Raw genomic sequence first — 65,524 nt, 5'->3', positions numbered from 1 at the left:
CTTTTCTTGCCTCCAGGACAAGGGGTCACAGCTTAAGGATAAGGAGGAAATCCTTTAAAACCGAGATGAGAAGAACTTTTTTCACACACAGAGTGGTGAATCTCTGGAACTCTCTGCCGCAGAGGGTAGTCGAGGCCAGTTCATTGGCTATATTTAAGAGGCAGTTAGATGTGGCCCTTGTGGCTAAGGGGATCAAAGGGTATGGAGAGAAGGCAGGTACGGGATACTGAGTTGGATGATCAGCCATGATCATATTGAATGGCGATGCAGGCTCGAAGAGCCAAATGGCCTACTCCTGCACCTATTGTCTATGTTTCTATGTTCCTTCCCCTCCTCATCCCCCTCCCCGTCCCCCACCCCTCCTGGTCCCCGCTATGTCTGAAGATAGGTCTCAACCCAAAACATCATCTACCCTTTTTTCTGGTGCCTGACCCGCTGAGTTACTCCAGCACTTTGTGTCTATATTTGGTATCAACCAGCTTCTGCAGTTCTTCGTGTAGGGAGGAACTGCAGATGCGGGTTTACACCGAAGATAGACACAAAATGCTGGTGTAACTCAGCGGGACAGGCAGCATCTCTAGATAGAAGGAATAGGTGATGATTCGGGTCTGAAGAAGGGTCTCGACCCGAAATGTCTCCCATTTCTTCTCTCCAGAGATGGTGCCTGTCCCGCTGAGTTACTCCTGCATTTTTTGTCCATCTTCGGTGTAAACCAGCATCTCCAGTTCCTTCCTACACAGTCCCTCCAGCACTTTGTGTTTTGCTCAAGATTCCAGTATCCTCAGTTACTGCTGTCTCTTAGTTTAAAGGCAGGTCAAGTGAAGAATCTTTCATCCAGTTGATACAGAAAAGGTGATTCCAAGAATAAGATATGAACATATTTGACAGTAGCATCAGTGGATTTTTTACTTCTCGAAATTGTATTAACGAAGCAAATTGTGAATTCAATAACATTAGGTGGAAAGGCAGTGGGAGCACTGCCAGTGGTATCATTATGAAAGAATTTGAGTGGAGAAATGAAAAAGAAATTTCAAGGCTACAGAGGAAAAACAACACATGAAGACACCAGTGTTATTAAATTGTAATGCTTGCCTTAATGGATGACGTGTTTCCACACAGAATCCACTCATACTTCGCTTGATTGGCAATTATAAGCAAACATTTTACACAACAGACTTAGTGTCAAAAGTAGGCCGTTATTTATTAAAATGTTCAGTTGCACAAGTTTTGCAACTCATTGTATAATTACCACACTAGGTGTCATCGACATTGGGCAATGATTTATTTGCTAACCTCGATGTTCTCTGGAAGAGCATGTATCTAATATCTGATAGTGCCTGATGTCAGGATTGAACCCAGGTCTCTGGCACTGTTAGGCAACAAGCTTGATCAGCTGCACAACTTCACTGCTGAATTTTAAACAATTCTCAATTTAGTTTAGTTTATTTTAGTTTAGAGATACAGCGCAGAAACAGGACCTTCAGCTGACCGAGTCCGCACCGACCAGCGATCCCTGCACATTAACACAATCCTACACACACTAGGGGCAATACCAAGCCAATTCACCTACAAACCTGTACGTCTTTGGAGTGTGGGAGGAAACCGAAGATCTCGGAGAAAACCCAGCGGCCACCGGGGAGAATGTACAAACTCCGTACAGACAGCACCCGTAGTCAGGATCGAACCCGGGTCTCCGGCGCTGTAAGGCAGCAACTCTACCACTGCACCACCGTGGCCAACCTCTGAGTGAAGTCGGAGTGGGACTAGGAGCTGCTGCGTGAGGCTGAAAGCTGAAGGTGCGGGGTGAGCACAGTGCGGGGTGAGCACAGTGCGGGGTGAGCCTGCTGTGACCACCCCCCTGCTTCTCCCTCCCACACCCCCCCCTACATTCCCCTTTCCCCATAGCCCCCCCCTTCCCCTTTTCACACCCCCCCCCTAACACTAGGCCCCCCCCCTCCACCACCCCCTCTTCCCCAGCCACCCTCCCCTACACCCCACAACCCCCCCTCTCCCACACCCCCCCCTACATTCCCCCTTCCCCATAGCCCCCCCTTCCCACCACCCCCTCTTCCCCAGCCACCCTCCCCTACACCCCACAACCCCCTCTCTCCCACACCCCTCCTCCCCCCCACACCCCCTGCCCCCCCCCCCCCCCCCACACAACCCCTCCCCCACACTCTGAAATTCTACTCAGAACTGACCACTTTCATGCTGATTTTGAACAATGGAACTCTGGTGTACTATCAACTTCCTTATTAGCAGACATAGAATAATAATCTCTCATCACAATATGTTCTTATAATCACTAATATCTAATTAAAAACTACATGTTATTCAACCATTGTCTTTTGTTTAGTTTAGTTTAGTTTAGAGATACAGTGCGGAAACAGGCCCTTCGGCCCACCGGGTCCGTGCCGACCAGCGATCACCGCACATTTACAGTTTCCTACACACACTAGGGACAATTTACAATGATACCAAGCCAGTTACCCTACAAATCTGTGCCTCGTTGGATTGGAGTGTGGGAGGAAACCGAAGATCCCAGAGAAAACTCACGCATGTCTTGAGGAGAACGTACAAACTCCGTACAGGCAGCACCCATAGTCAGGATCTCTGCCGCTGTGACGTTTCAGGTCAAGACCCTTCATGAGACCTTCAGAACTGGACTGGACATTATCCCACATTAACCATTATTTTCTTTACCCTGTATCTGTGGACGGCTCGATTGTAATCGAGTATAGTCTGCTCAAGCAACAGAAATGCTTTTCACTGCACAACAGTGCACGTAACAACAAACTAAATTAAACGTTGATTGTGGATAAGGGGAGAGATGGATAAAAGGAGAGCAGAAAGTAAGACAGCAACTGGCAGAAGGAAAAGAAGAATGATATTGCCACATTGCATACAGAATGAAGGCACGACAAAAGTCTTCATGTCAACTTTGAGACAAATCAGATTCAACTACAAAAGCTGGCTTGTGAAGCAACTTGTCTCTCCTGTGCAATTTGTAAACAGGTGACAGCATCCACACAAATGGTTCCGAGTGTCACATGAAAGGATGTGTGTTGGTATTAAGAGCGGATGGATCTGGTAGCGACACACACACTGAAAATCACAAGACTAAACTTTCAACACAAGCCGTCAGCCAAAGCCAGTTTGCTAACTACTGGCTTCAAATGGGCCCTTGGGTAAAATCAAGCCCGTTTGCTTCACTTTGTGCACAAAAGGCTTTCACAGTTGCCATGGTAACACTGCTCTGGGGTGATGCCTAATACAAATATCCTGCCACTCATGTTTCATGCCCTTTTATTTAAGAAAGAGGAATACTTAACAATATAGGGAGGGGGTGTGAGGAAGAATAATCATATTATCTTTTGTCACTCGTTGCAACATTTCAGATCAGTCAGTCCAGGCAGGGTTAGGGGTTAGCAAACTATTAGTGGATCTCACTCAGCAGCTTAGTCTCTTGGGACATCATTAAATCCTCAAATATCATGACCGCATTGTTACTGCCTCTCCACGGTGCACAACCAGCGGCACGGTGGCGCAGCGGTAGAGTTGCTGCCTTAGAGCGTTTGCTGTGCTGGAGACCCGGGTTCGATCCCGACTACGGGTGCTGTCTATACGGAGTTTGTACGTTCTCCATGTGACCTGGGTGGATTTTCTCTGAGAACTTTGGCTTCCTCCCAAAGTCCAAAGACGTACAGGGTTGTAGGTTAATTGGCTTGGTATAAGCGTAAAATTGTCCCTAGTGTGTGTAGGATAGTGTTACTGTATGGGGATCGCTGGTCGGTGCGGACTCGGTGGGCCGAAGGGTTTGTTTCCGTGCTGTATCTCTAAGCTACAGCTGAAAAGAGTCAACATCTCCGATGACCTCTCTTGGACCCACAATACCTCTACTCTGATCAAGAAGGCTCATCAGCGTCTCTTCTTCCTGAGGAGACTGAAGAAGGTCCATCTGTCTCCTCAGATCCTGGTGAACTTCTACCGCTGCACCATCGAGAGCATCCTTACCAACTGCATCACAGTATGGTATGGCAACTGCTCTGTCTCCGACCGGAAGGCATTGCAGAGGGTGGTGAAAATTGCCCAACGCATCACCGGTTCCACGCTCCCCTCCATTGAGTCTGTCCAAAGCAAGCGCTGTCTGCGGAGGGCCCTCAGCATCGCCAAGGACTGCTCTCACCCCAACCATGGACTGTTTACCCTCCTACCATCCGGGAGGCGCTACAGGTCTCTCCGTTGCCGAACCAGCAGGTCGAGGAACAGCTTCTTTCCGGCGGCTGTCACTCTACTAAACAACGTACCTCGATGACTGCCAATCACCACCCCCCCCCCCCCGGACACTTATTATTTTTTTTATTCAAATCGTTTGCTATGTCGCTCTTCAAGGGAGATGCTAAATGCATTTCGTTGTCTCTGTACTGTACACTGACAATGACAATTAAAATTGAATCTGAATCTGAAACCACAGACACTAAACGCTATTCCCTTTTCATGTATTGGGGTCTAGGAAAGAGCATTCACTTCGCGGCCCTGTTTCCATCAATCTTTCCACCACGCACAAGAAACACAGACAGACACCATTGTATGCAGATGCCGAGAAGTGTGTTCAGCTCTGGCTGAACAACTTCTAATCTTGTATGTGGACTCGTTAAGAAGATTATGTATCAAAACACTGTCAGTGTTTATGGGGAGAAGAATAGGGTTGAGAGGGAAGATAGATCAGCCACGATTGAATGGTGCCGTAGATTTGATGGGCCTAATTCTGCTCCGGTAACTTATGAAAACCCAGCTCGTTGATGAACATTGGAAAAATAAGTATATACCATATAACCATATAACAATTACAGCACGGAAACAGGCCATCTCGACCCTTCTAGTCCGTGCCGAACACATATTCTCCCCTAGTCCCATACACCTGCGCTCAGACCATAACCCTCCATTCCTTTCCCGTCCATATAACTATCCAATTTATTTTTAAATGATAAAAACGAACCTGCCTCCACCGCCTTCACTGGAAGCTCATTCCACACAGCCACCACTCTCTGAGTAAAGAAGTTCCCCCTCATGTTACCCCTAAACTTCTGTCCTTTAATTCTCAAGTCATGTCCCCTTGTTCTAAGATTTCAGGAAAAAGCTGTGCATATTGAAGCTATATTGAAGCTATAATTTTTGGACGGGATTTCTGGTTTAATTTATGTCATGAAAGATCAAATGTTAGAAGCACAGGAACAAATGAGACAGAAGGAGCCGCTGAGGCACTCATAAGGGGACACAAAGTGCTGGAGTAAAGGGCTTGTCTCGCTTGGCCGTCATTTGCATGTCACACAGATGGCATGCAAAGATTTTGTACATCACCGAATCCTGCGACACCACACGCAGCCGCGCGTCACTACCTATGTCATCGTAGACCATGCGCGCATAATGCGCACCATGCACGCATCACATGCGTGTCACCACGCGCTCGTCATGTGTCGTGACGCGTAAATGATGTCTCGTAAATTAAACTCAAATGACGGGCAAGTGGGACAGGCCTTTAACTCAGCTTCTCTGGAGAACATAGATAGGAATAGATTGTGTAAATGCACAGAGTATTTTGCCCAGAAAAGGGTAATCGAGAACCAGTGGACATAGGTTTAGGGTGAGGGGGGTGGAGGGGGAAAGTTTTAATGCAAACCTGAGGGGCAACTTTTTTTGGGTGGTGGGTGTACGGAACGCGTTGCCGTTTGAGGTAGTTGATGCAGGTACTATGGTAACGCTCAAGATACATTTAGACAAGTACATGGCTAGGGAAGGTTTAGAGGGACAAGTGTTCTGCAACATCCACTCTCGTACAGTGGGACAGGGCCATTACAGTGCCAGAGACCAGAGTTCTATCCAGACTACGGGTGCTTGTCTGTACGGAGTTTGTACGTTGTCCCCGTGACCTGCGTGGGTTTTCTCCGAGATCTTCGGTTTCCTCCTGCACTCCAAAAGAGTATAATTTTACAGGTTAATTGGCTTGGTATAAATGTAAAAAATTGTCCCTAGTATGTGTGGGGTGGTGTTAATGTGCGGGGATCACAGGTCAGTCTGGATTCCCTGGGCCGAATGGCCTGTTGCCGCGCTGTATCACAAAACTAAGACATTGGATCATGTTTCTGGTGCTCCCTTTAAACTAATTACACTGAAATGGCTACAAAACTGTGTGAAGGTAGATGATGAGGAATTGGGTTGTTACTAATTACCGAGAAGGGATGAGATCCAGCAAGCAGAGATTAGGGAGCGAGGAAAGAACCACAATCTTAATACTAATCACAAAATTACTCCAAGCGCTAGGCACTAACGAGTACAGAAATGGGAAGGGAGACCGAATGTAGTGGAGAGAGTGTGGGAGGACAGGCTTTAGATATCTGTGGTTTTGCAACTCTTTCTGGGTTAGGTGATACCTTTACAAGTCAGACAGATCACATTATCAGCATCGATATCCTCACAGTAGGAGTTGCTGGTGTCACCTAACCCAGAAAGCATCCAAAAGTGTTCTCATACTTCTATAACTTTTGCCCGATGGGAGAGGGGAGAAGAGGAAGAGGCCGGGGTGAGATCACGAGAACCAAGTGATGGAATGGGATTGATGAAATTGCTCTAAGAGCAGGCATAGACCTCGGGCTGAATGGCCTGCAAACTGTGTTGTGCATGAAGACAAGAGAAATATTGAAAATAAAGTTTCCAAACATGATCTGTTCATTTAATATTGCATTCATTTTACAGATTGTACAACGTTGAGTTGGCTTGAATGTTGCTGCCACCCCCAAATGAGAGTGACAAACAAACGTATTAATAGACCAACGATGGACACAAAATGCTGGAGTAATTCAACAGGACCGGCAGCATCTCTGGAGAAGGAATGGGTGACGTTTCGGGTCGAGACCCTTCATCAGAATCCAAAACGTCACCCATTCCTTCTCTCCAGAGATGCTGCCTGTCCTGCTGAGTTACTCCAGCATTTTGTGTCTACCTTCGGTTTAAACCAGCATCTGCAGTTCCTTCCTTTGTATTAAACGCTAACTAGTTTCTGTGAGAGGAATTACTGCTTCGTGCAAAAAATGACATCCAGAATAGTTCCTGTGTGCTTGATGTGCACGTTTGTGAAGCCGTGGTTATGTAGGAGTTTCCTGTACTCGGACCCACTCCTCTCCTTCCCTTCACTCTCCATCATCAAGCCGAGGTTCTGCAGGAGGGCTCTGCAGGGTTTGGTCTTCCGATCATACAGCACAATCTCAGTCAGGAGAAGGCCACATCCTGGAAAACCCAGGGCACATTGTTTCATTAATCAATCGATGCAAGCTCATACAGTCATAGAGTGCTACAGTGTGGAAACAGACCCTTCGGCCCAACTTACCCACACCGGCCAATATGTCCCAGCTACACTCGTCCCACCTGCCAGCGCTTGGTCCATATCCCTACCAGCCTGTCCTATCTGTAAAGGAGTCTAGTCTGACACACTATAACCTTTACTATAGTCCTTAATTTAGCACATGGCACACACGTCCCAGTACTGGCTGCACCCAGCCTTCAGACGTACCGGGACAAAATGGGAGGAGGAGAAGGGAGGAGATCACAGTTATACTGATGTGAGAGGGCGTGTTAATGGTGATGAGGTAGCTACATTATAGGTTGCATGCATAAACCATCTACACTATATACCTGTCAAACTGTTTCTTAAACTTTGGAATTGTCCCAGCGTCCACTCCCTCCTCCGTAAGCTACACAGCACGACACAAGAAGATATCTATCTGGTAGACACAAAATGCTGGGGAAACTCAGCAGGTGAGGCAGCATCAATTGAGAGAAGGGGTTGGCGACGTTTCGGGTCGAGACACTTCTTCAGAATCTGAAGAAAGGTCTCGGCCTGAAACGTCACCAATTGAGTCTGAAGAAGGGTCTCAACCCAAAGCTTCGCCAATCCCTTCTCTGCATAGATGCTGCTTCATCCTCTGAGTTTATCCAGCATTTTGTGTCTACCTTCGATTTTGCCAGCATCTGCAGTTCTTTCTTAAACAAGATATCTCTCTGCTGGGAACAGGAATGGAAGCCTATAATAGAGTGGATGTGGAGAGGATGTTTCCGCTAGTGGGTTAGACTCAGACCAGAAGCCATATTCTCAGAAAAAAGGAAGTACCTTTGCGAAAGAGATGAGGAGGAATTCCTGTGGTCAGTGGGTGGTGAGTCTGTGGAATTCATTGCAACACAAGGCTGTGAAGGCCATGACACAGGATAGTTTTAAGGTGGAGCTTAGTAGATTCTTGATAAGTAAGTGTCAGGGGTTATGGGGGAGGGCAGGAGAATGGGGTTGAGAGGGAAAAACAGATCAGCCATGATTGACTTGATTGCAGAGTAGACTTGATGGGCTGAATGGCCTAATTCTGCTCCTATAACTTATGAACATGAATTATTTCAGTCATTATGAAAGAGTCATAAAGCATTTCAACCTAACTCATCGATACCAATCTGAATTAGTCCCATTGTTCTGTGTTTGCCCCATATTCTAAACATTTCTTACCCATAAACTTGTTCAAATGTCCAATAAACTTTGTAATTGCAGTCACCACTACCATTTATTTTTGCTGATTTTTCCATCTACTCAACACCCTCTGTGTGAAAATGTGATCCTCAGGTCCCCATTAAAACTTTCCCCTCTCAACTTAAACAGACATCCTCTAATTTTAGACAACACTACTCTGGGAAGAAGACCATGGCCATTCACCTTATCGATGCTCCTCATGGTATTATAAGCCTCTATGTTACACCTCAACCTTCTTAGCTCCATGGAAAACAATCCCAGTTTATCCAGTATCTCCCTATAACTAAAGCACTCAATTCAGGCAACATCCTTGTGAATTCTTCCTGCACCTGCTCTAGCTTGTGCTGGGCGTCACTCTGACAATGGAGGAGGCCCAGGACAGAAAGGTCAGGTTGGGGATTAGGGGGGAGTTAAAGTTCTGAGCAACCGGGAGATCAGGCAGGTTTAGGCGGACTGAGCGGAGGTGTTCAGCGAAACAATCACCGAGCCTGCGCTTGGTCTCGCCGATATCTTGCAAATGTTCAAAGTCCATTATTTTTGTACGAAAGTATATATCAAGCAAATGGTCCCACAAAGCGGGTGGCATGGTGGCGCAGCGGTAGAGTTGCTGCCTTACAGCACCAGTGACCCGGGCTAGATCCAGACTATGGGTGCTGTCTGTATGGAGCTTGTATGTTCTCCCCGTGACCAGCGTGGGTTTTCCCCAGGTGCTCCTGTTTCTTCTCCACATTCCAAGGCGTACTGGTTTGTAGGTTAATTGGCTTGGGTAAATATGATAAATTATCCCTAGTGTGTAGGATAGTGCTAGTGTATGGAGGGCCTGTTGGGCCTGTTTCCATGCTGTATCCCTCAACTAAACTAAAATCATTCATTTGCTTATTATTTTCCCACACTTATTATTTTCCCCTTTTCTTTATTTTTTCTATTATTTCCTTGACTTTATTTCATTCCTTCACCCTTTCGATCTTCTGAATTCTCTGGCTCAGAATCCGTTGTCAAACATAAACCCACGCTCATCTCTAACCTCGAGAAAGGCTTCCGCAGAGAAATGTAGCAACATTTGTCACTGTTCCCAGAGGCTTTTTTTGCTTCCTCATCAACAGCTGTTTCGAGGAACAGTGAAGAACTCGAGTCGGCTGAGCAGCCTGTTGTACTGAATAGCAAACAGATGCTAAAAAGCACTAATTATAATCAATTTAGTATTTTTACACAAAGTCTGGTGCACACACATTGGATTAATAAGGTCATAAGTGATAGGATAATGTCGTAAGTGATTTGGCCATTCAGCCCATGAAGTCTACTTCGCCATTCAATCATGGCTGATCTATTTCTCCCTCCTAACCCCATTCTCCTGCCTTCTACCCATAACCTCTGACAGCCGTCCTAATCAAGAATCTATCTATGCCTGCCTTGAAAATATCCAGATTTGGCCTCCACAGCCGTCCGTGGCAAAGAATTCCACTGATTCACAACCTTCTCATTAAAGTGTTTAATCATTTATGCCCTGTGCTTATAGGGCATTAAAGCTATTTAAAACAAAAGTGAAGCTCGTTATTTACAATTGCAATTAAATACTGTTATCAGATCTGTTTATTGAGCCATTGTCATACAGAGTGGAAACAGGCCCTTCAGCCCAACTTGCCCACACCGCAACATGTCCCATCTAGTCCGATTTACCAGAATTTGGCCCATATCCTTCTAAACCTGAAACCCGAAACCTTTACAGAAATAAAACTGAGGCTTCATTTAGGTTATTGCTAAAATATACAATTGATTTCTCAAGCAAGGAACTGACTACATGAAATATGCAGGGCAGGAAGGAAAATGATGCAAGATAAAGTCTAGGGGAAATGGGCAGGGCAAGTTTTTGTTGATACAGAGAATGTTGGATGCCTGAAATACCCTGTCGTGGGTGGTGGTGGAGGCAGATTTGATAGCAGCGTTTAAGCAGCTTCCAGATAAGCACATGGATGTGGAGGGAATGGAGGGACAAGGATCACGTGTCGGCAAGTGAGATTAGCTTATCTTGGCATCATGTTCAGCATCCAAGATGGCGGTGCTGGCTTAACAGCTGCGGCCCACCTGCAGTCCATCTGATTTTTTTCTTTCTTTTTGTTCCTTTGTCATGTTTTAGTTAATTTTGTTTTATTAAATTGTGTATGTGTGTGGGTGGGGTGGGAGAAACATGTTTTGGTCTCTTCCTTCGGGGGATGCGACTTTTTTTCTGTCGTATTCCCCGTCCCCGTCCCCGTCTCCGTCTGCGCCGTGGCCTAATGGCGGAGCTGGCGGCCTCCGAGCTGTGGCGGTGGCAGCAGCGGCAGCGGAGACCCGACCCGGACCCGGAGCTGTGGCAGCGGTGGCAGAGGCGACCCAACCCCGGAGCTGTAGCAGCGGCAGCAGCGGCAACGGAGACCCAACTCGGCCCCGGAACCGACTCGGCCCCGGAACCGTGGCAGCGCAGACCCGACTCGGCCCCAGAACCGTGGCGGTGGCAGCGCAGACCCGACCCGGCCCCGGAGTTGTAGCGGCGGCGGCAGAGGCGACCCGACTCGGCTGTAGCAGCGGCGGCAGCGGCAACGGAGACCCGACTCGCCCCGGAACCGTGGCGGCAGCAGCGCAGACCCGACTCGGCCCCGGAACCGTGGCGGCAGCAACAGAGACCCGACTCGGCCCCAGAACCGTGGCGGCGGCAGCGGCAGCGCAGACCCGACTCGGCCCCAGAACCGTGTCGGCGGCAGCGACCACCCGCGGAGTTTGAACCGGCCCGTTCGCGGAGCACGGTTGAGCCGCGGGGTTTACCATCACCCGGTGGGGTGACAACATCTGGAGCCTGGATCGCCGCGGCGCAGAGGGAGAACAAAGAGGGAGGAGACAGAGACTTTAAGATTTTGCCTTCCACCACAGGGAGGAGGTGTTTGGTGAACTCACTGTGGTGGTTGTTAAATTTGTGTTGATTGTGTGTTTTTGTCAGTTATATTATGTGTATGACTGCAGGGAAACAAAATTTCGTTTTGGACCGAAAAGTTTGAATCCAAAGGAATCTAATCTAATCATTGACATAGTGGACCAAAGGGACTGGTCCAGTATTGTGTATTTCTATGTTCCATAAACGCAGTGCAAATAAGACGCTAGAAGAAATGGAAGCTTTCGTAAAATAGGAGCAAAGGAATCCCTCAGCACCTTCAGTGCCTCAGTTGATCAGAGTTGTGTTAACAAGATCGGCATTTCCAATGCATTGACATCGTTCAGAGTGCAGGTTCCTGGCAAGTCATGTTTTGTCGTGTTCATAAGTCACAGGACATTCGGCCCATCGATCCTGCTCTGCCATCCAATCATGGCTGATCTATCTTTCCCTCTCAAGCCCATTCTCCAAATATGAAGGTAATTTCAAGAGCACATAATGGATGATACATTATCAAAAGATCTACCCAAGGCAAATAAAGTTCCCCGTAATTCAAAGAATGAGGAGATAGAGAACTTCCAACGTAGAGCAGATTGAGGGAGATTGTATTACCTGGTTTGCATCTGTGAGAGAGCTTGCTTAACAGGAGATCGATCTTGTCTTCCTTCCAGTAATGCAGAACATGCCCAAGAATGTAAAGTTCTGCCTGCGGTATATCGTCTGTGAAGATGTTTCCTTTTTTGGGCAGGTGGAAGATAAAAATTAAATATTAAAATCTTGCCTGATATAGTTTAGATTAGTTTAGAGATACAGCACAGAAACAGGCCCTTCGGTTCCACCGAGTCCGGGCTGGCCAGTGAACCCTGCACAATAACACTATCCTACACACACTAGGGGCAATTTACAATTAGCATGGAATTTAGCACAATGGCAATCATCATTCAATTAACTTTGGTGGCCAAGTCACTAGAACGAACAAAATGATTTGCCCAAAATTGGACAAATCGGAAAGAAAATTAAGATAATTCATTTGTCCCTTAAATTCATATCTAAAATCTAGACGTTTGTTGAGGGTGATCGTAAATCTAAGTCTTTTTGTACTACGTCTTTAGCTAAAGTTGCAATTGAATTTAAACTTTACCTCGGGATTCAGTGAGATCATTTAATTGTACAATGAAAGCTAATTCTGAAGGGAGAAGTTAAAGAGTGGATCTTGAACCAAGAGAGAAATCAGAAGGCAGTGAAGGCCAATTCTCTGGATGCTTTCAAGTGACAGTTAAGGGCCTGTCCCACTGTACGAGGTAATTCAAGAGTTAACCATATAATATAACCATATAACAATTACAGCACGGAAACAGGCCAACTTGACCCTTCTAGTCCGTGCCGAACACATAATCTCCCCTAGTCCCAAATACCTGCGCTCAGACCATAACCCTCCATTCCCTTCCCATCCATATAACTATCCAATTTATTTTTAAATGATGAAAACGAACCTGCCTCCACCACCTTCACTGGAAGCTCATTCCACACAGCTACCACTCTCTGAGTAAAGAAGTTCCCCCTCATGTTACCCTTAAACTTCAGTCGCTTAATTCTCATGTCATGTCCCCTTGTTTGAATCTTCCCTACTCTCAGTGGGAAAAGCTTTTCCACGTCAACTCTGTCTATCCCTCTCATCATTTTAAAAACCTCTATCAAGTCCCCCCATAACCTTCTGCGCTCCAAAGAATAAAGCCCTAACTTGTTCAACCTTTCTCTGTAACTTAGTTGCTGAAACCCAGGCAACATTCTAGTAAATCTCCTCTGTACTCTATCTAGTTCTCCCGAGTTTTCCCCTGATTCGAAGAGAATGTCCGTAGCGGGTCCGTATGAGTTTGTGGATGTCTTGTAGCGGCTCGTAATGCTAACGGTAGGTACTCGGGAAATCCGGTAAACTCTGTATGTCATTTCAACACTGTGAAAAATGTCCACAAGTAAAAAAAATGTGGTGAAAAAAATTGTTAAGGGCCTGTCCCACGATGCGAGTTTACCCAAGAGCTCTCCCGAGTTTAAATAAATATCAAACTCATGGTAAGTACGTAGAATGTACGTAGCGGGTACGTCGGAGCTCTTGGACATCTCGTAGCGGTTCGTAACGCTAACGGCAGGTACTCGGGGAAACGCGGTAAGCTCGTGAAACTCGTGAAGTTTTTTCAACACTGAAAAATTTCCAAGAGTAAAAAAATACTCGTGATGAAGTACCACGAGTTTGATTTTTTTTTAAACTCAAGAGAGCTCTTGGGTAAACTTGCATCATGGGACAGGGGCTATACTTTTTACTTGTACGAGCCGCTACGAGACATCCACGAACTCCTACGGACCCGCTACGGACATTCTCCGAGTTCGAATCAGGGGAAAACTCGGGAGAACTCTTGAATTACCTCGTGCAGTGGGACAGACACTTAAGATAGAGCTCTTAAAGATTGCGGAGTCAGGGGATATGGTGAGAAGGCAGGAACGGGGCACTGAATGTGGATGATCAGCCACGATCATGTGAATGGCGGTGCTGGCTCGACGGGCCGAATGGCCTACTCCTGCACCTGTTGTCTATTGTCTAAAACTCGCTGCAATGCTCTTATTTACCTTCCTGGAAAGAAATTCGACTCATGTTTTGACTTTGTCGTTGGAAACGCTTAAAGTTTTCCAACAATGGTGGCAGGTTAAACAGTGTGAGAACCATATCTTGATATGCATTTGCCATCTCGTATGCCAAAACTCCAGAAACTCCTGCAAAAGAAAAAAATATTGATTTAAGAAAACCTAACTGAAGAGATATCTCTTTGTCATCTATTTAACATGCTCTGCCTTAACCAGAAACATCTTCTCAATATCAAACATTTTTCTGCCTTTAAATGAAATAGCAGTCTATTGATCATTTCTGATTACAATATATTTTTAAATCAATCCTTCAATATGACATATTCAGCCACATCGCTGTGCATGCAGATTAAAATGGAAGCACAACATATTTATTGAGGATAGACACAAAATGCTGGAGAAACTCAGTGAGTCAGGCAAGTGTCTCTGGAGAAAGAGGATGGTTGATGTTTCCGGGTCGAGATCCTTCTTCAGGTGAAGAAGGGTTCCGACCCAAAACGTCACCCATCCTTTTTCTACAGAAATGTTGCCTAACCCACTGAGTTACTCCAGCACTTCATGTCCATCTTTGGTATAAACCAGCATCTGCTGTTCCTCACTACACATTATTTATTGTAGTCTGGATGACTAATTTGGGCCCTGTTGCTTGTTTGACTTTGCATTTCACAAACCATACTCCCAAGACTGAAAAAGTGTCCTGTTTATCGAAGCACCACCTGTTTATTTACCTACAAATGCCTCATGATCCGCTGAGTTCCTCCAGCACTTTGTGTCTTGCTTAACCCTGCAGCGTCTGCAGTTACTGGCATCCCTCTTACTCCTTTCTGGGTAGCCCTCAAGATCTGTAGCTCCTTTAACTCCCAAATTCATCTCATTAAACCCTTCCACCATAACCGATTTCCATCTGGGATGGCACAGAGGTGCAGCGGTAAGTTGCTGCCTCAGAGACCTGGGATCAATCTTGATTACGGGTGCTGTCTGTACAGAGTTTGTACGTTCTCCCTGTGACTGTGTGGGTTTTCTCCGGGTGCTCCGGTTTCCACCTACATCCCGAATATGTGCAGGTTTGTACATTAATTGTCCCTACAGGGTGACTACTGGCTGGTGCGGACACAGTGGGCCTGATTCCATGGTATATCCCTACAGTCTAAATCTACTCCTGCATTCTACCATGAACCCCTGCGTGTGGCTCCAATTCGTGTACAGAAGATGGTATTTGAATCGGGTCAAACATTCTGCAATGCTTCAGTATATTAAACAGAATTTAAGGAATTAAGATATGATACTAATGGTGTTTGCCTGGGGCAATAGTTAGCACAATAAGAGCATTGCAGCGAGTTTTAGACAAGTTAGTACAGCACAAGAACAGGCCCTATGGCATACAGTGTCAGTGCTACACATGATGCCTGCAATAATCCATATCCATATGTCAATGCAAAGGTTTCTTGAATGCCTCTATCGTATCTGCCTCAACCGGTAGGCGGCGCGACTCTCGTCAGCAAACGGCGACTTCTCCCGCCCGAGCTGCGGGGTCGAAGAGCTCCTGGAGCGGGGCCTAACATCACTGCCCCGTGCGGCTTGGAATGGCCGCGGGACTCTGCGAGCGCACGCCGGGGCTACAACTTCAAGACCCGGTGTGCGACCTTGCATCACCCGGCGTGGCTTTAATGGCCGCGGGACAATCGCCATCGCCAGCCGGGGGCTTTGACTTTGACTCTGACATCGGGGGGGGGGGGGGGGAGAGTGCAGTGGAGAGATAAGTTTTTTTTGGCCTTCCATCACAGCAATGTGATGGATGTTTATGTAAAATGTAAATTATGTTGTGTCTGGGGTCTATTTGTTTGTAATGTATGGCTGCAGAAACGGCATTTCGTTTGGACCTCAAGGGGTCCAAATGACAATTAAATTGACTCTTGACCACCACCCCAGGCAGCGCGTTCCAGGCACTCACCACCCGCCGTGAAAAAATACATGCCTCGCACATCTCCTTCAAACTTTAGACCCCTCTTTTAAAAAAGAGAAAATACTCAGAGAAAATTAAGGCAGGCCAAAATACAAAAGCCTTTTGGCTTTTGCCTCCAATCATGAATAAATGTGGGATGTGTCTCGATATTGTTAGCTTCTATCTGGGGTCAAGGAAAGAGCGTTCACATCGTGGCCCTGTTTCCACCACCACACACAAGAAGCGACAAGACAGACACCATTGTGTGTTCAGCTCTGACTGAACAACTTCTAATTTTGTGTGTGGACTCGATAAGAAGAAGCTCCTATCTGACTAAGAAAAAGATAACATCACAGTTCGAAGCTCAGTTACAATTGAGTTTACTTTGAAAGCCTTGTTCCAAGACTGGTGTGTGACAATCTTCTTGGAGGGAGACGGAATTCATTAGTCATAACACTCAATTCATTAACATACATAATTGACCATTCAAAATGTTTTCATACCTCCTAAGTCACAAGCAGTTTTAAATGATGATAGATCAAACGCCCAAACAATGTCATTCCCAACCACTTTGATAATACTGTTAATGGCAGACATTCGAGACAACATTTGTTCTGAATTCTGTTGATGGAAAACTTAATGTTAAGGAAGCATTTTGATATATAAAAAACCAATGGAGACAATTTAGACCAATGATTAAATTACAATAGAAAGGGGACCTAAATGTGAGATTCCTTTCTTAACAGGTTCCACCATTTTCACCCTCGTGTCTTCTCCACTTATGCTAACTTTAGTTACAATCTCCATCCTTCTCTCCCCCATCTAACTCCTTTACCAATTAACCGCTCCTTACCTGCATCCTGGCAGGTAAGGACAGGACTTACCTTGTCCTTACCTGTAACTTAAAAAGGTACAGGTCACCCCTGGCCACTCAAGAATTTACCATTTTGCATCTTGCAGTGTAGCCTCTGTATTACTGTTCATGAAGTCTCCTGCGGACAGTGGTCATTGACAAATCCACACCTGAGTGGTTCTGATCTGTAGGACAGGTGTTTGGGAATTTTTCTTTATTACAGAGAGAATTCTTCTGTCATCAGTCTTCCTTGGCCTGCCAGTCCCTTTGCGATTAGTAAGCTCACCAGTGCTCTCTTTCTTCTTAATGATGTTCCAAACAGTTGATTTTGGTAAGCCTAAGGTTTGGCTGATGTCTCTAACAGTTTTATTCTAGTTTCTCACTCATAATGGCTTCTTTGACTTTCATTGGCACAACCTTGGTCCTCATGTTGATAAACAGTAATAAATGTTTCCAAAGGTGATGGAAAGACTGGATGAAAGACTAGGTGCTGAGCGCTCTCTTATACCTGCATTAAGGAGGCATTTAAACACACCTGAGCAATTACAAACACCCTTGAAGCAAACATATGATGCCCTGAAATGAGGGGACTATGTATAAACACAGCTGTAATTTCTACATGGTGAAACCAAAATGTATAAAAATGGTCTTTATTAAAATCTGACAATGTGCACTTTAACTACATGTGACTTTTTTTCTATTACAATTCTCAAATTGTGGAGTGCAGATGCAAATAAATAAATGATGGGTCTTTGTCCCAAACATTATGGATGGCACTATAGCTCTGAGGGTGAACAGAATCCATGGATATGGGGAGAAAGCAGAAATGCAATATTGAAAGGCCGAATGGCTGACTCCTGCACCTAATTTCTATGTTTCTCTCTGTGACAAAACTCAGAGAAATCTTCAAACTGGTCAGTGGTTATATCAGAGTTGTCTACCAGTGAATTACATAGAACAGAAACCAGCAAAGGAACAGGCGCTTCTGCCCACAATGTCCATGCTGAACATACCAGGTTAAACTGATTTCCTTTACTTGCATGTGATCCATATTCCTACATTATTACACATATCCATATGCCTATCTAAAAAACTCTTAAAAGCAGCTTTCATATCTGCCTCCATCACCAATCCTGGCAGCAGTTTCCCTAAATTCACCACTGTGTGAAAATCAAATTGTCCTGCACATCTGCATTAAATTTTGCCTTAAAACTTCACCTTCTCTTCTTAGAAATGTCATGTCATTAGAGCAGAATTAGGTCATTTGGCCCATCGAGTCTACTCTGCCATTCAAACATGAATGATCCGTCTTTCCCTCATCCCCATTCTCCTGCCTTCTCCTCGTACCCTTTTACACCCTTACTAATCAAGAACTTTGGGGAAAAGATTCTGACCCTATCTGTTCTTCTTAGGCCCCCTTTAGTCATGGCTGACCATGGGTGTCTCCAGGGTTGGAGGACGCCAGTGCGTGACTTTGTTTAACGAGGTGAGACTGGTGCACAGACAGCCACCCCACGGTCCTTGACAGATCTGGGTCAGGATCCAGTGGCATGGAGTCCAATCGACCGGAGACCCTTTTTCTGCTGCAGCCTTCATCCGCCTTCCCAGCCGTTGTGACGCTCCACTAAGGTCAGCCATCATCCTCCGCCTGTTCCACCGTTGAGGTCTTGGTTGGATTGCTCTTTGTCAGAGTCCTTCCCCTCGACCTTACCGCCATGGGTGGCCCTACCAGGAGCGTAGCTCCAGACGGCATCGCTCTCAGGATCTCAGGTCCACACAAAGTTCTCCACCACGACAAGGTGACAATCCCTGTCTATACCTCTCTTAATTTTATACACTTCTATCAGATTTACCTGCAGCCTCCAGCGATCCAGGGAAAACAATCCAAGTTTGTCCAACCTGTTGCTGTAGCTAGTACGCTTTAATCCAGGCAGCATTCTGGCAAACCACCTCTGCACCCCCTCCAATTACCTTCAATAGACGGTGGTTTCTGAACAGTGCAAGGTCGACAATAGTGGAGAATGTCCGCTGATTCATGTGGGAGCGACGGTTATAAAACCAAGATACTTTACCTGATATAAGTCTGTAGCCTTTGCCCCAGGAGTTGATGCACACTGATTTGGCCCCTCTTTCACAGCCAAATCCAGATGAGTGAACAGTGGCCAAATGTGATCATTATTATAACTAATATAATCACACACAGAATTTGCAGTGTCTGACACCAGAAACATGTTGGCCAGTTTAGTGTTCTTATAGACTGCAAAAACAAGGGTAAAAAAAGAGAATACATAAGTAATCTTCTCAATTTGTCGTGACACTCAAACCTTAAGGCACCTTACACCGCCACAGGGCGGCACGATGGTGCAACGGTAGATTTGCTGCACTACAGAGCATGCAGCGCCAGAGACCCGGGTTCGATCCCGACATCGGGAGCTTTCTGTATGGAGTTTGTATGTTCTCCCCGTGACCTGCGTGGGTTTTCTCTGAGATCTTCGGTTGCCTCCCACACTCCTATGACGTACAGATAAGGTATGAATAGTCAAATGAACAATTGCCCCTAATGTGTGTAGGATAGTGAAAATGTGGAGGGTTCGCTGGTCAGTGCGGACTGTGGGTTGAAGGGCCTGTTTCCCGCTGTATCTCTAAACTAAACCAACCTAAACCATTTTCACAGATTGTCAATAACTCAGAGTTATAGTCACATAGCGAGGAAACAGGCCCTTTAGCTCAACTTGCCCACGACGACCAACATGCCCCATCTAAACTAGTCCCAATTTTAAACTTTAGAGGCTTTAGAGATACGCACAGAAACAGGCCCTTCGCATCACCTAGTCCGAGTCGACCAGCACTCACCCATACACTAACATTATCCTGCACATTAAGGACAATTTACAATTTTTACCAAAGCTAATTAACCTAAAAATCTGTAGGAAAGAACTGCAGATGCTGCTTTAAAACGAAGATAGGGCAGAAAATGCTGGAGTAACTAAGCGCGTCAGGCAGCGTCTCTGGAGAGAAGGAATGGGTGATGTTTCAGGTCGAGACCCTTCTTCAGTCTGATGAAGGGTCTCAACCCGAACGTCATCCATTCCTTCTCTCAGAGATGCTGCCTGTCCCACTGAGTGACTCCAGCATATTGTGTTTATCTTCAACCTATAAACCTGTTCGTCTTCGGAGCGTGGGAGGAAACCTGAGCACCTGGAGAAAGCCCCACACAGTAATGGGGAGAACGTACAAACTCCGTACAGACAGCACCCCGTAGTCAGGATCGAACCCGGGTGTCTGGTGCTGTAAGGTGGCAACTCTACCGCTGCACCACCGTGCCGACCCACTATCTAAAACTCTATTTTGTTTCAAAATGTCTTCAGTGGCGACTGTACAAACATCTACATGAAAGAGGTGGATTAAAGATCAAAGACAAGTAAGGACAAACTTTATAAATCGATCAGCCTAAGCACGATTGCCTGATCACTCACATTGTGAAGTTCCCGGCGTTTTATCTACTAAGCCCAGTGATACGCACGCATCTAAGAGACGTTCTGTCCCATTCACTGTGGTCTTTAATCTCTGAGCAATGTCAGAAGCTTCTAAACCATCGTGTGTGCTCAACACATCAAATACTTTCAGTTTGGTGGCTGTGAATAGGACCTGCAGGTTAAAACCACGACGGAAAGGTTAGCATTGTAAAAACCAAAGAGCGTGTGAGTAGGTTAAATAACCATAGATAGGGATACAAAGTTAAGTCCGCTGAGAAAGTGAATAATGCTTATCAAATTCCCCACTTCAAAAGTTTCACAAAAGCTAACAAACTGAATTTTGCTCTTTAAACATTCAACAGTTAATAAATGACTACAAATTAATTACATCCGTGTATAGAATTCATTGCTCAATTATCTCCACCTTATTTAACCAAGGGGTGAATTTTTTTAATTAAATCACAAACATAAAATCGCAAGAACAGATCTTTTCCAGCTCGTCCGATAAATGTTTTGTTCATTTGCTGTTAAGAAACTATCTCTGCTGGTTCTCCTCGACACTAAAGGTGAATCTTGCTGATGCAACAACTGGAAGATAGGTCCCCTTTCAGCAAAATAATCATAGGAGCGGAATTAGGCCATTCGGCAAATCGAGTCTACTCCATTCAATCACGGCTGATCTATCTTTCCCTCTCAACCCCATTCTCCTGCCTTCTCCCCATAACCCTTGACACCCGTACTAATCCTGAAATTGGCAATCTCCGCTTCAATTATTCATGCTTGAAAATGCCTTGGTTTACAGCGAGAGAAAAATATCAACTTTCAGATTGTAAGGAACGTTTACAGAGTACAAGTAGTGTTGCCTGATTATGTTGTTAAATAAACACATTCAAATAAATTTAAAGTGACAGATCTAACTTCGGGCTAAATAAGTTAAATTAGGCTTCATGATCCTAAAAGAGGCCCCAACTGAGAGAAAACAAATAAGCCTCTCTAGGGCGGCATTTATCCAAAAGTCTTGTAAATGCCACTATCGTATCCGCCTCCACCAACAACCCTGGCAGCGCAATGCACCCTCTGCGTAAAACAAACTTGCCCTACACACCTCCTCTCTCGCTTTAATATTTGATATTTCCATCTTGGGGGAAAAAGGTTCTGACGGCCAAAATAAATTCTGTTCACAATGTAATTTCTGCACCTTTGACGCTTTGAAACCGTCCACCAGATCTGCCAATTTGAGGAGGCCCTCATTCATCTCAACGTGGCCGGATGTCCTTGGTAAACTGTCGGGCACTTCCGACACTCGTGCCTCAGTTGTAGCGTTTTGTGGCGTTGCACCCAAACCTTTTGGCTTTGCTTCCATTGGTGCAGTTTGGTCAGACTTCAGGCCCTTTTCTGCATCCATCCTCTTGTCCTGGTTTACGGAACCACTAGACGTGGCATTGCTTGCCGTAGACTGGCTTTCCAATGAACTGTTGATTTCAGCCAGCTTCTTGCAGAAGTGATTGAGGGGAAATCCCACCACGTTCAAAAAGTCCCCATGAACGTATTCAACTAACATCCCACCGAGCGCCTGAATTCCATAGCCACCTGCCTTGTCCCTTGAAACAAAAGAATCTGAAGTAAAATAGGTGCCAAAACGTTTGACTGGGAATAATTTATCGGAAGCAATGAGTCTCAATCAGAAATAAATGATGGAAAATAAGACATGAAGGTTGAACTTGGAATGAAACCATCCATTAAAACATAGAGCTATCAAAGATCCATCTTAAAATCACCACCACGATGTGAACATGAAAGATAGGTCAATCTTTCCAAGGGCAGCCACGGTGGCACAACAGTGGCGTTGCTGCCTTACAGCGCTTGCAGCGCCGGAGACCTGGGTTCAATCCCGACTATGGGTGCTGTCTGTACGGAGTGTATACCTTCTCCCCTTGACTGCGTGGGTTTCCTCCGAGATCTTCGGTTTCCTCCCACACTCCAAAGACAGACAGGTATGTATGTTAATTGGCTTGGTGTATGTATAAATTGTTCCTAGTGTGTGTGTAGGATAGTGTTAATGTGCGGAGATCGCTGGTCGGTGCGGACTCGGTGGGCAGAAGGGCCTGTTTCCGCACCGAATCTCTAAACTAATATAAACTAAAGTGACAATTGTCAATACTCAAAAATACATCTTAAGTTACAGGAACTAAATACAGCTTTCAAATTGAAGGATATATTTTGACAATAAACTAAATATTTTAGCTTTTTGTCACACAGAGAGTGGTGAATCTCTGGAACTCTTTGTTCACACAGAGTGTGAATCTCTGGAACTCTCTGCCGCAGAGGGTAGTCGAGGCCAGTTCATTGGCTATATTTAAGAGGGAGTTAGATGTGGCCCTTGTGGCTAAGGGGATCAGAGGGTATGGAGATAAGGCAGGTACGGGATACTGAGTTGGATGATCAGCCATGATCATATTGAATGGCGGTGCAGGCTCGAAGGGCCGAATGGTCTACTCCTGCACCTAATTTCTATGTTTCTATGTCTATGTTTCTATGTGCTATGCAGTCATCCAAATGTTTGCAAAATATTGTTACAATACTGCTTGATTACATAGTTTAAAAAAAAACATTCCTAATCAAATAAGTATAATAAATAAATCGGGCTGATCAAGTAAAACCAGGTTTCAAGGAGCAAAGCGCTTCTATTTAAATCAAAAAATCACTATATTTAAAATGCATTCTATAAATGGAGGGAACACATTTCCAAAGAGATGCTGTAACGTTTGTATTCAGAGAAGCATTAATATAAACAGAATCAATAATTATATTTTCTGATGAAGGGTTTTCAACTTGTTTCTCTTTCCACAAATGCTGCAAGAACTACTGAGAGGATTTTATGTGAATGAGGTCTTTCGACTTTAGAGGTACAGCGCGGAAACAGGCCCTTCGGCCCACTGAGTCTGCGTCAATTCCTCCATCAGTCCTCCGATCGGGATTTAGCTGCAGTTTCAACCCGGTGGCGCAGCGCAAGAGCTGCTGCCTTAGGGCGCCAGAGACCCGGGTTCGATGCTGGGTACGGGTGCCGTCTGTGTGAAGTTTGTACGTTCTTCCTGTGACCACGTTGGTTTTCTAAACTAAACTAAATATCATTGTAGCAAAGCTTTGGCCTTCCTCTTGGCCTCCGTGCATTGGCCTTCTCCTCGTATACGTCGTCTTACTAAAAACAGAAACTATCTTTCTGCTGACTGGGTAGCAGACAACAAAAGCTTTTCACTGTACCTCAATACATGTAACAATAAACTAAACTGAAATTGAACTGTTTGTGTTTGTGAAGCAATGTAGATCAGCTATTGTATTTCCAACATTACACTCAGCTTACAGCCCAGTAGTATGAATGTTGATTTATCTAGCCCCTGACATTCCCTCTCTCTCCATCCATCCTCCACCCAAGTCACGTTGGCTTTGCGTTTTCAGCCAACAAACGCGTGTTTCTTTTACCATTGTCACTTCTTTACATATCTTTCATTTATTGTTCTTTATCTCTCTACATCATGGTCTATATCTCTCGTTTCCCTTTTCCCTAAGAAGTCAGAAGAAGGGCCTCGCCCCGAAACATCACCCATTCCTTCTCTCCAGAGATGCTGCCTGCCTCGCTGAGTTACACCAGCTTTTTGTGTCTATCTTTGGTTTCAACCAGCATCTGCAGTTCCTTCCTGCACATTACACTCGGGTCACGGCTCAACAAACATTTTGAGCAATGAGCAACGTTGGATTTCAACATATTCGCTATGAAAGTCCAGTCCTCATTTTGCATGTTTATTTTGGACATATAAGCAGATATTAGAGTTTCTGATTGAATTTCTAAAAGAACCGCTGAGTAAATGTCTGAAGCTCTTTCATCTGGTCAATGACCAAGAAAACAGCTTCTGGGACAGACTCCACAGATTTAAAAATCACCAAGGGATCGAAGAGGCAATATCCAAATGACTTGTGTCCTAAAGTGGAAAATCACAGCAATAACGTGCCACAATACAAGAACCTTAATTTTGATTTAATTTAAGCAGATGCTGCCTGACCCACAGTTTCACCAGCAGTTTATGTGTTTCTCCGGCACAGTGGCACAGCAGTAGAGTTGCTGCCTTACAGAGCCAGAGAACCGGGTTCAATCCTGACCACGGGTGCTTGGCTGTACAGTTTGTACGCTCACCCCGTGACCTATATGGGCGTTTCCTCCCACACACCAAGGGTGTACAGGTTTGTAGGTGAACTGGCTTGGTATAATTGTAAAGTGACCCCAGTGTGTGTAGGATCGCTGGTCGATGCAGACTTGGTGGGCCAAAGGGCCTGCTTCTATGCTGTATCTCTAAACTAAAAACTAAACTCAGCTTGTTTTTTTCTTTTGCTCTGAATTCTAGCCTTCTGCTTGCACTGCACGTACATTGGCTCACCACTGTGTATGTACTCCCACAGAAGCTCCTCAGACAGTTCCGAGAACTTCACCTTCGTCTCTTCGTGAAAAAGAGTAACGTTGGTCTCCAGCTGGTTACCTGGAACAACAAGTGTCACCATGTCAAAAGTCATCATCTTCTACACTGGTGGCAAGGGTTACGCGACCATTTATCTGACCCTTTACCAAAATCAGATTTTTTTTTTATTTTTTAATAATTTTATTTATTAGAAGTAGTGTACATTACAATAATATAAGCCAAAAATACATAATACCTGTACCACTTCATATTTTAAACTTTAAAAAGAAGAAAAGTAAAGAAAGTATAATCTCGTTGGTGTGTGAAAGAGTGATCAAAAAAAGACCCTTAGACACAAAAAATTCAAAAAAAAGTTAAGAAGTAAGCCATAGAAAAAGAAAACAGAAGATATATTAAAAGTAATAAAAAGAGATAAAAGGATGTACCTTTGTATTTTTCCTCCCCCCCTCACCAGGTCCTGAAACTATTTATTTTCAGAATTCTGTTGCACCAAAATCAGAAATTAATAGAATGGATCTCTCCATTAACAAGATTGGGGAATGGAGTTAGGAGGGAGAGATAGATCAGCCATGATTGAATGGCGGAGAAGACTTGATAGGTTGAATGGCCTAATTCTACTCGTATCCCTTATGACCTTATGGTTTAGTTTGGAGATATGGTATGGAAACAGGCCCTTCGGCCCACTGAGTCCACGCTGACCAACGATCACCCAGTACACTAGCACAGTCCTACATACCAGGGACACTTTACAATTATACCAAGCCAGTTAATCTACAAACCTGTACGTCTTTGGAGTGTGCTAGCAAACACCACGCGGGTCACGGGGAGAATGTACAAACTCTGTGCAGACAAACTCCCCTTAGAAACATAGAAACATAGAAATTAGGTGCAGGAGTAGGCCATTCGGCCCTTCGAGCCTGCACCGCCATTCAATATGATCATGGCTGATCATCCAACTCAGTATCCCGTACCTGCCTTCTCTCCATACCCCCTGATCCCCTTAGCCACAAGGGCCACATCTAACTCCCTCTTAAATATAGCATTAGTCATGGTCTAACCCAGGTCTCTGGCGCCGTGAGACAGCAACTCTACCGCTGCGCCACCTAGCCGCCATCCCATCCTTGGGGGCTCTCTGTGGAGTTTGTATGTCTGCTCATGGGTTTCTTGCGGGTGCTCCGGTTTCCTCCCACGTCCCAAAGACATGCGAGTTTGAAGGCTAAATGGTGTCTGTGAGTTGCACCAAGTGTGTAGGGAGAAAGTGAGAAAGAACTAGTGTGAACAGGTGATCAATGGTCAGCGTGGTCTCGGCAGAAGATCCTGTTTCCATGCTTTATCTCAAAACTAAACTAATTACCGAACAGATATCCAACAGTTCAACTCAAGGGAGATAGAAAATAAAAGGGAGGGAGTAACTGTTTGTTCCACATTGCTGTCGTCAACCACTATCTGGAATAATGTGCTGAACAGGTCACAGTGAACTTCAGCTATTATATGTTGGTGGACAAAAATGCTGGAGAAACTCAGCGGGCGAGGCAGCACGCAAAATCTTCAGCAATTATATGTTGTCTTTGGAAGAGTTCAACATAATAATAAAGGGATTACATGGATTACACAAAGACGTCATACGAATCAAGATGGTTTGTTAATCCTGGTTTAGAAGATCAAAATGTCATGTAATCAAGCAGTTAAAACGACAAAGGGAAAAGACAGGCCAAAGATATCAAGGAATCTGGCACAAAGTCAAGAACAGAGAGTTGAGGTCTTTAGGGAAACTTTAGGGAAATAGACCAGGGAATATGCATTAAAATGTAATTTAGTTGAAATATACAGATAAGTATGTAGTTAAATTAAAGTTACAAATGGAATTACAATTAAATGTATCATCAACCGAGATCAGTCAATTTAAGCAAGACGGCTCTTAGCGAGCGGCAGTGAGGAGCGGCCTAGTGAGGGAAGTGCCCTGTGAGAAAAGTGCGAGTCTTTGGCTTGAGAGTCTTCGGCGAGGAGGCTTTGGAGAGGAGACCACGCAATATACGCTTGAGAGGTAGAGACGAAAGAAGGAGATGTCAGGCAAGCTGATTCAGTGTGATGCTTGCAGTATGTGGGAGGTCAAGGACACCGCTGGTGCCTCTGGCTGCTACAAATGAGAAAAGTGCATCCTGGTAGAGCTCCTGAAGGGCCGTATTGGGGAACTGGAGAAGAAAGTGGATGACCTCCGGTTCGTACGAGAAACGGAGTCGTTCCTCGACAAGTCCTACAGTACGATTGTTACACCTAAGGTACTGGAAGAGAGAAGGTGGGAGACAGTGAGAAAGGGAGGGAAGCATGGAATGCCAACGTCCCCAGGTGGTGTACCTCTTGTGAACAGGTTCACCCGCTTAGAAGCTGTTGGGACAGAAGACGTGTTTACACTGAGCGACAGACTGGCTTGCGATGCGAATAGGGCTGTTGAGCCAAAACCAAAAAGGAATAAGGCAGGCAAGGCCATTGTAGTGGGAGACTCCATTGTGAGAGGTACGGACAGGGGTTTCTGCGGCAACAGACGGGATGCGAGGATGGTGTGCTGCCTTCCCGGTGCCAGGATCCAGGATGTCACGGACAGAGTGCAGAAAATCCTCAAGGGCGAAGGTGAACATTCGGAAGTGGTAGTGCATGTCGGCACAAACGATGTCGGAAAGAAGGGGATGAATATTCTGCAGCGTGACTTTAGAGAGCTCGGAAAAATGTTGAAAAGCAGGACCTCCAGGGTTGTTATCTCCGGTTTGCTTCCAGTTCCCCGTGCTGGCGAGAGCAGGAACAGGGAGATACGGGACCTGAACGTGTGGCTGAGGAACTGGTGCACGGGGCAGGGATTTAGATTCTTAGATCACTGGGATCTGTTTTGGGGTAGGGGGGAACTGTACAAAAGAGACGGATTGCATCTTAACAGGTGTGGGACCAGCATTCTGGCAGGCAGGTTTGCCACTGCTACACGGGTGGCTTTAAACTGAATAAGGGGGGTGGGGTGTTGAATGGGACAGTGGAGGATGGGGTTAAAGGGAAAGGGTTTCTTAAATGTGTGAGCGTAGAGACCGAGGGGTGTAAAATGAGGGTAGAAGCAATAGGTAGCAAGGTGAAAAGTAAAAGTGGCAGGCAGACAAAAACCAGGGCAAAAATCAAAAAGGGCCACTTTTCAACATAATTGTATAAGGGGTAAGAGTGTTGTAAAAACAAGCCTGAAGGCTTTGTGTCTCAATGCAAGGAGCATTCGTAATAAGGTGGATGAGTTGAATGTGCAGATAACTATTAATGACTATGATATAGTTGGGATCACGGAGACATGGCTCCAGGGTGACCAAGGCTGGGAGCTGAACATCCAGGGATATTCAATATTCAGGAGGGATAGAGAGAAAGGAAAAGGAGGTGGGGTAGCGTTACTGATTAGAGAGGAGATTAATGCAATGGAAAGGAAGGACATTAGTTTGGAGGATGTGGAATCGGTATGGGTAGAGCTGCGAAACACTAAGGGGCAGAAAACGCTGGTGGGTGTTGTGTACAGGCCACCTAACAGTAGTAGTGAAGTTGGAGATGGTATCAAACAGGAAATTAGAAATGCGTGCGACAAAGGCAAAACAGTTATAATGGGTGACTTCAATCTACATATAGATTGGGTGAATCAAATTGGCAGGGGTGCTGAGGAAGAGGATTTCTTGGAATGTATGCGGGATAGTTATTTAAATCAACATGTAGAGGAACCAACGAGAGAGCAGGCTATTTTAGACTGGGTATTGAGTAATGAGGAAAGGTTAGTTAGCAATCTTGTTGTACGTGCCCCCTTGGGCAAGAGTGACCATAATATGGTTGAGTTCTTCATTAGGATGGAGAGTGACATTGTTAATTCAGAAACAGTGGTTCTGAACTTAAAGAAAGGTAACTTTGAGGGTATGAGACGTGAATTGGCCAAGATTGACTGGCAATTAATTCTAAAAGGGTTGACGGAGGTTATGCAATGGAAGACATTTAAAGACTGCATGGATGAACTACAAAAATTGTTCATCCCAGTTTGGCAAAAGAATAAATCAGGGAAGGTAGTGCATCCGTGGATAACAAGGGAAATCAGGGATAGTATCAAAGCGAAGGATGATGCGAACAAATTAGCCAGAAAAAGCAGCATACCGGAGGACTGGGAGAAATTCAGAGACCAGCAGAGGAGGACAAAGGGCTTAATTAGGAAAGGAAAAATAGATTATGAAAGAAAACTGGCAGGGAACATAAAAACTGACTGCAAAAGTTTTTATAGATATGTGAAAAGAAAGAGATTAGTTAAAACAAATGTAGGTCCCTTGCAGTCAGAAACAGGTGAGTTGATCATGGGGAACAAGGATATGGCGGACCAATTGAATAACTACTTTGGTTCCGTCTTCACTAAGGAAGACATAAATAATTTGCCGGAAATAGCAGGGGACCGCGGGTCAAAGGAGTTGGAGGAATTGAGTGAAATCCAGGTTAGCCGGGAAGTGGTGTTGGGTAAATTGAATGGATTAAAGGCCGATAAATCCCCAGAGCCAGATAGGCTGCATCCCAGAGTACTTAAGGAAGTAGCTCCAGAAATAGTGGATGCATTAGTAATAATATTTCAAAACTCTTTAGATTCTGGAGTAGTTCCTGAGGATTGGCGGGTGGCAAACGTAACCCCACTTTTTAAGAAGGGAGGGAGAGAGAAAACGGGGAATTACAGACCAGTTAGTCTAACATCGGTAGTGGGGAAACTGCTAGAGTCAGTTATTAAAGTTGGGATAGCAGCACATTTGGAAAGTGGTGAAATCATTGGCCAAAGTCAGCATGGATTTACGAAAGGTAAATCATGTCTGACGAATCTTATAGAATTTTTTGAGGATGTAACTAGTAGCGTGGATAGGGGAGAACCAGTGGTTGTGGTGTATCTGGACTTCCAGAAGGCTTTTGACAAGGTCCCACATAAGAGATTAGTATAAAAACTTAAAGCACACGGCATTGGGGGTTCAGTATTGATGTCGATAGAGAACTGGCTGGCAAACAGGAAGCAAAGAGTAGGAGTAAACGGGTCCTTTTCACAATGGCAGGCAGTGACTAGTGGGGTACCGCAAGGCTCAGTGCTGGGACCCCAGCTATTTACAATATATATTAATGATCTGGATGAGGGAATTGAAGGCAATATCTCCAAGTTTGCGGATGACACTAAGCTGGGGGGCACTGTTAGCTGTGAGGAGGATGCTAGGAGACTGCAAGGTGACTTGGATAGGCTGGGTGAGTGGGCAAATGTTTGGCAGATGCAGTATAATGTGGATAAATGTGAGGTTATCCATTTTGGTGGCAAAAACGGGAAAGCAGACTACTATTATCTAAATGGTGGCCGATTGGGAAAGGGGGAGATGCAGCGAGACCTGGGTGTCATGGTACACCAGTCATTGAAGGTAGGCATGCAGGTGCAGCAGGCAGTAAAGAAAGCGAATGGTATGTTAGCTTTCATTGCAAAAGGATTTGAGTATAGGAGCAGGGAGGTTCTACTGCAGTTGTACAGGGTCTTGGTGAGACCACACCTGGAGTATTGCGTACAGTTTTGGTCTCCAAATCTGAGGAAGGACATTATTGCCATAGAGGGAGTGCAGAGAAGGTTCACCAGACTGATTCCTGGGATGTCAGGACTGTCTTATGAAGAAAGACTGGATAGACTTGGTTTATACTCTCTCGAATTTAGGAGATTGAGAGGGGATCTTATAGAAACTTACAAAATTCTTAAGGGGTTGGACAGGCTAGATGCAGGAAGATTGTTCCCGATGTTGGGGAAGTCCAGGACAAGGGGTCACAGCTTAAGGATAAGGGGGAAATCTTTTAAAACCGAGATGAGAAGAACTTTTTTCACACAGTGAGTGGTGAATCTCTGGAACTCTCTGCCCCAGAAGGTAGTCGAGGCCAGTTCATTGGCTATATTTAAGAGGGAGTTAGATGTGGCCCTTGTGGCTAAGGGGATCAGAGGGTGTGGAGAGAAGGCAGGTACGGGATACTGAGTTGGATGATCAGCCATGATCATATTGAATGGCGGTGCAGGCTCGAAGGGCCTAATGGCCTACTCCTCCAACCTAATTTGTATGTTTATATGTTTCTATGTTTACAACAAATGCCTGACAATAAAAAAGCAAGGACATTTTCAGAAAACCAAAAAGAACCCTTACTAGTTTTGCCGATACATTGGACAATTGCAACCCCGGTGAAAACACTATGTTCTTCATTGCTGAGTCTAAATAAAAAAACACAAGAAATCAGTACAAAATTGTCCCGAGCTCATACAAACACAATATTAAATGATCTTATGAAATAGCAACATGATGCATTGTCTTTCCATATCTTCTCTGTGCACTTAACATGGTCAATTATCCCAATAACGTCAATGCTCCCTCTCCATTGTCCATCATGTTTCGCTTGGAACAAGAGTTTTTCTAGATATAGACACAAATTGCTGGAGTAACTCAGTGGATCAGGCAGCATCTCTGGCTAGAAGGAATAGGTGACGTTTCAGGTCGAGACCCTTCTTCAAACTCAAAAAGGACCTCGACCCGAAACATCACCTATTCTTTTTTCCCCAGTGATGCTGCCTGACCCACTGAGTTACTCCAACATTTTGTGGCTATCTGTGTAACCAGCATCTGCAGTTCTTTACTGCACAAGAAGCATTTCGAGAATTGCTTTCCTTCATCCCACCCACTGACTTCCAAATCTCCATGGATCTACTCCATTCCATACTCTCTTCTCCACATATTACCCCTAGTAAAATTATCCACATACTTGCTAAAAGCACCTTGTTCTAGCCCTTCGTTTCTACCCTCAGCACCTCAAGGCATCTGTTGCCCAATATCTTTCGTCAAATATTTAATCTTCAATAAAGGGTAATCTCATTTAATAGACATATACATAGCCAAAGCCAGCACCTTTGCATCTTTCCAAAACTATATTCAAGGCGGCACTTCAATACACCATTCTGCTCACCAACTCAGGTCGAGTTAACTTGTCATTCTTATAGGTTCATAAGTTATAGGAGCAGAATTAGGCCATTCGGCCCATCAAGTATACTCCATAATTTAATTGTGGCAGATTTCTTTCTCTCAACCCTATTCTCATGCCTTTTTCCCATAACCCCTGACACGCATACTAATCAAGAATCTGTCATCTCCGCCTTAAAAATATCCATTGGCATGGCCTCCACAGCCTTCTGTGGCAATGAATTCAACAGATTCACCACCTTCTGACTTTAAAAATTCCTCTGTAAGAAAATGGCGGAGTTGACTTGATGGGCTGAATGGCCCAATTCTGTTCTAATCTCTTATGAATTAATGAACCTGTGAAATACAAGTCAGTACGTCAGCTACAGATGAAAAGTAAACCAACCTTGACAACATATTGTATGCATCTTGTTTGTTTGCAGGTTTCTCGAGAATGTCACCATGGATGCACTGAAAAAGGGAATATAAAGAATAAAATCACATCTCCAGTGAATTGTAATCTCCTCAATTCCTTGGAGCGCAGGAGGATGAGGGGTGATCTTATAGGGTGCATAAAATCATGAGGAAAATAGATTGGATAGATGCACAGAGTCTCTTGCCCAGAGTAGGTGAATCGAGGACCACAGATGTAAGGTGAAGAGGAATCTGAGGGGTAACTTATTCCACACAAAGGGTGGTGGGTGTATGGTACCCGAGGAGGTAGTTGAGGATGGGACTAACCCAACGTTTAAGAAACAAGTTAGACGAGTACATGGATAGGACAGGTTTGGAAGGATATGGACCAATTGCAGGCAGGTGGGACTAGCATAGCTGGGACATGTTGGCCGGTGTGGGCAGGTTTCCACAATGTATCACTTGATGACTCTATGAATGTGGGAAGAAACTAGAACACCCGGAGAAAACCTATGTGATCATAGAGAGAATGTACAAACTGCGCAGAGTTTGCAGGTTAATTGGCTTCTGCAAAGTGTAAATTCATAAGTTCATAAGTGATAGGAGCAGAATTAGGCCGTTCGGCCCATCAAATCAACCGCCATTCAATCAGATACGTATACAGAGATACAGTGCGGAAACGGACAATTCGACACACCGAGTCCGCACTGACCAGCGATCCCCGCACATTAGCACTATCCTACAAACACTTTATATTTATAATTTACCAGGACAATTTACATTTACACCAAGCCAATTAGCCTACAAACCTGTATGTTTTAGGAGTGTGGGAGGAAACCGAAGATATTGGAGAAAACCCACGCGGTCATGGGGAGAACGTACAAACTCCGTACAGGCGGCAGGCGTAGTCGGGATCGAACCCGGGTCTCTGGCGCTGTAAGCACTGTAAGGCAGCAACTGTACCATTGCACCAATGTGCCACCCATTGTGGCCGATCTATCTTTCCCTCATTCTCCTGCCTTCTCCCCATAACCTATGACACCTGTTCTGGGCAAATTGCCCATGGAGCTTAGTCTAGTGCTAGTGTACGGGGCGGTCACTGGTTGTTACGGACTAGGTGGAACGAAGGGTCTGCTTCCATGCTGTATGTCTAAAAGTCTAAAGTGGAAAGCAAAGAGTTGTTTGTGGTTTGACTAAAGGCATTAAACATTGAGTTGCCGGTGGTGCAGTCCATCCCTTGAATTGTTAAACAGCACGGGAAAGTGAACTTTCATCAGGCATAGCACAGCTGGTTGTGACGTTCACTGTGGGACGGCATAACACATTGACGCTCAAAGGTCAGCTGGCACCAGAACATGATGTCTCCAGTAATGGAAAATAAAGTCACCAATGCTGCAATGTGAAACAAAAACAGAGCTGTGCGGGAACTCAGACAGTCTAAAACAGCATGAGTATGAAGAGGCAACAGTCCACATTTCATAGCAATTACCCGTTCCCAGAATCACTCGCTTCCGAGAAGCCTGCAGCCTGAAACAATGATGCCTCTTTGCACATAAGTTGCTTGGTTGCCGAGTTCTTCCAGTACTCCTGATGGTGTAACAGGATTACGCTATTGAGGAATGCAAACCTGAACTTCATCAACCCACGTTGGTACTGTAACTTTGCTATGCTGCACGCTAATGTTCAAAATGTCTGGACCAAACTTCAATAGATTATTGAAATAAGTAGTATACCAAACTTCAATAGGGGCGACACGGTGGCGCAGCGGTAGAGTTGCTGCCTTACAGCCCCGCAGACCCAGGTTCAATCCTGACTACGAGTGCTGTCTGTATGGAGTTTGTACGTTCTCCCCATGAACAAGTGGGTTTTTCCCGGGTGTTCCTCCCACACTCCAAAGACGTACAAGTTAATCGGTTAATTCGGCTTTGGTAAACATTGTAAATTGTCCCCAGGCTGTAGGACAATGCGAGCCTACGGGGATCGCTGATCAGCGTGGACTCGGTGGGCCGAAGAGCCCGTTTCCACACTGTAACTCTAAACTCTAAAAAGAGGTTTACCAGAATGCTGCCCGGATATAAAAGTATTAGCTTTAAGGAGAGGTTGGACAAACTTGCATTGTTTTAGCTGGAGAATCGGAGTCCGAGCTGAGACCTAATAAAAGTATAAATAAAATAAAAATGATGAGAGGCATTGAAGATAAGGTAGATAATGGTCAGCTCGACATAGACTACAAGACCTACACCAAACCCAAACCAATTAGGAGCAGACGAGGGCATTCGATCCAATTTGTGATTCCAGCTACCAAGACAGATGTGTACAGCAATTCGTTCTTCCCCCGCACAATTAAAGCATGGAATAATCTTCACCCTACTATAGTTACCTAACCAGATGCAACTAAATTTAAAGTAGCTCTTTCTTTCCAATAACCCTTTCTGGCTTAAGTCCCCCCTCCACCACCTCCAGTTTAAATTCCATTTGGAATATTTCGGAGGACCAAGAAACCAAGAAGAAGGTGTGCCCAGAGTGGAAATGTCAAGGACTAAAGGGCACTATTTTAAGGGGAGAGGGGTAACATTTAAAGGAGATATGCAGGGCAAGTGTTTTTTTTTCTTTTACAGAGGGTTGTGAATGCCTGGAAGGGCGGAGGCAGATACGATAGTGGCATTTAAGGGGCAATTGGATAGGCACATGGATATGCAGGGATTGGATGGATATGGATCAAGTGGAGATTAGTTAAACCTGGTATCATGTTCGGCACGGTATTGTGGGCTAAGGGACCTGTTCCTATGCTGTATTATTCCATGTTCTATATGGGTCTAGCTCAGGTGGGCATCTTGGTTGGCATGGAAGAGTTGGAACGAAGGACCCCTTTCAATGTCTATGAACTGATCCACATCTTTTCTTTTATCCAAATTAACCAGATTGCAAGTTGAAGCGAATGCAGAAGCTATTTCTACTTTTACAACAATTAAAAATAAATTATAACTGTGATGGGTTTTTTTTCCTCCATTCTGTTGCTGGGCATTTACTTTAAAATGCAATGAGAAGAATTGATGTTTTAGAAGGAACTGCAGATGCTGGAAAATCGAAGGTAGACAAAAATGCTGGAGAAACTCAGCGGGTGAGGCAGTATCTATGGAGCGAAGGGAATTGAGAAGAATTGAAATAACAATTTCATTATTCAGAGAATTCTTTCAAGCCTTGCCTACTTTTACTTACCACAACAGTGTCTGCACCAATAACAATGTCCGGAGTCTTGAAATGTTTCTGTTGATGGAATAAATTGTAGATTTTCTTATTGACATTCTTCCAAAACAGCTCAATAAAAACTATACTTCAGAAATTTTTTTTTTTGAAGTAAACATGTTTTGGGAAACCATTGCTAGCAGACCAAAATTGAAATTTTGCTAACCGTTTCAAAGGTTTCAAAGGTGTATTATTGCCATTGGCATGGAAATAGCTGGCAACAATGTTAAGGAATTACATAATTGCTTCATCATGTGATTCTTGCAACATCCAGAATCCTGTTTTTTTTTAGAAAATTGGGAAATCCAATTTTCAAGCTTGTTCAATGGTGTTTTTATATTGCTGATGATAGATTAATGCACGTTCTACAAATGTGTAATTCAAAATGGTTGCCAAAATGGCGGTGCTGATCACAGGGTGATACTGACACAGGGTGGGGTTGCTATATCTCATTAACCCAGAATATCCACCTTAGATGCACCACTGAAAATTAGAATATCTAACTCAGTTTTTAGTATATATTTTGCGTTATCCTGGCACTGTTCAAATAATTAAAAAATGCAAAGTGGCACATTGCAAGATGCTTGTCTCATTTACAATAAACCTCACAGTAATGGACCTCTACACAGCAGATTTCAGTTATAGCAGACCAAGGCTCTCGTTGTACTACCACCCCCCCCCTCACCCTCACTTAAGAGCCATACTGCGTGGAAACAGGCCGTTCAGCCCAAATTGCCCAAACCGGACAACGTGTCCCACCTGCCTGCGTTTGGCCAATGTCCATCCAAACTGGTCCTATCCATGTACCTGTCTACCTGTTTCTGAAACGTTGGGATAGTCACTGCCTTAACTACGTCTGGCAGCTCGTTCCATACACCCACCACCCTTTGTGTGAAAAAGTTACACCTCAGAATCCTGTTAAATCTTTTCCCCTTCACTTCCGCCAGTTACCCAACGAGCTGGCGTCATGTGGCGTTACCGGTTGCGAGAGCGGAGAGCATGAAGGTGGTGTGTGTACCGGGCCCGTCCCCGTGTACCGTGTGTGGTTCCCTGGCCTGTGAATTCCCACTGGTTTCAGTTCAGTTTAGTTTATGAACACGTGTACCATGGTACAATGAAGAGCTTTTGTTGCGTGCTAACCAATCAGCGGAAAGACAATACATGATTACAATCGAGCCATTCACAATGTACAGATACATGATAAGGGAACAACGTTTAGCGCAAGGTAAAGCCAGTAAAGTCAAATCGCAGATAGTCCAAGGGTCACCGACGAGGTAGATAGTAGTTCAGCACTGCTCTCTAGTTGTGGTAGGATGGTTCAGTTGCCTGATAACAGCTGGAAAGAAACTGTCCCTGAATCTGGAGGTGTGCGATTTCACACTTCTATACCTTTTGCCCGATGGGAGAGGGGAGAAGAGGGAGTGGCCAGGGTGCGACTCGTCCTTGATTGTGCTGCTGGCCTTGCCGAGGCAGCGTGAGGTGCAAATGGAGTCAATGGAAAGGAGGTTGCCTTGTGTGATGGTCTGGAGCTGCGCCCACAATTCACTGCAATTTCTGACAGTCTTGGATGAAGCTGTTCCCCCCCCCCCCCCCCCCCCCCCCCACCCACAACATGTTTCTTCCCCTCCTTAGCCTTGGATTAAACTAGGTAAGACTTACCCCCTCACTCGGTTATAACGGACAATCGGCTATAAGAAACATCATCCCTCCCCCGTGTGGTCTGCTATTGCGAAGGTTTACTGTATTTTCTATTTTACATTTCAAAATCATTTCTCTTAAGTGACCCTTGTACAGACTGCCGCTTTGAGCAGAGCCAAGCATCTGACTGCATTATATATACACCATTTGCAGTCCTAAAATAGCACGTGACTACAATTTCTCTCGCTGCTATTTATGTTAAAATATTATAGCCTTTATTTTAAAAGTATTATGACCTTAACTGAAATTTCAGCGGCCCATTAAGAATTGCTACTGCTCTGTAATAAGAAAGCCGATGAATCCAATGTTTAATTACTTACCAAGTGCATTCTTGTTGCCACCTCAAGGGCCTTCTCCTTTGCAGTTTCTTTTGCATATCCATAGGGGGTTTTGAAAATAGACTTGTCAAGTGTCTCCTTAAACCAAGAGGGCACCACTTCAAATCTAAGACCCTGTCAGTGGTAAAAAAAACGAGAGAATGCTTTGGGAAACATATAAAAAGAGAATGGGACAAAGAGTTCTCGAGGTACTGGGTGGCACGGCTGTACATTTGCTGCCCTGCAGCGCCAGAGGTCCAGGTTCGATCCTGACTATGGGTGCTATCTGTCCAGAGTTTGTACGTTCTGCCTGTGACATCGGTGGTGGGGAAGATGCTGGAGTCCATTATAAAAGATGAAATAGCCACACTTTTGGATAGCAGTAACAGGATCGGTCTGAGTCAGCATGGATTTACGAAGGGGAAATCATGCTTGACTAATCTTCAGGAATTTTGCTTGGTAAAATAGTAAATTGTCCCCAGTATGTGTAGGATAGTGCTAGTGTATGGGGTGATCGCTGGTCGGCACGGACCCTGTGGGCCGAAGGGCCCGTTTCTGTGCTTTATCTCTAAACTAAAAAAATGAAGTAGAATCATGCAAGTAAAAATTTACTTGCTGTGTTGTTCGCGACAATTAAACTTAAGATTATTATGTCAATTATTTTCAGTTAAATAGACTAGAACTACATTCCCCGGGGTGTGGGAGTTTAATTGGGGATTAAAGGGCAGAGAGAAAGGATTTAGAACACAATGTCGCCTTAAATATGAGTTTGACTATTCACAGGGCATGTTATGAAGAGTTGAGAATATTTTCAACTCACCTTAAAGTCATAGAAACCACTTGTTTGAACTTTTCAAAACTGATATAATTATTTTGTCAAACAAGGATTTTTAAGATTTAACAGATCAATGATTGATTGGAAGATACAGCATGGAAACAGGCCCCTCAGCCCACCAGGTCCACGCTGACCATCGATAACATGGTCACTCTAGTTCCGTTTCGCTGAACACATCCGCTCAGTCTCCCTAAACCTACCTGATCTCCCAGAACACTTTAACTTCCCCTCCCATTCCCAACCTGACTTTTCTGTCCTGGGCCTCCACTGTCAGAGTGAGGCCCAGCGCAAATTGGAGGAGCAACTCATATTTCGCTTCGGCAACTTACACCACAGTGGCATTAACATTGACTTCTCTAACTTCAAGTAGCCCTTGCTTTCCCTCTCTCTCCATCCCCTCCCCCTTCCCAGTTCTCCCACCAGACTTACTGTCTCTAACTACATTTTATCTCTGGCAGAGATGCTGCATGACCCGCTGAGTTACTCCAGCATTTTGTGTCTACTTCCGATTTAAAACAGCATCTGCAGTTCTTTCCTTTACATTTTATCTCTGCTTTGTTGTTACCTTCTCACAACTGACAATGATCTAGTCTTCATTTTCCTTGATCTCCATTCCCTTTGTCCTGGTTTCACACCTTGTGCTTCCTTATCTATACACTTCCTTATCTACCTCCCACTCGCCTGATACCAGTCTGAAGAAGGGTCTCAACCATATAACAATTACAGCACGGAAACAGGCCAACTCGGCCCTTCTAGTCCGTGTCGAACACTTACTCTCACCTAGTCCCATCTACCTGCACTCAGACCATAACCCTCCATTCCTTTCCCATCCATATACCTATCCAATTTATTTTTACATGATAAAATCGAACCTGCCTCCACCACTTCCACTGGAAGCTCATTCCACACAGCTACCACTCTCCGAGTAAAGAAGTTCCCCCTCATGTTACCCCTAAACTTCTGTCCCTTAATTCTCAAATCATGTCCTCTTGTTTGAATCTTCCCTACTCTCAATGGAAAAAGCTTATCCATGTCAACTCTGTACCACGACCCGAAGCGTCACCCATTGATTCTCTCCAGAGATGCTGCCTGTCCAGCTGAGTTACTCCTGCATTTTGTGTCGATCTGTACCCTGGTTTTACGCTATCCCACATTTGCATTCATTCCCTACAAACAAGGGATAATTTGCAGAGGTCAATGTACCTACAAACACGCACGTCTTTAGCATGCATGGGGAAACCGGAGCACCCTGTGGCAACCCACGCGGTCACTGGGGGTAACATGCCCCATAGACAGCACCCAAGGTCAGGATTGAACCTGGGTCTCTGAAGCTGTGAGGAACTGCGAGGCAGCAGCTCTACCAGCTGCGTCAATCTGCCACCCTTAAGTGTAGTTAAGATAGAGATCTGTGAAAACGTATATGAATTCTGGGCTTGCCTTGTGGCGGTGAAGGATTTAATTTGTTAATGACATAAACAAACTCATTGCAGAGATTATGAAGATAACAAAGGCTACTGCTGAAGCTATTGGGCTTCTCATATGTGTATGTGACAAATAAACTTGACTTGACTTGACTTGACTATGCAAAATAAGTATCCAACTCCAAAGCACCACAATAGAAACAGGAAAAACATAATAGTTACCATATTGAAAGAGGAAAATTGGAAAAAACACCACAGTCAACTCAAAGTTTACATTTTGAAACAGGACAGGAACTAAAAGGTTAGCAGGTTAATAATATCTTATCCATGTTGTAATAACATTTAAAAAGTATAATTTGCTCATTATTTGCACATTGGAACTGTATTTTATTGCCCACTATAATTTGTCTATTGCTGGTTTAGACACAAGGAAATGCAGAGGCTGTTTAAGTTAAGGACTAATCGACAAATTATGACAACAATTCTCTTTGTGTTTCCAATGCGCCAATTAAATCTTTGAGTGATATCGGATGATGGGGTCGTACCCCCGAGAAGCCAGGAGCCAGCAATTAGTTATCACTGCACTCTCTCTATTTAAAAAAGATCTCCTGCTTTCTAATGATCGCGGCACAGCGGTAGAGTTGCTGCCTTACAGCAGGTTAATAATAGCATATCCAAGTTGTAATAATATTTTTGAAAGTATAATTTGCTCATCAAAGTCAAAGTCAAAGTAGCCTTTATTGTCATTCTGGCCTTGCGGTCTGAACGAATTTTTGTTGCCTTGCAGTCCTACATATAGTACAAAATGACAAAAAACACACAATAAACACAAATTAACATCCACCACAGTGAGTTCACCAGGCACCTCCTCACTGTGATGGAAGGCAAAAGTCTTAAGTCTTTGTCTCATCCCTTCTTATTCTCCCTCTGTGCCGAGGCGATCCAGGCTTCAGATGTTGTGATTAAGAAGGAACTGCAGATGCTGGAGAATCGAAGGTTACACAAAAAAGCTGGAGAAACTCAGCGGGTGCAGCAGCATCTATGGAGCGAAGGAAATGGGCAACGTTTCGGGCCGAAACCCTTCTTCAGTCTGAAGAAGTCTGAAGAAGGGTTTCGGCCCGAAACGTTGCCTATTTCCTTCGCTCCATCGATGCTGCTGCACCCGCTGAGTTTCTCCAGCTTTTTTGTGTAACCTTCAGATGTTGTGACGCCACCGGGCGATGATAAGTAGTGTCAGTCCCGCGGCTGAATCCGAGCTCCGCGAACGGGCTGGATCAGCTCCGCGGCCCGGGGAGGTGGAAGTTGCCGAAGCTGCGGCCCTCCAGTCCAGCGGACGCAGCTGTTGTTGCGGGAGCTCCGGAGAACAGGTCCGCAATCTGTAACCTGCGAGCTCTCGACACTGGGCCCGCGGTCGGGTCGAGTGGCCACTGCCGCCAGAACGCTGCCCCAGCTCCGAGGCCAGGTCGCCGCTGCCGCTGCCCCAGCTCCGCAATTAGGCCTCGGCGGAGACAGGGGCGGGGGATACGACAAGAAAAGTCACCCCCCCCCCCCCCCCCCCCCCCCCCCCCCCCCCCCCCCCCGCCCCCCCCCAAGGAAGAGACCAAAAAACATGTTTCTCCCCCCCCCCACACACATCCACAACCTAATAAACCAAAGATTAACTAAAACAGGACAAAAGAACAACAAAAAAACCGACGGACTGCAGGCGAGCCGCAGCTGCTAAGGCAGCCCCGCCATCTTATATCATAAAGAGATCTTAGAAAAAAAAATATATCTGTCCCTCATTAGTTCAAAAGCATTACATTTTCATTGACACATGGCAGCTTGGGGTACACTAAAACCTTTATCTATGAAATCATGATGAAGCTTTATTGAACTTTGGTTAGGACGCATTTAGAGTATTGCGTGTAGGTACACAAAAATGCTGGAGAAACTCAGTGGGTGCAGCAGCATCTATGGAGCGAAGGAAATAGGCAACGTTTCGGGCCGAAACGTTGCCTATTTCCTTCGCTCCATAGATGCTGCTGCACCCGCTGAGTTTCACCAGCATTTTTGTGTACCTTTGATTTTCCAGCATCTGCAGTTCTTTCTTAAACATTTAGAGTATTGTGTGCAGTTCTGGTCACCCCATTACAGGAAGGATGTGGAGGCTTTGGAATGGGTGCAGAGGAGGTGTACTGGAATGATGCCTGGATTAGGGGAGCTTGAGGAAGAGGTTGTATGGACACGGATTGTTTTCTCAAGAACTGATCTAATATGCTCTCCCAAGCAGAATAATTCAGTAGCAGAATCATTAAATATATTAAAATTATGAGTGGCATAATCAGAACCTTTTTCGCAGGATGGAGAAATAAAATACTAATGATGGGCAAAGTTTAAAGGTGATATGCGAGGTAACTTTTTTTTTTTAAAACGCAGAGGGTGTTGAGTGTCTGGAAGGTGCTACTGGGAGATTGAAACATAGAAAAGTAGGTGCAGGAGTAGGACATTCGGCCTTTCGAGCCAGCACCGCCATTCAATATGATCATGGCTGGATCCCGTTCCTGCTTTTTCCCCATATCCCTTGATTCCTTTAGCCCTAAGTGATGTTTCAGGCAGATATGAATGTAGCATTAAAGGGATTTTGGATAAACTAATAGATATGCAGAGATTGGAGGGTCACAGAGACATACAGCATGGAAACAGAACTTGCTCACGCCGACCATCATGCCCCATCAAAGTCTGAGGAAGGGTATCGCCCCGAAACTTTGCCTATTTCCTTCGCCCCATAGATGCTGCTGCACCCGCTGAGTTTCTCCAGCACTATTGTCTACCTTCGATGCCCCAAAACTTGTCCTACCTGCCTGCGGCCCATATCCCTTTAAACCTACCCAATCCATGGACCAGTCCAAATGTTTCTTAAACTTTGCAATAGTACTTGCGTGCTTAGATAAGAAATGTTTCTGACATAAGGTTCTGCACAGACAATCTTGTGCTGTACTGTTCTATGTTCTACGATGAAGAATTTGATTTTACCTCCATACAGAAATGAAGATTGGCTTAAGGTGCAGTATATCTATCGGCTGCTCCTTCTCCAATTTGATTCTGGGTCAGGGATTCCAAAAAAGTGGGGATATTGCTCTTTTAAGGAACTTTTAAGCATTTTCGATCCCTTCTGTAGGGGATGTCGTTAAATTGAAAATAGTGCAGAAAAGAATTTACGCGGATGTTACCAGGATTGAAGGGTTTGAATTGTAAGAAGCTTGTTGGGCTGGGACTCTTTTCTTGCAAATAAGAGGCTGAGGGATGATCTTACATTATGAGGTATGTAAAATAATTAGGGGCATAGATGAGGCGAACGTCCACAGTCATCGCAGTAGGGGAGTCTATAGCTAGAGGACAAAGGCTTAAGCCGAGAGAGAAAAGATTTACTAGGAATATGATGGGCAACTTTTTTCACACACAGAGGGTGATGTGTAAATGGAACGAGCAGCCAGAGAAAGTGATAGAGGTAGGTATACCATAGGGTTGTGGATTACCCCGACAGAAGATGATCCCCAGAAACCAGAGGGAATAAAGCACTTTGTCAAGGTAATCGTTGAGCACTTTTGAGAATAGAGGTAGCTAAATAGATAAGGGAAGCAGATAGGGTGAATGCAGTCTGAAGAAGGGTTTCGGCCCGAAACGTTGCCTTTGCTCCATAGATGCTGCCTCACCCGCTGAGTTTCTCCAGCAATTTTGTCTACCTAGGGCGAATGCAGAGTCTTCTACCCAGAGTAGGAGAATCATAAAATAGGTTTAAGTTGACATAGGTTTAAGATGAGAAGGTATAGATTTAGTACGAACCTAAGGGGCAACCTTTTCACTGAGGTCGATAGGCATATTGAATGAGCTGCCAGGGGAGATTGTTTAGGTACTATAACAGAGTTGAAAAGACACATGGACAGGTCCCAATCCGAAAAGTCACCTATCAATATCCTTCCTAAGTGCACAGGAGGCTGAGGGGTGATCTTATAGAGGTGTATAAAATCATGAGGGTAATTGTAAGGGTGAATGCACAGAGCCTTTAACCCAGGGTAGGGGAATTAAGAACAAGGGGATATAGGTTTAAGGTAAGAGGTGAAAGATTTAATAGGAATTCGAGGGGCAACTTTTTCACTCGGGGGGGGGGGGGGGGGGGGGGGGGGGGGGGGGGGGGGGGGGGGGGGGGGGGGGGTCAGCCAAAATATATGGAATTACTCGAGCATTTTTAAATGAGATATTGAACCAGCATATGCAGGGTCCAAAAATACCCACTAAATTACTCGAGCATTTTTAAAAACATAAATGAACCAGCATATGCAGGTCCTCATATCAACATTTAAGACACTTGGACCTACCTGTACATGGTAGCAAAGGTTTAAAGGGATGTGGACAAAATGCAGGCAAATGGGACTAGCTTAGATGGGTCATGTTGGTCGGTATGGAGGAGTTGGACTGAAGGGCCTTCCTCCAGAGAAGCTGCCTGACCCGCTGAGTTACTCCAGTAATTGGTGTTTTATACAGGATTCCAGCATCTGCATTTCGTTCTGTCCTGTGGCTGTTGAGTCTGAGGACTGACCTCCTGTATACTTCAACCACGATGTATTCTTCAATGATGATGTTGTATACTTCAATGAACAAAACACCGATATCTTGGAGCTTCCCTGCCTATTTTGCTGTGTGAAGCTCAAATACTCGGCCCGGTGGCACAGCGGTAGAACTACTGCATTACTGCGCCAGAGACCCAGGTTCGATCCTGACTCCGGGTGCTTGTCTGTACATTCTCCCCGTGATCTGCGTGGGTTTTCTCCGAGATCTTCAGTTTCCTCCCACACTCCAAAGACGTACAGGTTTGTAGTTTAATTGGCTTGGAATAAATGTAAAACAGTCACTAATGTGTGTAGGGTAGTGTTAATGTGTGGGGATCGCTGGTCGGTGCGGACTCAGTGAGTCAAAGGGCCTGTTTCTGCGCTGTATCTCTAAACTAAACTGCTCATGAACATTGAATGATAGTAAACTGCAACTTACAACGTTGTTCAAAATTTCTCTTCTACGCGGTGAGGCACTGGCAAGAACCACGCGTTTCCCGGCTAGTTTGGAAATGACAGCATTCAATACCATGATGATTGTGGTCTATAATTCTACAAGGTGTTAACCAGGATCTGTAAAGTAACAGAGAAGGGTATTTATCATTAACTATACATGTAGGTGTGTGCCCCATGAAGTCGGACAAGCTTTTAAACCAGAACATAGGACGTGCAACAATACAGCTCAAGAATAAGCCATTCGGCCCACAATGTCTGTGCCGAACATGATGCCAAGACCATCACTGATCTGCCTGCACACAACCTCACGCTGCCTCGGCAAGGCCAGCAGCATAATCAAGGACGAGCCACACCTTGGCATCTTCTTCCCCATCGCGCAAAAGGTAGAGAAGTGTGAAAACGATACACATGTGCAGGGATCCAAAAACCCATAATGTTAGCAGACTAACAGCAAAACATGAACATAACTGCGATACAAATACTTAAATACTAAAAAGGCTGGCACTAACCCACGCGTATGTACTGACAGGCAGGTCCACAAATATAGCCACAGATACCGCAAGACAAATGCACACAACACACTTCGACAATCGCACACAAAAGCAGAAGGACACAGTCACAGTCACACTCATGGGAACAAATGCAATGGTACATATTTTCTGATCTGGCTGGATAGTGTGCAAACAACACTTTTCACTGTACCGATGATAGACACAAAAAAGCTGTAGTAACTCAGCGGGACAGTCAGCATCTCTGGAGAGAAGGAATGGGTGACATTTTGGGTGGAGACGCTTCTTCAGATTCCAGAGATGCTGCCTGACCCGCTGACTTACTCCAGCTTTTTGTGTCTATCATCGGTTTAAACCAGCATCTACAGTTCCTTCCAACGCTCTTCACTGTGCCTCCACACAAGTGACAATAATAAACTTGAACTTAACTGACATACAAGCAGCGATACACACTCACTGCCACCCATGCACTGGTGCACTCACTAGCGTTGTGACACCTGCTTCTCCCAACCCTCCTGTCACCTCTCTCACCCATCTACCCTTTCTCCTTCCCCTGCACTTGCCCTTCCCCCAGCCATTTCCCCCCTTATTTTCCTTGCCCCCTCTACCTCCCTTCTCTTGCCCCTCTCCCTCCCCTCCTCTAATCTCTCCCCTTCCACCCCTCCCTCATTCTCCTCTCCCTCCGTCCTCTTGCCCCTCTCCCTCCCTCCTCTTGCCCCCCTCCCTCCCTCATTCTCCTCTCTCCCTCCCTCCTCTTGCCCCCTTCCCTACCTCCCCTCTCTCTCTCCCTCTCCCTCATTCTCCTCTCTCCCTCCTCTCTAATCTCTCCCCTACCTCATTCTCCACTCACCCTCCCTCCTCTTGCCCCTCTCTCTCCCCTCCTCTAATCTCTCCCCTTCATCCCCTCCCTCATTCCCACCTCCTTCCCTCCTCATCCCTCTCCACCCCCTTTCCCTCATTCTCCCCTCTCCTTGTCCTTCCACCAAATTCTTCCTTCCTTCCCTCCTGCCTCCCTCTCCTCTCCCTTCAACATGTTCCTTTCTTCCCTCTCCTTCCTTCTCCTCCACCTTCAACTTCTTTCTCCCTCCCTCTCTTTGCTTCCTCCCATCCTCTCCTTTCCCCTCTCCCTCTCCTCTCCACCCTTCTCCCTCTCCTCTCCACCCTTCTCCCTCTCCCATCCACCCCTCTCCCTCTCCTCTCCACCCTTCTCCACCCCTCTCCCTCTCCTCCAGCCCCACACTCACTCCCGCGTCCGCACTGACCATGGACACAGGCACGCATGCGCGGTCGGCACGGCGGAGGCCGGCATCCGAGCAAACCGGCGCGCATGCGCGACCAATGCCGCCTTCGCATGACTGCGCATGCTCCGCGGACGGCTGCCGGGCTGCCGGCATCGCGCAGGCGTTCTTCAACGGGTGCCGTCGCCAAGGTCTGTCATCAAAGGGATTGACTACAGACCCTTCAAGAGTTAAGAATGTTTCATTGTCATCTGTAGGAAGGAACTGCAGATGCTGGTTCACACCGAAGATAGACACAAAATGCTGGGATAACTCAGCGGGACAGACAGCATCTCTGTACACTGGAGAGATTTTGTATGTGACGACTGGTGGGGTGAAAGGTGAGGACTAGGGGGACTCGGCCCTTGTTGCGTGTGGGGGGATGGGGAGAGAGAGCAGTGTTGCGGGGTATGGAAGAGACCCTGGTGCGAGCCTCATTTATGGTGGAGGAGGGGAACCCCCGTTCCCTGAATAATGAGGACATTTCAGATGTCCTGGTGTGGAACGCCTCATCCGTGGAGCAGATGCGGCGTAGACGGAGGAATTGGGAGTAGGGGATGGAGTCCTTACAGGAAGCAGGGTGGGAAGAAGTGTAGTCCAGATAGCCATGGGAGTCAGTGGGTTTGTAGTGTATGTCGGTCAGAAGTCTATCACCTGCAATGGAGATAGTGAGGTCAAGGAATGGTAGGGAAGTGTCGGAAATGGTCCAGGTGTATTTGAGTGCCGGATGGAAGTTAGTGGTGAAGTGGATGAATTTTGTATGTGACGGCTGGTGGGGTGAAAGGTGAGGACTAGGGGGACTCGGTTTTGTATGTGACGGCTACACTGTACACTGTATCGGTACACTGTATCGGTACACTGTAAATGATAATTAATCATGTATTGTCTTTCCGCTGACTGGTTAGCACTTCACTGTACCTTGGTACATGTGACTATAAGCTAAACTGAAAGTGATCTCTGGGGAGAAGGCAAGGGTGACGTTTCGGGTCAGCCATGATCATATATTCGGCTCGAAGGGCCAAATGGCCCTACTCCTGCACCTATTTTCTATGTTTCTATTTTGCTATGGGTCGAGACCCTTCATCAGAAATGTCACCTGGTCATTCTCTCCAGAGATGCTGCCTGTCGTGCTGAGTTACTCCAGAATTTTGTCCATGTTAGGAAGGAACTGCAGGTGCTGGTCACACTCCGCCATGCCACCCTCCTCTCCCCTCGCCTATCAGGAAAAAGGTATAGATGTGTGAAAACGCACACCTCCAGATTCAGTGACATTCCTCCCAGCCTTTATCAGGCAACTGAGCCATCCTATCAACAACCTGAGAGCAGTCCTGAACTACTATCTACCTCATTAGCGGCCCTCGGACTACCTTTGATCGGATTCCCCCCCCCCCCCCCCTCTGCATGCTTACTTTCATAGACTGATGTACAAGGAAGCCCAGATCCCGTTGTACTTCCCCTTTTCCCAACTTAATGCCATTTAGATAGTAATCTGCCCTCCTGTTTTTGCTACCAGTGGATAACCTCACATTTATCCGCGTTAAACTTCATCTGCCATGCATCTACCCACTCCCCCAACCTGTCCAAGTCACCCAGCTTTGTGTCATCTGCAAATTTGCTAATGTTACTTTGAATCCCTTCATCCAAATCATTGATGTATATTGTAAATGGTCCCAGCACCATTTTGTTTCCATTTTTGTTAAGCCCTTTGTCCTCCTCTGCTGGTCTCTGAATTTCTCCCAGTCCTCCGGTATGCTGCTTTTTCTGGCTAATTTTGTACGCATCATCCTTCGCTTTGATACTATCCCTGATTTCCCATGTTATCCATGGATGCACTACCTTCCCTGATTTATTTTTTTGCCAAACTGGGATGAACAATTTTTGTAGTTCATCCATGCAGTCTTTAAATGTCTTCCATTGCATATCCTCCGTCAACCCTTTTAGAATTAATTGCCAGTCAATCTTGGCCAATTCACGTCTCATACCCTCAAAGTTACCTTTATTTAAGTTCAGAACCATTGTTTCCGAATTAACAATGTCACTCTCCATCCTAATGAAGAACTCAACCATATTATGGTCACTCTTGCCCAAGGGGGCACGTACAACAAGATTGCTAACTAACCCTTTCTCATTACCCCGTCTAAAATAGCCTGCTCTCTCGTTGGTTCCTCTACATGGTGATTTAGATAACTATCCCGCATACATTCCAAGAAATCCTCTTCCTCAGCACCCCTACCATTTGATTCACCCAATCTATATGTAGATTGAAGTCACCCATTACAACTGTTTTGCCTTTGTCGCACGCATTTCTAATTTCCTGTTTGATACCATCTCCAACTTCACTACTACTGTTAGGTGGCCTGTACACAACACCCACCAGCGTTTTCTGCTCCTTAGTGTTTTGCAGCTTTACCCATGCCGATTCCACATCCTCCAAACTAATGTCCTTCCTTTCCATTGCGTTAATCTCCTCTCTAATCAGCAACGCTACCCCACCTCCTTTTCCTTTCTCTCTATCCCTCCTGAATATTGAATATCCCTGGATGTTCAGCTCCCAGCCTTGGTCATCCTTATTGCTCTATCATGCTTCAGCAAGCAAGCTAGAAATGTTGAAGTATGTTATTGTTCATCCAAGTCTGTAGAACGTTAGATGTGGTGTCTGAGTAAATGACGTCAGTGATGTTTCTATTGCACCACTGCATAAGCATGCAACACATTTGTGTTTGTTCTATGCTTCGTTTCAAGGTTGAAATCTTGTGTACCCAGGCATCAAAAGTCTAAAAGGTCATTTACGTTTACCATGAAACGGGTCTTGTTTGCTTTAAGGTTATCTTTGATCAAAATGTTTGTTTTGTCTATTTGTACTTGAATCACCTAGATCTAATTCTATGCATGTATACTAACGTGGTTAATGTAGGTATATGTGAGATTCACCCCACTCGCCTCTCTTCCCCCTCCCCTCAGCTGTAATTTTGATAGAGGCATGTAACATCATGAGGGGCATAGGTAGGGTGAATGCAGGGTCGTTTTTTTTATAGGAGTGGGGAATCAAGAACTAGAGTGCAGAGGTTTAAGTTGAGGGAGGAAAGATTTAATAGGGAACCCGAGGGACAGCTTTTTCACTCAAAGGGTGGCACATATATGGACCAGGTGCCGGCAGAGATTGTTGAGGCAGGCAGATTTAAAAGATAGTTACCTGGATAGGAAAAGTTTAGCGCGATATGTGTGAGTCAAACATGGGCAAATGGGACAAGCATAGAGAAAGTCATAGTCATAATGTGACTAACTTGCCCACAATAGCCAACATGTCCCTGCTACACGAGTCCCACCTGCACGCATTTGGTTCATATCCCTCCAAACCTGTCCTATTCATATACCTGTCTAACTGTTTCTTAAATGTTGGGAGAGTCTCAGCCTCAACTGCCTCCTGTGGCAGCTTCTTCCATACACCCACCGCCCTCTGTGTGAAAAAGTTGCCCCTCAGATTCCTATTAAATCTTTCCCCCTTCACCTTAAATCAATGTCCTCTGGCCCTCAATTGACCTACTCTGGGTAAGAGACTGTGCATCAACTCGATCTATTCCTCTCATGATCTCAAAGGTCAAATAAAGAACCTTTGTCCTTTGAACTTTGATGTCCTCTGCCCCTCGATTCGCCTACATGGGCAAGAGACTGCGCATCAGCTCGATCTATTCCTCACATGATCTTAAACAGCTCTATAAAATCACCCCTCATCCCCCTACGCTCCAAGGAATAGTCCCAGCTTACTCAACCTCTGCCAATAGCTCAGATTCTCTATTCCTGGCAACATCCTCGTAAATCTTCTCTGTACTTTTTTTAGCTTGACAATATCTTTCCCATAACATGGAGCCCAGAACTGAACACAATACTTTAAATGCGGCATCACCGACATATTATACAACTGCAACATGACCTCCCAACTTCTATACTCAATACTTTGACTGTTGAAGGCCGATGCACCAAATGCCTTTTTGGCAACCCGATCTACCTTCAACTTTTTTTTTTTTTTCAAAGTTCAAAGTAAACTTTATTGTCAATTCAAATAAATTGGATTGAAACTGCGTTTCCCCATACTCCAAATGTGCAAGTAATATTTATAACACAGACAGACAATATACCAATAAGATAGACAATATACATTATTTAAAATATTCACAGTGTGCCAGACTGTAGTAAAATGTTGAGGTATGTTATTAAAGTGCAATAATAAAGGTGCAATATAGAAAAGTGCAAATAGCATACTGCAGACATTGAGTTAAAGTTAAATGTTCATGGAATTTTCTTGAGTGTGTTGAGTAATCTGATGGCCTGAGAGAAAAAGCTGTTTTTGAATCTGGTGGTTTTGCTCCGCATGCTGCGGTAGCGCTTGCCAGATGGTAGGAGAGTGAACAGTTTGTGTGCTGGGTGGGTGGTGTCTTTGATGATATTGGTTGCTCTCTTGCGACAGCGAGATGGGTATAAATCCTGGATTGCAGGTTGGGGTGATCTGGTGATCTTCTCCGCTGTCCTCACCACTCTCTGTAGTGCCTTCTGGTCAGCAGCAGAGCAACTGCCATACCACCTTCAAGGAACCTTGCACCTGCACTCCTAGATCCCTCTGCTCTACAACACTCCCCAGAGCCCAGATGCATGCACTTGTTTGACATGGACAAGTTGGGCTGAGGGGCCAGAATCTATGTTGCATGACCTTGTGACCTTTTATCCAGATTGGTTTTTTGGCCCTGGATTTACGGCGTGACTTTGGTATTGAAGGAACATTTTAGTTCTTCTATAATTACGGCCACACTAAGTGATTGCGAACATGTTTAATGGAATGAACCTTGTCGCATTGCAGTGGAAGTGAATACTATTTGAGGTTTGACACAAAATGTAGGAGTACCTCAGTAGGACGGGCAGCGCTTCTGTAGAGAAGGGATTGTGATGTTTCAGGTTGAGACCTTTCTTCAGACCCAAAACATCACCCATCCCTTCTCTCCAGAGACGAATGAATGGAAGGAACGAATGATACTTTATTGTCACCTGTGACAAGTCACAGTTATATTCTCTGTTTTGTGCACCTAAGGCATGCAAAGAGTCGCTACATAAACGGCACCAACAAAGTTACAGAGTTACAAAGATGCTGCCTGTCCCGCTGAGGTGCTCCAGCATTTTATGTCTATCCTTTGTGTAAACCAGCACCTGCAGTTCCTTTCTACACTATATCTGCGGGGCGTGACTTAATATCGGAGTCGATCCCTTCCCTGGGACCGCTCCAACCACCTGTGGACATCACATCGAGAGTTTGCAGTCTCGGGAGAGGCTAGTTGGGAACTCCAACAATGCAAAGGCTCGACCAGCCCCGCGTGGGATTCAATCGCCTGGTGCGGGGGAGCTGGCATCCCCGATGTGGAGGGAGCTGACCGCCCCGATGTGGAGGGCCAAAATGCCACCGGTTACGGGAGTCAAGATCATTCCGTTAACTGAGGGCTCGAGGCCCTTGACCGTGCGAGAGCAAAGAAAGGAAAAGATTTGAACTTTCTTTTCGCCTTCCATCATGCATGGCATCTCTTTCTACTGTTATGCAGATGATGCCCAGCTTTGTTTGCCGCTGAGGGGGGAAGACGCCTTTTCTGTAAAATCGTTTCTGTCTTGTCTTGATGACATTAAGTCCTGGTTGGCCCTAAACTTTCTTGGATTTAATGAAAAGAAGACAGAGGTGATTTTATTTGATCCCAATGGCTGCCATGAACCTCCATTTGTTGATTTAGGTCCATTGTCAAGGTACGTGAAGCCAACAGTTGTGAACCTGGGTTTTAGGATGGACAGTGACTTTAAATTAGATTGCCAAATATGCGCGGTGGTTAAGTCCAGCTTCTTTCACCTGGCGAAGGTGAAGCCCATTCTCGAGCGGCAGCATTTTGAGACAGTAATCCATGCCTTTATTACATCTAGGCTGGATTACTGTAACGTGCTCTATTTTGGTGTTGCTCGTTCTTCACTGGCTCGTCTCCAGTTGGTTCAGAATGCTGCTGCTCGCCTTTTAACAGGGACTCGAAAGAGGGAGCACATATCGCCAATTCTGGCCTCCCTATACTGGCTCCCGGTGCACTTTCGAGTTCATTTTAAGATACTGTTATTTGTTTTTAAATCTCTGAATGGGCTCACCCCGCCTTACCTCTCTGAGCTGCTCCACCCATACGCTCCTGCCCGGTCCCTCAGGTCAGCTGGTCAGCTGCTCCTGGAGGTACCGAGGTCTAGTCGGAGGCTCAGAGGGGATAGAGCCTTCTCTGTTGCTGCACTGGCACTCTGGAACACCCTGCCGTTGCACATCAGACAGGCCCCCTCACTGTCCATCTTCAAATCCAGTGTTAAAACACATTTGTACTCCCTGGCTTTTGACCATGCCTGAGGCTTTGCTTCTGTTTGTGGTGTTTTTGATGTTTCTTTATTTTACATGTCTTTTCCTACTATTTCTTTTGATTGTTATTTTTGGTGTGTATTAACTTTTTTGTCAATGATTAGTGATGTACAGCACTTTGTTGCAGCTATGTTTGTTTTTAAAGTGCTCTATAAATAAAATTATTATTATTATTATGTAAGGAATGTGGAGGAGTCACTGTGGTGGATGTTTATGTTAAAATGGTATTTGTGTGTTCCGTTGCTTTTAATTTGTACTTGATTAAGTGGGACCCGTTGGGTCCCATGTTCACATGGGAGAGCTGGTCCCCCGACGCAATATTCCACCTCTCCACCAATTCCAATATTGGTGGCCAGTGGGGGGGCTTTCTGGAGTGCTGGTATGGGTTCTTAGGGTGGCAGCTCAGTCCTTCAAGCCTGATCTGCTGGCAGCTCACTCAAGGCTGGTGGGCTGGCAGTTGACTCAAGACTATTCCTTGAAATTCCATTTCAAGCAGGGTGCAAGGCCACCAAATTCAAATTCATAATGTTCCTACCATTTCAAGCAGGGTGCAAGGCCACCAAATTCAAGTGCAGTTTCTTACCACTATGAGCAGGGTGCAAGGCCACCAAATTCAAATTCATAATGTTCCTACCATTTCAAGCAGGGTGCAAGGCCACCAAATTCAAGTGCAGTTTCATACCATTTCATGCAGGGTGAAACCACCATAAAACCACACAAAACACCAAACTCACAGTTCAGTAGACATTCAGTGTGTTCAGTTGATTCACAACTCAGACAAAGTCATGACCTCTCCCTCCCCCCATCATGCAGAGACTGAGCCACACCCACACTTCTGGGTGTTATAATCCCTCCCCCTCCCACCGATGCGGGAGGGGGAGGGGTTATAAAAGGTGTGGCTTTCAGGGCGTGATTGACAGGAGAGAGATTGTCAACATTTGTTAAACACTAATAATACTTTTATTTTTCATTGATGGGAAGAATTCTCTGCACCTGCTCAGCGGAGGGGGGACTGAGTAAGATGGCCAAAACCACAGCCGTAAGTGGTAGTGTTTTATCTAAAATCAATATACAGTGCAAACAGGAAGAAAGTGTATTTGCAGTAGTGCCTTTTAACTTCAAGACAAAGCACCCAAGCCGCCATTTGCAGTAAGTAGTGCCTTTCAACTTCAAGCCAAAGCACCCAAGCCACCATTTGCAGTAAGTAGTGCCTTTCAACTTCATGCCAAGCCACCATTTGCAGTAAGTAGTGCCTTTCAACTTCAAGCCAAAGCACCCAAGCCATCATTTGCAGTAAGTAGTGCCTTTCAACCTCAAGCCAAAGCACCCGCCACCATTTGCAGTAAGTAGTGCCTTTCAAACTCAAGCCAAAACACCCAAGCCACCATTTGCAGTAAGTAGTACCTTTCAACTTCAATCAAAGCACCCAAGCCACCATTTGCAGTAAGTAGTGCTTTTCAACTTCATGCCATCATTTGCAGTATGTAGTGCCTTTCAACTTCAAGCCAAAGCACCCAAGCCACCATGTGCAGTAAGTAGTGCCTTTCAACTTCAAGTAAAACACCCAAGGCACCATTTTCAGTAAGTAGTGCCTTTCAACTTCAAGCCAAAGCTCCCAAGCTACCATTTGCAGTAAGTAGTGCCTTTCAACCTCAAGTCAAAGCACCCGAGCCACCATTTGCAGTAAGTAGTGCCTTTCAACTTCAAGCCAAGGCACTCAAACAACCATTTGCAGGCAGTGCCTTTTTACTTTAAACAAACCATATTTTCATTTTCAAACCACATTAAGGGTACTCACAGTTGTGTAGACATGTGTTCAGTGTTATTCAGAGCTCAGAGAGACGTTACCCTTGCCTTCATCCATCTTGCAGAGAGTGAGTGAGGCACACCACTTCCTGGTTTTATAGTCCCTCCCCCTCCCTCCAGCAGGGGCAGCAGAGAGAATGGTGATTTAAAAAAAAACATTAATATCTCTCTGATGTGTCATTAATGGGATAAATCCTCCACACCCGTAAGGCTGAGGGGGGCTCTGAGCGAGGTGGCCAAAAATGACGGCCATAGATGGCGGCGTTCTGTCGGAAATTGCAGCACAGTGGGCCAAAAGCGGTCAAGATCAGAGATTTAGTAATATAGATGACAGACTTGGCAAATGAAATTTTGTCATATGTTGCAAAACATACTTAGCTAATAAAGTATTATTGTGATTGAGATTGTGATTATATGAAGTTTGGTGAGCTTGGAAAATCAGGTAACTCTCCCCTTAAGCAAATTAAGTCCTGCTGAGAGGTCAAAAATCTATAATTATGACTCTAAGCCTGTCAGTGTAAGAGGGAATTTAATACTTAACCTGTATCCTGGGTAACAAAATAAAACATCTCATACAACAGTGGTGAGTTTCTCAAACAAGTCAGTAGAATGATTCTACATTTTTGAAATAATTCATTGTTGATCAATATCTTTGTAACTTTTCATCTTTGAGATTCTGCAGTTAGCATTGAGCTTGCATTCCCTTGAGAAAATCACTAGCCCAAAAATGGGTGCAATAAAAGTCACAACCTCCAAATCCATTTTATTGCCCTCAGCTTAGTTTGCAACCGCCAATGTTTATCTTAACTAAACCAGCTCTGCTGTGATACCTAAACACCAAGAAGGGTCTTGACCAGAAACATCACCTATTCCTTCTCTCCAGAGATGGTGCCTGTCCGGTTGAGTTACTCCAGCATTTTGTGTCTATCTTTGGTTTAAACCAGCACCTGCAGTTCCTTCCTACAACATAACCATGATAAATCTATTTATTGCTTCACTAACATCCTTGTATTCTTCATGTTGGCCATTTTTCCTATCAGGCTTCTACAGTATGTAAGATCTTGGGTTAAATAGATTACAAAACTACTGAGCCAAAATGTGGAGGGAGGAACTGCAGATGCTGTTTTAAATCGTAGAGAGACACAAAAAGTTGGAGTAACTCAGCGGGACAGACAGCATCTCCGGAAAAAAGGAATTGGTGGCGTTTCGGGTCGAGAGTCCTCTTCAAGCTAGAGTCAAGGGAAAGGGAAATGAGAAATATAGACGGTGATGTAGAGAGATAGAGAACAAATGAATGAGAGATATGCAAAAAAGTAATGATGATAAAGGAAACAAGCTATTGTTAGCTGTGGGCTAGGTGAGAATGAGTTACATACAATGAGATTCAACAAAACAACTTTGAAACTAGCATAACAACCTGGGTGAGGGAGGGACGGTGAGACGGTTTAAGAATAAGGGGTACGCCATTTAGATGACAATAGACAATAGAAAATAGGTGCAGGAGTAGGCCATTCGGCCCTCTGAGCCAGCACTGTCATTCAATGTGATCATGGCTGATCATCCCTAATCAGTACCACGTTCCTGCCTTCTCCCCATATCCCCAGACTCCACTATCTTTAAGATCCCTATCTAGCTCTCTCTTGAAAGTATCCAGAGAACCGGCCTCCACCGCCCTCTGAGGCAGAGAGTTCCACAGATTCACAACTCTCGGTGTGAAGAAGTGTTTCCTCGTCTCCGTTCTAAATGGCTTACCCCTTATTCTTAAACTGTGGCCCCTGGTTTTGAACTACGCCAAAAATATTTCCTGCCTCTAGTGTGTCCAAACCCTTAGTAATCTTATATATCTGTTTCAATAAGATCCCCTATCATCCTTATAAATTCCAAAGTATACAAGCCCAGCCGCTCCATTCTCTCACCATATGACAGTCCCGCCATCCCGGGAATTAACTTTGTAAACCTACGCTGCACTCCCTCAATAGCAAGAATGTCCTTCCTCAAATTAGGGGACCAAAACTGCGCACAATACTTCAGGTGTGGTCTCACCAGGGCCCTATACAACTGCAGAGGGACCTCTATGCTCCTATACTCAACTCCTCTTGTCATGAAGGCCAACATGCCATTCACTTTCTTCACTGCCTGCTGTACCTGCATGCTTACTTTCATTGACTGATGAACAAGATGTACTGATGAACTGCAAACGACTATCTTATTATTTGTTATTTGAACTGTATTTATTGAACTTTTTCTGTTTTTCCCCGTTATATACAATGTTTACATATTCACATATTCTGTTCTGCTGCAGCAAGTATGAATTTCATTGTCCCGTCCGGGGCATATGACAATAAAACACTCTTGGGATCGATAATGGAAGCTGCTGATGCTCCCTCTGATGGAGCGAGAGGTACTTGATGGGCAATTGGAGGGTGGGTAGAAAGGTAGTACATTCGCTGTTACATCCGGTAGGCGGCGCGGCTCTGGCCAGCAGCGGCCTCTGCAGTCTGTCCGCGTTTTTATTATTTTCTGTCTGTGTTTTAATGTAGTTTTTGTTATTTTTTGTTGGGGTGTGTGTGTGGGGGGTGGGGGTGGGGTGGGAAACTTTTTGAATCTCTCCCTGCACTGGAGACCCGACCCTTTTCTCGTCGGGTTCCGTTGTCGTTGAGGCCGCAACGAGGAGCGGCCTCCAACAGGAAGAAGCCGGGGACTCAGGTGCCGACTCACCGTTGCCGTCGCGGAGCTGGCCGAGACCGGAGCGGTGGAGGAACGCTGCTGCTGCTGCTGCTGCTGCTGCTGCCGATGCTGCTGCTGAGTCGGAGGCTGCTGCGGGGTCTGCGGACAGCGGCGCCAGGAGCCCGCGGATCCCTGGAGAGAGACCGCTTTTCGGGGCTCCTGCAACGGCGAATTCTCCCGCCCGAGTTGCGGGGTTGAAGAGCTCCTGGAGCGGGGCCTCACTACACCGCCCCGCGCGGCTGGAATGGCCGCGGGTACTTGCGAGCGCACACCGGGGGCTCCAACACCAAGACCCGGTGTGCGACCTCGCACCACCCGGCGTGGCTTTAATGGCCACGGGACAATCGCCATCGCCAGCCGGGGGCTTTGACTTTGACTCTGACATCGGGGGGGGGGGGAGAGTGCAGTGGAGAGATAAGTTTTTTTTTGGCCTTCCATCACAGCTATGTGATGGATGTTTATGTAAAATTGTAATTATGTTGTGTCTGGGTCTATTTGTGTGTAATGTATGGCTCCAGAAACGGCATTTTGTTTGGACCTCTAGGGGTCCAAAGGACAATTAAATTGACTCTTGACTCTTGACATTGTCTTCCTCGTGCTGCTGGTGAAGGAGCCAAAGTTAGAATGGAATGGGAATTGAATACATTGACAATTAAACACTTTGAATTGAATACATGTGACAAGGCACACTCAAGGTATACGAGTTCTCAGTGCCGTCCTGAAAAAATCCTTCCCTAGATTGAACAATCAAGAGCTACGGGTTTCCAGGAGTCACTAAGGACACTGTCCTTATCAACCTGAATGATCAGTGCAACCTCGACAAGAACAGACCCACCGTGCTTGTGTGTCCTGTACTTTGCACTGACCTGCATTGACACTGAATAAACACAATATGCAAATAACTGTTGGATACTTTTCCACTGAACCGGATTATGTTGAAATGGTGATAATATGTTCGTACTTCATAGCATTGGAAGAGTATTGCTGGATCGCGTTAATCTGATGTTAAGGCTTCAGTGTTAGGAATACTGTTCCATGCACACTGAATGTCTGCCGTTAGATTAAACAGGCCCTTCGGCCCAACGAGTCCGTGCCGGCCAGCGATCCCCGCACATCAACACTATCCTTCACGCACCAGGGACAATTTAGAATTATACCGAGCCAATTAGCCTACAAATCTGTACGTCTTTGGAGTGTGGGAGGAAGCCGGAGATCATGGATAAAACCAACGCAGGTCACGGGGAGAACGTACAAACTCCGTACGGACAGCCCCCGTAGTCAGGATCGAACCTACACCTCTGGCGCTGTAAAGCAGCAACTCTACCGCTGAGCCATCGTGCCGCCCGAATTACCTCTGGGAAGTTAGTTTAATGGAAACAAAATGGACTGTTGCGCAGGTTCAAGCACTATGGTGTGGTGAAATGTAAATAAGGTTCAGGGAGGCACAGTGGCGCAGCTGGTAGAGCCTCTGCCTCACAGTTCGACCCTGGCCTCAGGTGCTGTCTGTGTGGAGTTTGCACTGTGTGGTGTCATATAGATCTAGTGTGAATGGTTGATCGATGGTCAGTGTATACTCGGTGGGATGAAGGGCCTGTTTCCATGCTGTACCTCAAAACTGAACTAAACTGGACTGTCATATCTCCGTTTAAGAAGGACCTGCAGATGCTGGAAAATCAAAGGTAGACAAAAATGCTGGAGAAACTCAGCGGGTGAGGCAGCATCTATGGAGCGAAGGAAATAGGCAACGTTTCAGGCCGAAACCCTTCTTCAGACTGAATAAACACCATATGCAAATCAAACGTTGCCTACTTCCTTCCCTCCATAGATGCTGCCTCACCCGCTGAGTTTCTCCAGCATTTGTGTCATATCTCTGTTATTTGCTTTCTCTACCAGAAGATGGGGGTGTTGTTAAAGTTTACTTCAAATGTTATCTTATTTATCTTGTGGAGCTGCTGCCTCACAGCTCCAGATACCTAGGTTCCACCCTGACATTGGGTGCTGCCTGCACGGAGTTTGCATGTTCTCCCCATGATCACATGGGTTTCCTCCTGGCGTCCTGGTTTCCTCCTAAGACACGCGTGTTTGTAGATTAATTTGGCCTTTGTGAAAATTTGCATTTAGTCTGTAGAGAGTGAGTGAGAGAGTGGGATTACATAGAGTTAGTATGAACGGGAGATCGATGGTCACCATAGACTCAGTGGGCCGAAGGGCCTATTTCCATTGTCCTGAATTGTCTAAACTATGAACTCTCATTTACAAGTTATAACACCTATTACAGCTGTCGAGTAGAAACATAGAAACACAGAAAACGGGTGCAGGAGTAGTCCATTCGGCCCATCGAGCCAGCACCATCATTCAATATGATCATGGCTGATCATCCTTAATCAGTACCCCGTTTTTGTTTTTTCCCCAAATCCCTTGATTCCTTTAGCCCATCTAACCCTCAGTGAATTGGCCTCCACTGGATTCTGTGGCAGATAATTCCACAGATTTACAACTCTCGGTGAGAGTAAGAGATGTAATTACCCAATAACCATGCTGATCAGTTTGTTTTTAGTTTATTGACAGAATCACAATCACAATCAAACTTGATTAGCCAATGATGTTTTGCAACATACGAGGAATCTAATTTGCCAAGTCAGCCATACAATTAAAAAGCAACGGAACACACACAAAACACATTCTAACATAAACATCCACCACAGTGACTCCTCCATAGATATATTTCCTCAGAGGGCTAATAAAACTTGGGAATATTTAATTATAGCAAATAACTTTGGGGGATATGTCTTAAAGCAAAATGGCCAAATATTTAAAGTAGTGTGGGTTAGCATACGATGAGCTGAACCTTGACTCACTGGAGTTTAGAAGGATGAGGGGGAACTCTTTGAAACTTACCGATTAGTGAAAAGCCTGGATAGAGCGGATGTGGAGAGCATGTTTCCACTAGTGGGAAAGTCTAGGACCAGAGGTCACAGTCTCAAAATAAAAGGACGCTCCTTTAGGACGATGACAAGGAGTTTCTTTAATCAGAGGGTGGTGAATCTGTGGAATTTGTTGCCACAGAAGGCTGTGGAGGCCTTCACTGGATATTTTTAATGCAGAGACTGACAGATTCTTGTTTTTGTAAGAGTGTCAGGGGTTATGGGGAGAGTGGAGTTGAGAGGGATAGATAGATCACCCATGATTATGTGGCAGACCTGATGGACCGAATGGCATAAATTTGCTCCTCTCACTTATGAATTTACGAACATAGTGAAAGACTCTGAGTAAATACCGAAGGAAAGAATTGAGCAACGTATTGAATCCATTATTGAATCCAGACCAAAGATTAGCTGTTGTTCCTCAAGCTTGCCTTAGACCTTGACATTTCACACATTGAGTGCAGCCAGCGTATCTATATTGAAAATCACTGATACAATGCTATGTTTTATTATTTAGCCTCACTATCTCCATCTCAGTTGATAGACTTCTGACCGACATCCACTATAAACCCACTGACTCCCATGGCTATCTAGACTGCACCTATTCCCACCCTGCTTCCTGTAAGGACTCCATCCCCTATTCCCATTCCTCTGTCTACGCTGCATCTGCTCCCAGGATGAGGTGTTCCACACCAGGGCATCGGAAATGTCCTAATTCTTCAGGGAACGGGGGTTCCCCTCCCCCACTATAGATGAGGTTCTCACCAGGGTTTCTTCAACACCCCGTAACACTGCTCTCTCTCCCCATCACCCCACTCGTAACAAGGGCAGAGTCCCCCTAGTCCTCACCTTCCACCCTACTAGCCGTCGCATACAACAAATAGTCCTCTGTCATTTTCGCCACCTCCAACGTGACCCCACCATTCACCACATCTTCCCATCTCCCCCCCTGTCTGTTTTCCGCAAAGACCGCTCCCTCCGTAACTCCTTGGTCAATTCTTCCCTTCCCACCCCCTCCCCGGGCACTTTCCCTTGCAGCCGCAAGAAATGCTACACTTGTCGCTTTACCTCCCACCTCCACTCCATTCAAGGACCCAAGCAGTCATTCCAGGTGCGACAGAGGTTCACCTGCACCTCCTCCAACCTCATCTATTGCATCTGCTGCTCTATATGTCAGCAGATCTACATCGGTGAGACCAAGCGTAGGCTTGGCGATCGTTTCGCCGAACACCTCCGCTCGGTCCACAATAACCTACCTGATGTCCCGGTGGCTCAGCACTTCAACTCCCCCTCCCATTCCGAATCCGACCTTTCTGTCCTGGGCCTCCTCCATGGCCAAAGTGAGCACCACCGGAAATTGGAGGAGCAGCACCTCATATTTTGCTTGGGCAGTTTATACCCCAGCGGTATGAACATTGACTTCTCCAATTTCCGGTAGCCCTTATTGTCTCCTCCCCTTCTCAGCTCTCCTTCAGCCCTCTGGCTCCTCCTCTTCCTTACTTCTTCTCCCCCCACCCTACATCAATCTGAAGAAGTGTTTTGGCCCGAAACATTGCCTATTCCCTTCGCTCCATAGATGCTGCCGCACCCGCTGAGTTTCTCCAGCACTTTTGTCTACCTTCGATTTTCCAGCATCTGCAGTTCCTTCTTAAACATTAGTTGTTCAAGTGCTTGATGCAGTGTTTTTTTATTGAAACTAGACTGGGGGGAAGCTTAGATACGAGCAATTTACATTATCACCTCTTCCACAGCCAACAATGGACCATTGTGGGCTCCACCTTTCCTTGGCCATCGGTGTCGGCATTGATTTGTTCTGAACTTTTTCATATCTCTACCCCTAAATTCCCTACCCCTGACTTTCAGTCTGAAGAAGGGTCTCGACCCAAAACGTCATCTATTCCTTTTCTCCAGAGATGCTGCCTGACTCGCTGTTACTCCATTATTCTGAAATATAGCAAATAAGTCAACATTTCTATCGTTAGAATTATACAGATTTGATGGAGCTATGTTTTGGCCTGTGATTAAGATTTATTCATTTGAATTCGGCAAAATGCCAAAGAACCAAAAGTGGTCTGAAAATATCTTGCATGGTATTTAGCAAATCATTTTTCTCTTGTGACATTCACAAGAATTGTTCAGCCAAAAAGTTTACATTCTAGTGGAAATAAGGAGTCCTGAAAAAGCAAATCATTGAAAAATTAGTCAATGAAACAGGTCTCAATGATAGTCTCTTCATCGACCATGTATTATCATGTACGGCATTGTGATTCATTTTTCAATAATATAATAAAACCATCACTTTCAAAACCACATGTAGAAAAAGTGACTGTGGCAGATATTCTCGAACAAGGTCTTTAAGACCATTTCAAGACCTTAATGGTTGTTCCGCCCCCAACCACCCCCTGTCCTGACCCCCTGGGAAACTGAAGGGAACGACAACCAACTGCCACGGATACAAATAATGTCATTCACAAGAAAGGGCAGATGCTGGTTGACAAAAAGTGAACACACAGTGCTGGAGTACCACAATAACGCAGCAGAATTTTGGAAACATCATCCCGTCACCCATTCCTTCTCTCCAGAGATGCTGCCTGTCCTGCTGAGGTAAAGAGTGCCCACAGTAGACTCACGAGTCACTCCGGTAAACACACGGGCTACTTACAGTACGTTCTTACAACGAGTTTAAAAGTTAAAATTTTTTACTTGAAGCATAAATTTGACTCGTGAAAATCTTTCATCATGTTGAAAGATTTCCACGAGTTAACAAGTTTCCCGAGTACCTGCCGTTGGCGTTACGAGTTCCGACGTTCCCGCTACGTTAATTCTACGTGATTACCACGAGTTTGATTTGTTTTAAATTCGGGATCACTCGTGGGTGGACTTGCATCGTGAGACAGTGCTATTAGAAAGAAGCTGCTCTTGAGCTTGGCGGTCAACGTTTTTGGGCTTTAGACATTGAACTTTAGAGATGCAGCGTGGAAACAGGCCTTCGGCCCGCCGAGTCCGCGCCGACCAGTGATTACCCCGTACACTCACACCATCCTACACACTAGGGGCAATTTACAATTCACCTACAAACCTGCACGCCTTTGGAGGAAACTGGTGCACTCAAGGATCCCCTACGCAGTCACGGGGAGAACGTGCAAACTCCGTACAGACAGCACCCATAGTCATGATCGAACCTGGGTCTCCGGCGCTGTAAGGCAGCAACTCTACCGCAGTGCCACTGTAGTTTTAAGAGGAAATTGAAAACATAGAAACATAGAAATTAGGTGCAGGAGTAGGCCATTCGGCCCTTCGAGCCTGCACCGTTCGCCATTCAATATGATCATGGCTGATCATCCAACTCAGTATCCCGTACCTGCCTTCTCTCCATACCCTCTGATCCCCTTAGCCACAAGGGCCACATCTAACTCCCTCTTAAATATAGCCAATGAACTGGCCTCGACTACCCTCTGCGGCAGAGAGTTCCAGAGACTCACCACTCTGTGTGAAAAAAGTTCTTCTCATCTCGGTTTTAAAGGATTTCCCCCTTATCCTTATGCTGTGACCCCCCTTGTCCTGGCAGGACTTCCCCCCACATCGGGAGCAATCTTCCTGCATCTAGCCTGTCCAACCCCTTAAGAATTTTGTAAGTTTCTATAAGATCCCCTCTCAATCTCCTAAATTCTAGAGAGTATAAACCAAGTCTATCCAGTCTTTCTTCATAAGACAGTCCTGACATCCCAGGAATCAGTCTGGTGAACCTTCTCTGCACTCACTCTATGGCAATAATGTCCTTCCTCAGATTTGGAGACCAAAACTGTACGCAATACTCCAGGTGTGGTCTCACCAAGACCCTGTACAACTGCAATAGAACCTCCCTGCTCCTATACTCAAATCCTTTTGCTATGAAAGCTAACATACCATCCGCTTTCTTTACTGCCTGCTGCACCTGCATGCCTACCTTCAATGACTGGTGTACCATGACACCCAGGTCTCGCTGCATCTCCCCTTTTCCTAGTCGGCCATCATTTAGATAATAGTCTGCTTTCCTGTTTTTGCCACCAAAATGGATAACCTCACATTTATCCACTATAAGTACTTGAGAGTACTTGAAAGCTAGGGGGAGAGGTGTTGGCTGGATTGGTTTTGCACCGATTCTGTGATTCATGCAAACAGTGTTACCTCCGTATGAACTCAAGTAAAAGTATTCTGAAAGTTCAAACTGTAACAGTCACATTTTCCATAAACGGTGACAGCAAGGCACTGAATGCAGGTTAGCTCACTGTATCTTTTATTTTTAAGGTCTATATTTGCATAGCAGCCCAATAATACTCTAATGCCAGAAAACTGTGTGCCTCAGATATGGTTACAGTCATAGTCATAGAGTCATAAAGCATGGAATCAGGCCCTTCGGCCCAACTTGCCCATACTGGCCAACATGTCCCATCTACACTGGTCCCACCTGCTTGCGTTTGGCCCGCATCCCTCCAAACCTATCCTGCTAAAGCTTAAAAGCCCCCTCTGATGAATGATGCAGGGAGAGACCCCCACTCCTCCTCTGGTGTATCGCTCTTTCAGTTCGGCTTTCGCAAATACAATTTCCCTGTTCTTCACCCAAGCTCCTCTGTGATTGTATGCGGTGACCTAGTTAACCACAACACTCCTGTCACTGCCGCTCTGTGAGAAAGGGGAAAACAAGAAAACCTTCAGCTACAGTAGAGCTGCTGCCTTACAACGCCAGAGACCCGGGTTTGATCCTTGACTACGGGTGCTGCCTGCGCTTAGTTTGTACATTCTCCCCGTGACCTGTGTGTTTTTTCTCCGGGATCTCCAGTCTCCTCCCACATTCCAAAGACGGCCAGGCTTGTCAGTTAATTGGCTTCGGCAAAATTGTAAATTGTCCCCCCTGTGTGGTGTGCGGGGATCGCTGGTCGGCACGGACTCGGTGGGCCGAAGGGCCTGCTTCCTTCCGCATTGTATCTCTAAATTAAACTAATCTAATGGTAGTCATTCAATGTGCATGGAAGGTATTCCTAATATTTAAGTCTTAACGTCAAATTAATGT

The 65,524-nt window shown here is 45.4% G+C and overlaps 1 protein-coding gene across 3 annotated transcripts; it reads right to left on the bottom strand.

Moving 5' to 3' along the window:
- Positions 1–6,705: 6,705 nt before the first annotated feature.
- LOC129697817 (probable bifunctional dTTP/UTP pyrophosphatase/methyltransferase protein) lies at positions 6,706–46,656 on the bottom strand. Of its 3 annotated transcripts, none has more exons than XM_055636446.1 (14): positions 46,588–46,656; positions 44,800–44,933; positions 37,519–37,650; positions 35,474–35,521; positions 32,247–32,311; positions 31,037–31,101; positions 24,797–24,905; positions 21,575–21,977; positions 20,377–20,548; positions 18,973–19,157; positions 16,551–16,668; positions 14,091–14,234; positions 12,081–12,203; positions 6,706–7,284 (listed from the first exon to the last, which is right to left on the bottom strand). In XM_055636446.1, the coding sequence occupies exons 2-14, from the start codon at positions 44,890–44,892 to the stop codon at positions 7,070–7,072; spliced, it is 1,872 nt and encodes a 623-aa protein (XP_055492421.1). In that variant the 5' UTR covers positions 44,893–44,933; positions 46,588–46,656; the 3' UTR covers positions 6,706–7,069. The 3 variants fall into 3 exon arrangements, with proteins under 3 accessions (XP_055492421.1, XP_055492420.1, XP_055492422.1); XM_055636445.1 differs by having other exon boundaries at positions 46,570–46,621; XM_055636447.1 differs by lacking the exons at positions 35,474–35,521; positions 37,519–37,650; positions 44,800–44,933; positions 46,588–46,656 and adding an exon at positions 45,383–45,463 and having other exon boundaries at positions 32,247–32,305.
- Positions 46,657–65,524: the final 18,868 nt, after the last annotated feature.

Source organism: Leucoraja erinacea, chromosome 6 (genome assembly GCF_028641065.1).
Source record: "Leucoraja erinacea ecotype New England chromosome 6, Leri_hhj_1, whole genome shotgun sequence".
NCBI classification, from domain to species: Eukaryota; Metazoa; Chordata; class Chondrichthyes; order Rajiformes; family Rajidae; genus Leucoraja; species Leucoraja erinaceus.
Note: the sequence above shows the minus strand (reverse complement) of the source record. Positions and strands in the feature narration are given on the sequence as shown.

Coding starts and splice junctions, on each gene's coding strand:
- LOC129697817 (XM_055636446.1), bottom strand. CDS start 44,892: ATGGTATTGAATGCTGTCATTTCCAAACTAGCCGGGAAACGCGTGGTT. Junction 31,102..32,246: donor GCATACAATATGTTGTCAAG/GTTGGTTTACTT, acceptor TTTTTTATTTAG/ACTCAGCAATGAAGAACATA. Junction 19,158..20,376: donor AACGCCGGGAACTTCACAAT/GTGAGTGATCAG, acceptor TTGTTTTTGCAG/TCTATAAGAACACTAAACTG.